This window comes from Talpa occidentalis, unplaced genomic scaffold, assembly GCF_014898055.3.
Source record: "Talpa occidentalis isolate TD23 unplaced genomic scaffold, MPIMG_talOcc4v2.1 talOcc4.8, whole genome shotgun sequence".
NCBI classification, from domain to species: domain Eukaryota; kingdom Metazoa; phylum Chordata; class Mammalia; order Eulipotyphla; family Talpidae; genus Talpa; species Talpa occidentalis.
This window is the reverse complement of record NW_023605194.1, coordinates 33,970,541-34,042,629: the sequence shown is the minus strand read 5'-3', so window position 1 is coordinate 34,042,629 and position 72,089 is coordinate 33,970,541. Positions and strand designations below refer to the sequence as shown.

Here is a 72,089-nt window from a genome sequence, read left to right as displayed (position 1 = left end):
AAGGTATAAGATAACTTCAGGTGTATATTTCTACACCATACCCAAAACCAGGCAAGCCTGTTTTGCTGAAATAGCTTTCTTGCCCGCTAGCACGATATTAATCTTTGTCAGTAGAGGGCGCTGGAGGGACACTGGTGATTCCTGATTTCTGTTTATTTCTTGCTCTAGTGTGCTCATCATAGGAGGCGCTCACCTAACAAATTTCAGTGGTAGTGGTGCAGATGCAATCCTAGTGAGTTCCATAGGTGCTGCAACGAGCTTCCTTGCAGCAAGTCCAGCAACATCCTCCTGCCGGCACTTCCTAGGAAGTTGTGAAGGAGACTTCAGCTGCCCTTCAGCCCAACAGAGGGTGGATTCCCAGAGATTTCCATAGGTACCCAACTGACTTCCAAGTGGTAAGTTCAGCCGCATCCTTCCACAGGGGTTTCATAAACACACCAGCAAGCAGTTCCTGATCAGTCTGGTATTGCTTGCTGCCCAGTGGGGGAGGAGGGGGGTGGCTTACAACTTCCCATTCTCAGCCCACAGCTCCAGAGCCAACTACAGACCTTCTGTCCTGGGCAACCCCAGGAACTTCTCTCCCATTCAGTAACCACACTTTCTCCAACAAGGTCTAAGTCCCAGGAACTGGGGCTCCCCCTTCCAAATAAGTTGTTCGTCTCAGAGCCCTAGAGTGTATTTTTGAGTTTTTTCTATTCCCTGAGAAAATTTTCTGAAAACAGTAAGTCTTTATGTGAAACTTTCTTGTTCAGATTACTGTTTGGTTTCTGTCTCCTAATTGAACCCAAACTGATATACCTCCTCTGCAATTCCTTGCCCAGGTGATATTGGGTGAGACATTCACACTTCTAGACTCTGTCTTTTCTGAAAAATAGGAATATCAGATTAGCTCAAAGCTAGGTAAAATCTTTCGATCCTTGGGGATCTCTGAAATGCTAGTTGATGCCTATTGAAATCAACTTTACCAATTTTTATACAATTATTAAAACCACTGTCTTCTCAATTTGAGACCAAAAAAAAAAAAACAGAAAAACTGTCACAATTCAGGTTTTGTTGTAAATTATAGAGTTGATCAATAATCTTGCCAAAATAATGGATGAAACTCTTATATCCCATGACAGCCTTTTTTTCTGTAAATAATATTGTTGAATGTTGTTTTCCTCCAGTGTGGGTCCCAAGGACCATGAGTGGAGAGTGTGAGAGGAGATCCACCCAAGGCTAAGGCTGATCTGAAACTTCTTGGGCTTCTGGGTGCTCAGCAAGGCAGGCATCTTCAATTATTCATGCAGTCTTCCCTGCAAGAAAAATCTCATTCTGGCTGCTAACCTGCTCATCTTGAAGCCCAGTGCTGTGAAAACCCTTCCTGAAGGCAACATGGTATTTTCTGGGCTGCTATAGCCTGCCTGGTACTTGAGTCTCTGATTTAGGGGACCCTGCTCTATCGAAATTTCCAATAAAAAAGCATACTGGGGTAAATGTATAGCAAAGCTTTTAACAAGGTCAAATGCAGAAATCACCCTGCTAAAAAGCCAGAATGACCAGTTCTGATCCCTAAAGTATAGACCAGAAAAAAGCAGGCGATAAGGTGGGAGGGTGTATGTGCTAGAACCACCAGAGATAGCAGCTTGGGCACATTAAAGGTAAACAGTAATTAAAAGAATCTCTGCTCTTAAGAGAGCGATTCAAAAGAGAAGAGAGGAGCGCGCTAGAACATCAGACTAAAGCCAAGTTGATTTTAAATAATATAAATTAGAATGACAAGATTATAGAAATGAAGTATGTTATAGCAAAAGTCTTTATGTTATTTGTGTTTTCTCATTTTAACTCACTAGATTTTAGAACCCTGATGATCACTGTATCACTTTGTTCAGTGAACTGGGCCTATCAACTGAACTGGTAAAAGACAGGTTTATTTATAAAATGGTTTATTTCATATTGTGGGGAGATGGTGGGGAGCCTCATGGAAATGAAACGAAAATCCCAGAAAGCAGTCAGACCTAGAGGTTTATATACTATGTTAACAAAGAGCAATTCATTTGTGGGAAAATGACAAACAAAGGAAAAGAGTTTCAAGCTCCTCAGGGTAGTAAATTGTGAAAGATAAATATATAGGGAAACTACTGGAAGAAGAGGGTTATTTACTAACATTTGTGCAGGCCCATCTCAGGGTAGACTTTCCATCTTCTTCATGGTTATGAAACTCTCTTGGAAGAGGGGATTTATGGCAGTGCTCATTTCTAAGAAGTTTCTGCTCTTAGATAAGAATGCTCTTAGATTATACTGTTACATAAGGAATGAACCCAATCTGACATTACTTTTGTGAGTCTTGGGTACATACAGAGTATCCTAAATGATGATTCTGGACAGAGGACAGCAGGCATGCACATCCTGTCAATGACTTTAAGGACAATGGCATTTGTATTTCTACTAGAATACTGTGATTATGCTTGGTTTCTGACAAATAGTCTTTATTCTATACTAGTTTTCGTTTTGTTTTGTTTTGTTTTGTTTTGTTTTGTTTTATTTAGGAACAACTGTTCAAAATGCTATTAAATGGCTTTCTGGAGACTTAGAACTTAATCACAATTTGCTGATGCAGTTAATTACATTAATAGATGTCTTACTATTGAATCATCCTTGTATTTATAGAAGAAATCCTACTTTGTTTAAATACATTTTTTTCCTTTTAATGTACTGCTAGAACTGATTTATAATTCAGTTCTCAATTTGGAATCTTTATATTCATATGTGAAATTGGCTCAGTCTTCTTCTTTGTGTTATCTTTTTAAGCTTTTGGCATTTAATTTACAGTGGTTTTATGAAATAAAAAGCTTTCTAATTATATTATCTACAAGTGTTTTATTAACATAGAACTTATTTTAATGACATATATTTCAAAGGTGAAAATCATCTGAGCTTGGTGCCTTTTTAAATGGTGATCTTTACAAAGTTTCCAAATTATCTGCTTATTGGTCTCCAAGTTTTTTATTTCCTCTCAGATCAAATTTAGTCATATATATTTTGATATAAAAATCTCCATTTTCTGTGCATTTCAAAATGTATATTTACAAAGCTACATATACATTTCTTATACTCTTTATAAGATTATAACTTCTTCCTAATCTCTCTCTCTCTCTCTCTCTCTCTCTCTCTCACACACACACACACACACACACACACACACACACATGCCTTAGGAGCTTTCTATTTTGACCTTTTTTTTTAAAGAACTAGCTTTAGTTTTATTTATTCCTTTTATTATTTCTCTTTTTCTAGTTCTTAGATGTCTGATTTTTCTTCTACCTTGTTTTTCTGTTCTTTTCTAGTCTTCTGCATTGCCAAATTAGATCATTCATTTTCAGTCTTTTTAAATTAAGAAGCATCTATGAACAATGTATTTTCCCATAACTATAACTTTAGCTGCATCCCATATATTTTGGTCTCCCTTCTGCCCATTTGTAAATACTTTGTCATGTTATCATTTCTTTTTGCAGAATGGTATTTCTTAATTTCCGTGAGTTAATTCTTTCTACCTTACAGATAACATCTTTTTTTTTTTTTTTTCAAAAAAAAAAGTCAAACCAATGAACATTATAGCAACAAATATAAATGAGAGTTTCTGGGTCTAATAAGGAAGTGTTGTGTGTGGCCACTTGGATCAGATACAGCTCTGTTCAATCCACCTCCAGAAGATTCCTTTTCCAGTGAATATCACTCTAGTTTTAAGTCAAGTCTTTGTGTCTGTACTCTTTACCAGTTTGATTTTGCAGACAAATAACCTGAGACTCAGTTTCCTCACTTATAAACTAGGGTGGGGGGGAATGATAAAATCTGTGTTATCATCCAACAAAGTAGTCAGAGGGCTCAAGTGAGGTGGATGTGGCCATACTTTAGCAATAGCAGTTTTTCCTCACCATGCCAAGTCAATGTTTAAATTTAAACTAGACCATCGGGATGTGCTATGAGAAGTGAGTGATCTTAATTTCTGCTATTCCAGCAAAGAACAACAACCAGAGCCCCTGGGGCTCTGGACCTTGCCAGAAATAATTGAAGAAGTTGATGCTGAAAAAGACAGGACTTGGTACAGTCAAGGGGCAGGGCAGAAATCAATGAAAGGTGAATGTCAATGTCAAGTTATACAGCTGAGATATTTGGATCACACTCTAAATGATGCAGCAGAGCACACTGACCCAGAGTCCCACTGCTCATTTGTGGTGGGAGGAAGCCAAGGTTTAAACCTTGATCCACTACTTAATATCAGTGTGACCATGAAAAGTTGCCTAACTATCTCTGGGTCATGTTTTTTTCATCTGTAGAGTGAAAATAACATGCATACAGTATTCAGAATAACGCTTGGCATAAAGTATATATTCAAATAAATAGTAACAGTCATCACTAATAAATTATTCATAAAATTCTCTCCCCTCTCAAATAGCCCTACCAGAGTAAGAGATGTAATTGAAAATATTCCACTTGTTGGTTATTATTTCCTCCATTCAAAATCCAGAAATTTAAAAATATCCAGAAATTTTGAATTTTTTAATATCCAGAAATTAAAATAGGAAACAAGATGAAAATTATTTTCCCAGGCCAAACACACAGACAAAATCTCATCCTGCTGTTGGAATGCTAGCAGGTATGCTTGTCCCTTTACTCCTTCCAGCTCCGAGACCCACGGGGGCACAGTGACTACGAGACGGGAGAATAACTGGGTATGTCTGAGCCTGGGATGAATGCAGCAGGGGTTGGTGGGGACCACTCTAAAAAGCAACAAAAGGAAAAGTTCAATTCACAGCGATCCCTTCTTCAAGGATGCCCAATGCCAGGATGAAGGATATGAAGTGGGGAGAGGCTGAGCTCTAGAAACTGGTGGTGCCTGGCTTGTTTCACAGAGCCATCAGCCTCGGACCCTTGCCATGCCCAATCCTGTACCTTCAGAGTCTTGCCTTCCCAGTACTCAGGCCCCAAACTCTCCTGACTTAGATGATCCAGGACTGGCAAGAATCATATCATTTATTTCAATCACTTAAAAAGATGAATATGTCACCATCAACGATGAACAGAAGGAGCTGCAGGTTTTGGAGTCAGGCAGTGTTCCCAGTCTCTGGCAGATCTAATCATTATCACTTTGATTCAGAATTCCATGTGCTCTCGTTCCTTTTTTGTTTTGCATTTGCTTCCTCTCCCTATGCTGTCTCCTCACTCAAACTGGTACACAACACTTCCACACGGTCACACAGACTCACACATCCACATGGTTATACACTATACATAACACCATAACACACACTTGCAGGCTTGCCCACACATATACAAACACAACTTCACAGCAACGGTGTCTGGAATAGGATGCTTCCAAGATGCTCTGGCCCTGTGAGTGGCACAATAGGTTCTAATATCAAGCAAGTCCATGTGTCTAGGGGCTGAAGGAGGACACACAGGTCTCCACTGTTATTCTTAAAGGAGAAAAGTACATTAAAAGTCCACTTTGGGAGTTCATTATCTTAGATCTTAATGTGTGGCTTTTAAATGGCTTTTTCTGACTCCATTCATCACACCTTTAACAACCATTATACTAGCATATTACACTAAAAATTTTTGTTAAAGTGTCACTTTTGTAAAAAGGAGCAGGAGAAACCATTTTCTCCCATCTTTCTCTCAGAGCCCCAGATGTTTTAGGGCCCATTAATAACACCTGTTTCTGTTCTGGCAGGTGACAGCAATTGTAACTTCTTAAATTAGGATTTGCCAACATTCACTGCTGGTGGTCAAGACAAAACTGGGAAAGGTAATTAATTTTATATCATGATTGCTGTGGATAAATGAGGACCACAAATCCTTGATTCTATCATGGAGTTAAGACATGGAGTCAATACCCCACTCCTCCTGAACCTGGGCTGCACAGAACCTTTCTCAGACCCAGCAGACTATGGTAAGAGTGACACCATGTCAACCCCGGGCCTAAGTAGAAAGCCTAGCAGGTTCTTCCTTGCTCTCTCAGAGTTGGCAGCCAATATGGGAGGTGGATTATCCTGCTGGAGGGGCCACATAGACAAAGGCATCTGGCCAGCCCCCTGGTTGTCTAGTCATCACAACAAGTGTGCCAGGTATGTAAGTAAAGCCATTTTGTTTCTGCTCTAACCAGGCCCCTAGTGCATGTAGATACATGAGTGTCCCTAACACCTGCAGCAGCAACAAGCTATCTCTACCAAGTCCTGCCCAGGTCGTAGAACCCTGGGTTTAAAGACAATAAGTTTTGGAATGGCTTATTACGTGGTGATATATAGCAGATATAAAATGCCTACTGGTGGGCCTCCCTGGTGGCAAAAGGAGTTAAGACGCAACCTATGAAGATAGCCACAGCCACTGCAGCACGATTTCGATCCCTGGCCAGGGAGCTACCCACATGGCACAGCAGACCTCTCCTGTCTCACCCACTGCTTGCTTTGGCAGTGTATTTCTGTCAATCCGCCTGTTCCTCACTCTGTCTCTGGTGAATCCTCTCACCCCCCACAACTCTGGCCTGTACCCTAATTCTTGTATGTATAAATAAATCTTTTTTTTAAAATGCCTACTGACACTCATAACAGTGTCCAACTAAAGGATCATGTCCATATTGACCTATGTTCAATTCGACATCCTACTATGACACCTTATAATTAAGTCACTTGTAAATGAAAATATGGATTTCAGGGTGTGCATGTGTGTGTCATTGCTCATTTCTGCCAGTTGGAATATAGATATGAAGACTGGTGCCTGTGTAGCCATATTGAGCTATGGGGCAGCAATCTAAGGGAGACAGGGCAACACAGAAGGCTGACTTGCCAAAGCCGATGATTACAGAGGTAACAAACAGGTTCCTTTACTAAAGGAGAAGCAAATATTTTCTACCATTATAATTTAAAGTTTTTCTGTTACCCCAGTTGAACTTAATCTTTACTAATGTTTAGAAGCTAACATGCCTCATAGTAAATTTCCCTTCAGTTTGTAGTCAAGAATATGTTTTCCAAGAGTGTTCATTCTTGATGCTTTAAAAATGGCATCTGCTTAACATGTTGCCGGAAACAATTTTCATCTTCTCTAAGCAAGGACACTGAGCCCCTAAACTGGTGTACTTGTTAGCTATTCTGTGGTACTCAACACTCAGTATTCTAGGAATTCCTTTGGGGAACTTACTGCATCAGATCACATTCTATTCAGTCATTAATAATGAAAAAATCATATCTAATAAGTTTTAATGTTTACTATGTGCTAAGTGCTATATACTTGACATCAGTATCTCATTTAATCTTTCCAACAACCTGTGCCAGATCTGGTACTGTTGTCATTCATGCACTGTGAATGAGAACACAAAGCTCTCAACCACCTCCCCAATTGCCTTCCCGAAACACCACACTGACCCATTCAACCAGGTTCGAAAACCAGCATGGTCCTATTTCCCCATATACTCTGGTATCTAAATCTGGAGATGAAGAGGAACCCCTGCTCCCCCTCCCTTAGTGTGTGGACAATAGCATGTTCTTTTGCAGAGTTGATTCCTTAGGGCAGCAGACTCTCATTGTAAAAAAAAAGGAGGAAGAGGGGTATTTTCTTCTGTGGCCTCTTACAGCATCTCATACCTCACACATAACCTCCTAGGCGGGAGGAAGGATTTGGATGAACACCTGCTCACGCTTGATTTATGACATTTCATGACAAGCCCCATTGATCCATCTAGCATTGATAAAGCTCCTGAACTTACTATTGGTTCCTGGGATTAGTTTTGAATCATGTATTCATACCCTCAATCATTTTAAAAGCCCTGACTGCAGGCTCAGATATAAATTCTAGACTGCTCCCTAAATTTATCACCAACTTAATTTGGAATCTGTGCTTGTCTCCACTTGGGTTACCTGGACTTTTAGTTAGATGCCAAAGTCCAGATCTTGACTCAGATTCTGCAACCTGAATCCATTTTTAAAATTCTGGGTACATAAAAATATCGGGTAAGAAATGTTTGGCTCTTTACATGGCAGGCTGAGGTGATTTGATGTTAGATAAAATTAATATATACTGTAGGGCAAGGAAAAAATGTCAGGCTTTTTTGCCCTCCTGCCATCAGGATAGATGATGGATCCTTGCGGTCCTGAATGCATGCCTGATGGCGGGCACCTGGAATAGGGTGTGGGCATAGGTGGATGGGATTCACCTGGGCTGAGACTGGGCTTTTAAGGGTGGTGTCACGGGGATGCCAGCAGAAGCTGAAAGAGAAGCCAAGACAGAAGCAGAGAAGCAGAAGCAGAGATCACCATAGAGCCCAGATAGAGTGAGGATTTGCTGGGGGCTGGAAGGCCTGCCAGCCTCCCGGCCCCCCAGCATCCCTGCCTGCTGTGTACCGGGTAAATCCCAATAAAAGACCTGCAAAAAGCCACTGAGGTCTCTGATTCCTCCCTTACCCAGTCTGCATGGAATCCTAGAAAACCTGCACTTTGGTCTTCCTGCCCCTTACAATTGGCGTAAGTCAGCAAGATGATCCATGCAGACGGGTATGGAGCCCTCCGAAGACATGGAGAGACTAAGGAGTAACAGACTGTTTGCCTGTGACGACTCTGGAGGACGAGGTCTGGGAGCTACAGGACAAGACCTCACGTGGAGGAGATGCCTGAGAGGACCAGCCAACGACCCCTGAGGCAGCAAGAATCATTGGCCAAGAGAGGACCACGATTCGGAGCTCACCAGTGCTGATGCAGGGAGAGGCTAAAGGACTTGGCCTAATGGACTTGGACTGATGGACTTGGACTGACAATCCCACCAGAAGGCAGAGGAACTTTGGCAAGTTAATGTTGTTCTGGGGACCCTGGGGGAGAATCGTTTGTAAGCCCCAGGAGATGAGAATCTGGGTGTGGCCAGTGGGGCATGATGGCCAAAAGCAGCCTGTATATGCCCAGCAGCCAGGCAGAGGAGAAAAGCCAACTGAGAAGGCAAAAGGTGGTATTGATGCTAAGTTTTGGAAGCCCTGAGTGTCTTTTAAGCACTAAGTAAGCTGAGGAAGTACAGTGAGCATGAGTTCAATCCCCTGCCAGGGAGCAACCCACATGACACAGCAGACCTCTCCTGACTCACCTGCATCGCAGGCCAGACAGTAATATTACCTGCAGCACACAGTTCTGAGTCAGCAGCCCCAGGGAGAAAGAGGCATCTAGGGGGAAGCTCTTTGCCTCCAATCTACAGTCAGTCACCAAAGGGAATTCCCCAAGGGAAGACAAGATGAGGATACAGTTAGGTATTATGTTGGAATTGAGAAAAGAATCTTAAATCAACCTGGGAAAATCGCTGGATTATGATATTTGTGAAAGGGCCAAGATTAGGTTCCCTACCCACACCTGCCAACGTTTATAGGAATTAGGGTTGGGAATGAAAAATTCACTTACGTTATAAACTGGGGCTCCATTATGATGGTCTCAAGTTTGTGGACTGCTACAAATGCTCCATTCACTCATGCTACATGTGGCCTCAATGAGTGTCCCAAACCACAATTATCATGTGTATAACATTGTGTATCCCTATTATAATTTTTGCCAAATATGGCTACTACTTATACTATTATTTAATGCTTTTAAGTCAACTTGCTTTTTTACTTAGCTCCCTTCCAAGCAACAAAATGTTACAGGCTTGTGATGATAATTGTATTTTCTTATATATTTTGTGACATACATAAATATCATTTAAAATAAATATCTCTTTATAAGTACGATTAAAATGGAAGCAGAGGGGCCTCCCCAGTGGCGCAAGGGGTTAAGACGCAGTTTTGTGAAGCAATCCGCAGCCACTGCAGCACGAGTTCGATCCGTGGCCAGGGAGGTGACCCACATGGCACAGCAGACCTCTCCTGACTCTCCCGCTGCTCCCCACTGCAATGTATTTCATTACCTCTGCCTGTTCTATTTCCTACTCTGTCTGGTGAATCCTCTTACCTCCATGCCTCTGGCCTGTACCCCAGTTCTTGTATGCATAAACAAATAAATCTTTTTTAAAAATGGAAGTAGAGATCTTTATACTTCTTAAAATCATCTCACATACCATTGATAAGTGCTACCCATTTTGGGAAACATGGTATTAGTTAATGGGTAAAGTCCTTCATTATTTCCAGATCACTGTGAACGATTGGCCGCGTTCTATGGGAAATGTCAGAAAGGCTAAGAAAGATTCTGTGAGCTGTTGGCATTTTCCTGTTGGAGAGGAAGATACTGTGCCCTATTTTAAGCTTTTCTCTTCAAACAAATACTCATCACTGGAGACATTTGGAAATATCAAGAACTCAAAGCAGAGCTGCTAGATCCTTCCATTTCTCTTCTAGGATAGCAATATCCAAGAAGATGTCACCTTATACAGAATGAGACCCATAATCTGTGATGCTATCTAAACAGAAAAAGGAAAGAGAATATTAAGGCAATGGCAATATGTAAACATCTGCGAGAATCATGGCACATTGCTGTGTTTAGTGTTGTGGAAATGATATGAGAACAGAAAGCCTGGGTCTCTCTCTCATCTCTGCCACTTACAAGCTGAGCTAGGGACCTGCCATTAAACTGTCCCTGGAGACTCCAGAGCTCGATATTTTTCTTCTATAGTGAGAGGGTTAGATTCAACCAAAGCTTCTTAGGCTAACTTTATAGAATAGACATCATTACCTACTAACACCCTAACAAGAATGCCAAATATGCAGTAGCACTCACTTTTTTCTAAGTTGTGTTTTTCCAATGAGGAAAAAAAATTGCAACTGCTGCACAAAGTGGTCCCCAAAGCATCAGAAACCAACTGAAACCAACATCCCAGCCACAGTTTTGTGCAAGCTTCCCGCAAAGAACACTTCAGAGGGGGCATGCATCTCCTTGGTGAAGAGTTCCTGGGAAAGAAACGAAGGGCCAGAAGCTGTTGAAATAAGTTTTGTGCTCACCAGAACAGAACTGATGGGGACCCCTCTCCTTCCCTGGGAGGGGAATCTGGCCTTAAATATGTGAGGACAAAGGTCTGCTTTGAGAGCTTTCAGTTGCGTTTGTCTCTTCCCTGTCCTTCTGCTAAACCCCTGAGCTGCTTCCTCTAGGGAAACACTCAGATGCAGCCCAGAGGCGCTGCAGAGGTTAATTCATCCTGGGCTAATCTATCCTGGCCCCAGAAGTCCGCTGGCAGAACTTCGGGTTCCAGGGCACTGGTTTTCTCTGGGGTAATCTTATTTTTACAATTTCTGCGCTGCAAACTTGTTCAAAACAGCAATGTAAGGCTTTGTATTGACTAAGGCAATGTCTGCATGATGCACAAAATGGCTCAAAGATTTACAGTCGCCTGAATTTTCACTTCTTCCGCCTTTACCCATGGCCTTGGTCTTTTAAGCTTGACAAGCATATCTCCCTCTACATGCATTTATATCCTGTAATCCCTTGCTGCTCTTGTGAGAACTGCCACAGAATGGGAGCTTCCCTGCACAGAGATGAATCCTTAGAAATCACCTTCATTTGCTCCCACCTGTCATCATCCAGGGCCATGCAGTCCTCAGATTCAACCCTATGTCATTCTATTGTGTGACAAGTTTCTGAAGGCACAGGCACATTGGCTCCACACCAAATCCCTCCTCTGGGCAGGTCTAAGGAACCATAAAGTAGTGACCCAGTTCACAACAGCACCTGTAATGGAGCTAAGTCCATTCTTAAGTCCCCTGGAATAATCTTGAACACAGAAACGAAAACCCTCATCCAGGCCAAGCCCAAGTGTTCCAGCAAGAAGGATGCTTCCCTTAGACACCTGACTTCCAATCAGTCTACCCACAAACAGCCCAATACCCCTTCCCTATTCACCACTCCCTTCACTCACCCTGTTAAACCAATAAGAGGTAAAACTCAGTTGGCATCATTCCAAGCACATTATAGCTATTAACTTACTAAGCATATATAATAACCCTGTGAGAAAATAGTATAGTTACCACCATTTCACAAATGAGGCAACACTAACAGATTAAGCAACTTGGAGATCAATCATATTCTAAGCACTGGAGCCAATATTCAAACCCAAGCAGACTGCCTGCTCACTCACACTGCATGGGAAGATATTTTCATGCTGAGTTCTTGATCCTGCTTCAGCTTATTTTAGCACAAAGCCACAAGCAAGATCCAATACTAAAATGTCCTGACTAGGGTCTGGTTTAATGCTACCAACCAGTGGAAGGCAGGTCAGAAGGTCGCACCCAGGAAAGACTATATGAAGACCAGGAAAAACACAGGCTAAGACCTGCTGCTCTGCCTCTTGTCCCAAGGGGCACCTCCCCAGGAGGACTGGGGCTCCGCTGTGACTGCCTGCCTTGTGGAGCTGGGGTCAGAACTGCATCTCCACTGGGGCGCTGCCAACCAGGAAGAGGTTATGTGACAATGACTATTTTTCTGTTGTTTTTATTACTAACTTGGAATCATTTTTCTTACAGACTTTACTAGTCAATTCGAAGGTGTCTTGTTTTCAATCAGAAACTAACTGAGGGGCATTTTTCTGTGTCTATACACACACACACACACACACACACACACACACACAGAGAGAGAGAGAGAGAGAGAGAGAGAGAGAAAATTCTAGTGCCTGTCTGCACTTTCCTGAATGTGCTTCCTCCATATAAAATGCCCTCGATCTATAAAATTCTAGTCACCTACTCCAGAAAGTCTTCCCTGATCCCTCCAAACAAAATAATTATATTCTTTCTCCTCTCTAAACTCTAAAAGCTTTTTACTTTAGCTCCTTTCCAATGCTTTCATTTTATATGTTTGCATCTCATCTCCCCTGATACCCTTTAGACTAGAGAACCTTGCCTTACCTTCCATCTCCACTATATATATATATATCGATACTAATCAATGTATATTTGTTGAATTTATTTATTTTGATAATTTTGGTTCCCAGTAAAGACTGATGTTAGAAATTAGATTGTAATTATTACTCATGGTTTCTAGTAATGATGATGATTAAAAACAAGAATAGGAAGTGCAAATGAAGGTGAATATTGGATTCAAAAACCAGAAGATAAAAATTATGCATCCCACTTCTCATACAAGGAATTGTCATAAATTTGCATTAAGTAAGGATCCTACTAGACAGAGCCAAGACCCTGCAGTTATCTCCTTCTGCTGGCAACTGTAGAGTCTATAACCTTAATTCTTCCTCTGGTATTATATAAGCACATTCATTGATCAAATTTTTAAAACATCTCAATGGGACAAATTACTATTTTAACATTCTTTCCTCAACCTAACCACCCTCAAGTGATATTGGTGGATGCCTTAATAGATGTAAAAATATTCAATGCCTCAATTATCCTCTGGGAATTTTAACTGTTGTTTTCATGTACATTAATAATTTCTTGGTGTAATTTTTCCCAAGAGAATGTATCAAAAGAAAGTGTGCATAGATTTACATATGTAATTACTAATAAACCTCCCAAGAAGAAAATAGCCTTCCAACCAGGTGGAAACCATATCGCTTTTTTTTTTTAAAGATTTGCTTTTATTTATATAAGAACTGGGTGGGGTACATGCCAGAGGCTCGGGAGCGTGAGAGGATTCACCAGAGACAGAGCGGGAAGTAGAACAGGCAGACGTACTGAAGACACTGCTGAGGGCAGCAGCAGGTGAGACAGGAGAGGTCTGCCACGCCCTGTGGGTTATCTCCCTGGCCAGCTGGGAATCAAACTGGTGCTGCAGAGGCTGTGGACAGCCCCACAGTGTTGTGCTCAACCCACTGCACCACCGGGAAGGCCCGGAAACCATATCACTTTAAATCAAAACTTACTGATAATCAAGTATATTTACCAAGTTATAGACAAATACTGGGTTATAAGTTGAAGATAACTAGGAAATATAAATGGCAGTTTTGAGAAGTGACTACTTACCTGATGATTGTATTGTTACAGGGTAGGGAGAGAGGTACCCCAGAACCCCCAAACCTGCCCATTCTAACTAGGTTCTGCCATCTGCCACATGGGGACAAAACATACTCGGAGCATGTTCCAATTTCTATTATGCCTTAGGGACAGTTGTCTGTCCAGGATATACACCTCCTTCTTGCTGGGAAGTAATCACAAGATAGCTAGGAGGTCTGGCCCAATCTCCCATCACGAATGCCAAAGGGTCAAATTGTCCCTCCAAGCTCCCTGCCTACAAGAGTAAAGGTGTGTGATGATGAAATTTGATATAATTAAAAGGGCTAGAGTCCTGCACAAATTACTTTACGGGGAAAAATAGCCTCACAAATTAGGGTAATAGTTTTGTGGGGAAGGTTTTGTCTTAGCATTTTTTTATCCTTGTCTAATCACAAAGAATGTAAAATAGTTCCAAGTGACTTCATATAAGGTCTGTAATTGCTTCAACATACTCCAGAGGAAAAAAATCTTTAACATTTAAATGGGGTCTAGATCACATAAAATTGACAAGACTGTAATAATCAGAATCTGGGAATGGATGCATGAAACTTCATTAGACCCTGGTATAGTTGTGTCTGCTCAAAAGTTTTCATTAAAAAAATTTAAAGGGCCTCCCTGGTGGCACAGTGGATTGAGTGCCGCACTGTGAAGCTGTCCGCAGCCTTGGCAGTGAGGGTTCAACCCCCACCGGCCAGCAAGAATCCCACATGGTGTGGCAGACCTCCCCTGTGGCGCCTGCTGCTCCCCTCAGCAGTACATTTCTGTTGTCTGCCTGTTCTGCTCCCTGCTTTGTCTCTGGTGAATCCTTTCACCCTCCCGTACCTCTGGCCTGTACCCCAGCTCTTGTATAGAAATAAATAAATCTTTAAAAAAAAATTTTAAGTCTCAGAGCATTGCAGGGAAGGTTCTAGAGAGTGGTAGCACTGGAGGCAGTGGTGGGCACCCATGGCACCTGGTTGCCTGCCTATGACTATTCCCGGTTTATCTTGTTTTGCTGCCCATTCTGAGCCAACTTCTGCAATTTCCATTAAGATTCAGCGTACTAGTCTACAGTCTTACAAAGTATTTTTGTTTTCTGCTTAAGTTCCTATAGTTTGCAACCAAGAACCTGAAAACCAGTAAATTTAAAGTCCAGGAGACTTTCAGGTTGCCTCATCCAGTGAGTGCAACTAGTTAACATGAAAATTGGCCAGGGAACACGGATGGCAAATATGACTTAGAAGTGCAGCTGTACTCTCCATCCCCCTAACCTGTGATAATTAATAATTATCTTTGATAATTAATCTCATATTACTTAATCACCTTCCTGTTACACCTGCCAGATCTCTAGGCAGCCACCGCCTAACATAGCTTGCCTTGGCAAAGTGGAATAAACAGAAAAAGCTGTCACTCCCCTCCCCTAAAAAACATCATGAGTTTTAACTTAAAGATTATTGTGTCTGCATTTTCCTTTTCCTTTCCCAGTTGTAAAGATACAAATAATATACACTTTATATTTGGTACTCATAATTACCAGACTCTCCAGAAAAGAAAACTTTACTATAAGGATATTTCTTGACCCTAAGGTTTTAGAATCATTCTGTTCTAGTTTATCTCTATCATAGAAGTTGCCCACCAGTAACCACTCCCCACACCTGTTCCCCAACAGGTTTCATAATAGCTTGTTTGTTTGTTTGTTTAAACCCCCAAAGAATAGAAGAGCACATGAATTGGCACCTCCCGGTCCTGGGGGTGGCCTTAAATTGCATACTACAAATTCTGGCTTCTGGAACTTTTTCATGGTAGGGACAGAAAAAAAGTATATAGGATCAGGTTTAACTTCTCTCCTAGACCACTCACACACACACCATAAAATTCAAAGAAACCATCACAAACAGAAAATTTCTCAAGAATTCTTTTTCAAACTGATCTAAATTGACATCCTGATCAAAATAGCCATTTTTTTAAATATAAAAACAATAATTTTGGGCCTCCCTGGTGGCGCAGTGGTTGAGTGCTGGGTTGCAAAGCTGCCCACAACCTCTGCAGTGCCGGTTCGATTCCCGGCAGCCAGCGAGGGTCCCACATGGCGCGCAGACCTCTTCCGCCGCCCCCTGCTCCCCTCAGCAGTGTATTTCGTCCATCTGCCCTGCTCCCTGCTCTGGCTCTGGTGAATTCTCTCATCCTTCTGTGCTTCTGACTGTACCCAGTGCTCATATACATAAATTAAAAAAAAAAAAAACAATTTTTCTCAAAGTTGTTATTTCGAGAAGGAATACCAACTTCCCCTCCCACTCACTGGCCCCTGGAACTTCTATAACATATGTGCAGCACACGGGGCAGAGAAGCTAAAAATCAGATTCTAGATCTGCTGCATAGAGCAAGACCTTGATAATAATCTTGACCGGGACCTGTCCATTATGCAATGGAATTAAGAGCTTTGTGGGAGGTTCTTGTTTTCCTGAAATTGTCAAAGATGTGACTGAGATCAAAAGGGATCAAGTCCAAAATGAAACAGTGCTATCAAGGGAGGGCTATAGGGGTATTATAGCATCAAAAGGACAGTGCCTAATAGAGGACAGGTCATTCTGGGTTCTCACCTGTGCACACAATTGCAAGACTGCTTAAGTTCAGGAAACAGCACCAATGAGGTTTATATAACAAACATGGGGAAAAAGTTTCCAAAGCCACAAGTGACCAGTATCTCACCTCAGGTACTGTCCACAGTGGCTAAAGTCCCAAACAAAAGGCTGCTTATCCAAGATGGTGCATCTAGGCCCATCAATGAGGGCCTGGAGCTTGCAGCATGATGGCCAACAATGGGCCAGGACACAACTCACCGGAGCTGGTGGTGCTCACAGAGGGGCTGCTGAGATGACGCCACAGCAACAATCTGAAGGTCAGGATGGACAGCACTGGATGCTCGACCTGACAGCAATGGGGACAAGAGCACCAGGAGGCAGTGCTAGATGATCAGGAATGGTTAACAGCTCTCAGAGGTGACCTGGATACAGAGTGCTGATCACCCATCAACAGTGCTGAGTAGCACTAGCCAGTAGTGCTGGTCACCAGGTCACCAGAGGTAGTGTTAAAACACCAGCATTATAGCTCTTTGTGGGTTGTTGGCCCACACCACCAACAAACAGCTCTTTGAGACTCCAGGGCCTTTGGTGTTCCTTTGGCAATGTCAGGGCAGAGCTAAATGGTGGCAGCGCCAGCCTCTGTAAAGCTCTTCAGCTTTTCTTCCTCTGGAGATCAGCTAGTGGAGACTGCTTCTTTCTTCGGAGGCCAGGAAGAGAGTCTCTGAGCCTGAGAGTTGGAGCGTCCCAAGTTGATGCTTGACCTGCTTTACTTCCTTACCCTGAAAGATCAGGGTCCCCCACCTACAAGTCTGATTGGATTGTTTTCAATCTTACAGCTGATTGGTCAATAGCACCAATCACCTCATAGCTAGCACCGAATAGGTCCATTCTATGATCCAGGCACTAAATCCATGAGCCTCTCTAGTGCCTGCAGCTGGGGGCTTTGGAGGGGCCTCAAGCTCTTCACTGGCCCAGAGGGGCCCCATGCTCTTCTCTGCAGCCCTGAACTAGGGTTCACATGCCTTGGGATGGCATGGTGGGGGAACCACTGCTGTCTGCCATCACTGTTGCCTACTGCCTGCAGCCTGAGCCCCACAGGGCCACAACTGGCAGGCAATAAAATGCCTGTCACATGCTGCAATTTGCATGGCCCATAAGCAGTTTCTGGGGCTGAGTGCCAGAGTCCCAAGGGGGGTGGGAGGGGAATCTCCGGTTTCAAAAACTTATCAGCAATTAATATTTCAGAGCTTGCCCCTCCACATTTTACCACTTCAGCAATCACTGACTTTCTAAAATTACTGACACCTTCCCCCCTCCCCACTCCTATATTTCCAGGAGCAAAGGAATTCCTTTGGAGAAACATCTGCACCTGTAGGGGAGAGGATGACTACTGGCTCTCCTCCCTGAAGCCAAGGTGGGTTGGGGGTAACTCAAGAGATTTCCCCATCAAGTTTGCAGGGAGGGAGAGAGGGGAAAAGGAAACATTTACAACATGTACTTTAGTGTGTACTGACTGCTGGTAGAATAGCCAAGTAGAGGGGATGCCTGGGATGAACATTACGGTGTCTGTATCCAAGAGATGCAGAGTATAGACTTAACCATCCCCATAACCCAAATGAGGTTAGAGCCCTCAGGCTTGTTGGGAAAATTGAAGACTGAAGACCAGCTAAAGTTGCAGCAAAATCTAATAAGCACCCTCACTGGGGAGCTGCTAGACATCCATACATCCTACTGGACACTGCCTGCCCTCTCTGACCTCTCTGAGCCCATGGATAACAAGCAAAATCAATGGTGATGAGCAGTAAAAGTAGACTCCAGCACTAGATTGCAAGCAAAGGAAATGGGATAGTGGAGGGTGCTCCCCTACTCTGACCTCGCTGCACTTTAGAATCACCTGGAGACTTTTAAACCCAGTCACATCATAGTCCAATGGCATCAGCATGGCTGACGTTAGCACCTAAGTATCAGGATTTGTAAAACTGCAAGTATTGCCAATATGCAGCCAAGCGAAGAAGAGGAAACTTCAGAACTGATGATGAGGTTGAGATTTTAAAGTGCACAGGAGTTATAAAACTGGAATAAGATTTTTAATCAGCAGAAGTGGCTGAAAATCACAAAACTGGGATGAAATCTGGAAACACCCCTGTCATCAGAGTAAAGTTAGCAGCATTTAGAAAGATTAAACTGTTTTATGTTTTTATCCTCCAAAGAGCTGAGTAGTCCTCCAACATATTATTTACACATGAAATAGGGATAAAAATAACACCTAACTCACACGGTTAGTGTGAGGTTTAAAGAGGTATGTAGGGCCTCCCCTGGTGGCACAGCAGTTGAGCGCTGGGCTGTGAAGCTGCTCGCAGCCTCTGCAGCAACAGTTCTATCCCCAGCCGTCGGCGAGGGTCCCGCATGGCACGCAAACCTCTCCTGCCGCACCCGCTGCTCCCCTCAGCAGTGTATTTTGTCAGTCTGTCTGTTCTGCTCCCCGCTCTGGCTCTGGTGAATTCTCTCACCCTCCTATGCTTCTGACTGTATCCAGTGCTTGTATAAATAAATAAATAAATCTTAAAAAAAAAAGAGGTGTGTAGAAGGTTCATGAGGGCAGATACTCTGTCTGTTTTATTTAATACCTAAAATCTCTGCCTATCATACAGAAGCACTTAGAGGCATTTGTTGAATGAATAGTCATGGGCAAATGCTGATCAAATGTAAGCTTGTATTAAATATTAATGTAAAAAGTCCTCCAAAATGATCAGCTCTTATATTTTGAGTTTCCCCAAAGCAGGTACTGAAATAAGGATGTGAGCTCAAGTCATTTTTTTTGAAAGGTGGCCCCAGGAAGCCAGAGGGAGAAAGAAGCAGGGAAGGAAGGAGATACAACAAAGGATGCTTCACTGAACTGGTTTACTACTCGTAGACGGCAGGAATGACACGGAGCATGTTTTCTAGGATTCTATACAGATGGGGTGAAGGAGGAGACAGTCCTTGGAGTCCTCAGTGGCTTTTCAGGCTTTTATTGGGATTTACCAGGTACACAGCAGGCAGGGATGCTGGGGGGCCAGGAGGCTGGCAGGCCTCCCAGCCCCCAGCAAGTCTTCACTCTGGGCTCTCTAGCCTTCTCTCACATTCTCTCTGCTCTTCCATTTGTTCTGCTTCTGCTTTAAAACCCCAGTCTTAGCCCAGGTGAATCTCATCTACCTATGCCCACACCCTATTCCAGGTGCCCCATCAGGCATGCATTCAGGGCCGCAGATCCATCATGTATCCTAATGGTGGGAGGGCAGAAAAGCCAGATACTTTTACCTTACCCTACACTATTGTGAGCAGCAAGGTTTCTGTCCTGCTAGGGGAGCTGAGATCCCTTAGCATAACCCCTGCCAACTCCATCCATGTTGCTGTAAATGGTATGAGTTTATCTTTTTGATTGCTGAATAGTATTCCACTGAGTATATATACCATTTCTTCTTAATCCACTCATCTGTTTTGGGGCACTTAAGTTGTAAATAGTGCTGCAATAAACAGGCATGCAGAGCCAGAAGGGATAGATAAGGGATACTGTCACTTATTCGTGGAATATAGAAAAACCAAACAAAGGATCGGACAAAGACAAATTTTAAAACCAACCTTTGAAAGCTGACTATAGCTTTCTACTTTCACAGGTGGTTGGGGTGGTGTTGAGAACGTCGAGGGAGGGAAGGGGAGCACAGAGGGCTATACTGGAAGATTACCAGTGCTTTGGTGGTGGGAGTGCTATGGTGACTACACGAGAGGGAGGAAATCCTATACTGTCAAAATACTACAAGGATGCAAATTTTAAAATGTTTAAAAATTTTTCAAATTTAAAAAAAAGTATTAAGATGCTTCCACATTAAACATTAGTTACATATTATTTAAAAAGAAAAGAAACGGACTCCTCAGTTCAAGGCCAGAAGCTGGGGCATTTGTCTACCAACGCCTGTTCCCAATGGCTCCTGGTTACCATAGGAGCACCAATTCCCTCATTCTTCCAGGCCCCAGCATGAGGGAGGGTCTAGCAAGCTCCTTGAGCTTTTGAGAAATACTTGAGGCAGAAAGAGAGCTTGACATGAAGTTGGTCAGCCTGGGACTCCCACCACATGCAGCTGAGAGCAGAGGTGGGCTGAGGACAGGCAGCACGGGACACAAAGCCTCTGCTCCATAGTCCTAAATAATCAAGTGTTAACAAGTGTTAAGTATTTATGAAGTTCTGTGAGTTCCTCAAGAGACAGCCATGATATCTAATCGCAGAACAATTTTATAATTTAAAAGGGATTTGATTCTCTTCTCTGTCTAGACAGAAAATAAGCTGGAAGAAAGACTAAGACCCTGTATACTTAAACAGAACATTTCATGTGCAACTTAAGTTAAGATATGTTAGTCTCTAGTGTAGAAAGTCAGATTAATACACATTACTTTGCAGGGAAACTAATTAAATTTTCTATCTTCCTCCTTGGCCTCTATCAATTAACTATAATTTAAACTTTACCTGGGCCTTTCCATAGAGGAAAGAAAGCATACAACCAAAGTCCTGAAAAGCAAATACAGTGTTCTTAGGGAAACATGTAAAGTATGAGATAAAAGCTGGGAATCTGGGTAGTTTGGAGTTCAACTAATTTCAAACTCTATTATTCAAGGAGGATAAAACCCAGACAGCACAAAGAACTTAACAAATACACTGACCCACATCATCCACTTAAGGAGATACTAATGAATTTCATATTTCCTAAAATTCGGGAAATCATGCAAAGAAACATAATAAATCACAGGGCAAATAAAACTATCCTACATAAAACTGCTCCCTTGGCTTTTTCTTATAGGAGTTCTGGGTGTTTCTGCAGCCTAACCAAAGGACTAGTTGAAGGAGTGATCAGAAGGAGAAAGGATGCATTTTTGAAAGACAACAGGACATTGCGAACCCTTTACAATTCATAGAAGCTAATGGGGTGACATAGGGATTTAAAAAAAAAAAACCTTGTATTTCACTTAACTATGCTTCTACTAGGCACTTGAAGGGTTACCTGGGGTCACCAGGTATAACTCAGAGGCATGAACTCTTCTACTCTATCTGAGTGCTGCTATTGTCCCTGACTCTTGCCAGATGTTCCCCCTCCCATTGCAGTTGAACTTCTGGAACCCCCAAATATCAGTGCTACAAATATCAGTGGCTCCTCTTTTGTTTTATACTTTGTTGCAGGAATGTCAAAGCTGTGCAGCCCATACCCTAGTGTGCTACAGAAACAACCTTGTCAGATTTTACATACAGCACATCTGCTCTCCAAGGTACTCTAACATCTTCTGCAAAATCAAATAAGGAATTAGTGTTTATTTTCCTTAGTAAACTCTTTCTCTAACCAGTTGCTCAATTAGTTTCTACTACTCGGATTAAATGAAGATTATGTTAAAATGCAGATTATGATTCAGTAGATCTGGAGTAAGGCCAAGATTTTGCATTTTTAACAATCCCCCAGGTAATGCTGATGCTTCTTTTCTTAGACCAATCCTTGAGAACCAAGGTTTAAGGGATTTACAGATATGACACACCCTAGTCTTCCAGAAGGTTATAATTTGGCTAGGGAAAAAAATGTGTCCCTATATGGTCAGCAGTATAGGAGGTGTATATCTGAGAAAGAATATCTTTTCTTGAAAGTGCCCAGAATGTGGTCCATGATCCCACTCACATTGTTAGGGGGAAAGGATGTCCTGAGCTAATTCCATACAGGTTTTGTGGACTCCACCCCCACTCCAGACCAAAGCCATCAGGACATTGGGAAAGACAAATCCCGTCACCACCAAAGGGAAGGTTGCTGGAATCTGAGGGTGGAGTTAAGCAGCCAGGTTGGGTATAAAACCAGACACGTGGGCCTTGGGTGGGTCCCCTTTTGGCTCTCCGCCCAGCTCGCTGCTCTCGGCCAGCTCTCACAGTGCCATTGGGCTTCCAGGTCGGCGGATTGGGTAGGACGCATTTAAGATTTTATTTCCCTATTTTCTCTCTGAGTTGTACATTTCCTCATTTCCCCTTCCCTTGTAAATAAATCTTTTATTAACCTTTTGTGTGTGTCTGCAGTGGAGTATTCCTAAGTCCCTAATAAGCGTGAGGGTGAGGACCCACAGCCAGGAAACCCGCTTTATATCGGGGCTGCCCTGTAACAATATAGTCATACAATCAGACATTCTCAAACTTGAGTGTTCATCAGAAACACGTGGAAGACTGGCTAAACACATATTGCTGGACCCATCTACAGATTTCTGATTTAGTAGATCCAGCTTGGAACTCAAGAATCTGCCTCTTTCACAAGTTCCCAGGTTGACCGAGGGTTTATACTTTGAGAGCCTCTACTCTAGCAACTTCAGGCTAGTAAGCCTACTGCTGAAATAAAAGACAGTTTCCTGTCATCCCTATGAGGACAGATTATGCGCTGCTCCCTGTCCACCTCTACCCTCCACTTATAACATGTCCAGACCTCCTAAGATGTGCTCCTTACCACAGCATCTATTAATATTTATCGCTATACTTTAACTTTTAAGCTATCTGAGTCTTAGTATTTAAAGCAGATGATGTGTAGGCAACCGTTAAAGTATAAAATTCACAATTTTAGACATCTGAATTTATTTAATGATTCATGAATTGGGCAACAACCCACCTAGATACTACAAGGGAAGATACAAAATATAGGCTATTTATAGACAGAAACAGGTTATTAGCAAAGAAAAGATTATTTCAGGTAAAACCACCTTCCTTCAAGGCCAGTGGATCTAAGCATGCAAATTAGGAAACTGCTGATTGATGGGTTTAGGATTACGCTTATGGGGAGGTTGAAACTGTATTAGGTAATAAATTTGCATTGGAGATCCAGTATGAAGGACTCCATTTTGGATCCGTATTTCTACTTTTTTTCTTTCTTTTTTTTTGTCATAATTTCTTCTTGAAACTAAAATCCATGAAATTGTAGGGACCCCCTAAGGCTGAAGTCCCCAAGAGCTTTTCATCAGTGTTCTTATCAGTTTGTGATCAAGACTCTCTTTTCAGATAAAGAGCTCTCAAACATGTCTCTCTGAGGGGCCTTCCTGGTGGCACAAGGGGTTGAAATACAACCTATGTAGCTATCTACAGCCACTGCAGCACACGTTCTATCCCCAGCCAGCAAGGGAACAACCCACATGGCGCAGTAGACCTCTCCTGACTCGCCCACTGCTCCCCTGAGCAGTGTATTTCAGTCGGTCTGCCTGTTCTGTTCCCCACTCTGTCTCCGGTGAATCCTCTCACCCCCTGCACCTCTGGCCTCTACCCCAGTTCTTGTATGCATGGATAAATAAATCTTTAAAAAAAATGTATTTCTGAACATGCCCATCTCTCCAAGTTGCATCCTTATTGCTATAATAAATCCAATTTGTCTATTTTTTTTCATATTGTGAAGGTAAGATAGCTTCCAAGTTCTTCCAGATGGAAGTCTTTGCAGTGTTAAACTAGACACAACAGTGTCACAAACAAAAATTATTGATGGAAAGAAAAATAAACTCATATGGTGTTTAAAACCAAATACTATCTATGCTACTGAAACATCTTCATCAGAACTTTTGTTGGAAAACAGGAGCAACAGATGAAAATTTAGGGGTCTGGGTTTAGTGTTCCTACCCAAGGCCTTCAAAGCTTCTTACAGAGGGACTTAATTTCACCCCCAGCTCAATCCATCCTACAGATACTTTTTATCTGTGATTAAAAGGTAAATGAATTAATCAGGCTTTTTATACCACTTGCCTCCGTGTTTATCACCCGTGGCTTTGATCACGTTAATACAGAAGGCACTTGGTAATGTGGGCACAGGGCACTTGTGACTGATTGTGGACACCTGGAGTATGGATGTGCACACATGTGTAAGTGTGCACACCTGAGCCTAGAGGCCAGGGATGTAAGGGTGGAGTCACTCAGAGACTACAAGAGGACCAGAGTCATGACCAAAGAAGAGGTAGGATGATGAAAGAATGCCAGAGAGAACCTAGAGAAAGAGCATAAAGATTTGTGGGGCACTGGGAGGCTTGGTTGCCTGCGTGTCTCCCAGTCCCCCCTTCCTGGCCCATGCCTGCCTCCCTGCGTGCCAACCTCCCTGCCTGATGTGCCTCTGTACTGATTCCCTGAAAGAACATTAAAGCCTGAAAAATCCACTGAGGGCGCGGACTCTCCGTTATCTGTCTGCCCAAATCAATAGTGAATCTGCCCTGTGCTTGTTGGCACAACAATGATGGTTATGTTTGAAGATACCTGACTCTGTGTATGATGTGGTCATCACACTGGAATAATAAGCCATGACTGTGTTACCTTTTATGTCTAAAGATGAAATATTTACAATAATGAATAGTCTTAAACTAAGAAGTTTCAGTGTTAGGCAAACATTGAATCTAAAAAGTAAATGTGATGAAGGGGAAAATAAATCTTTGCAGCTCCCTGCTGGAGGATCTTAGGCCTGGTACAGTTAATAATACAATGCAATTATAATCAACAAGTTTTGCTCACTTAACAAATCTTTCCTTAGCAGACTAACAAAGATACAAGGTCAGGCAGCCGGCCAAGTTAGTCTATCTTTTCAAGGCCATCGGGAGATGTCTGTGCTCCTGCCTTTTCCCATCCCCTTGTTTAGGAACTTTGTAGCAAATTATGTTATCAATGTAAGGATAGTTAGATATAAAAGAAATATTTTGTCTGTAAACAGGTGCTCAGACCTTACGGGGCTACCCAGGTCTGGGCATGAGTAGTAAAGCTTTTCCTGACCTCACCAATCCTGAAGTACTGCTTATTCTTCCTCTGGGTAAAAAGTAGAATTTATTTCTACAACAGTTTTAGTTTTGTACTGGCTCAATACTAATTCAGGATATGCTCATCTTGTGTGTGGGTACATTTTTCAAATGTGTTAATGACCCTTTTGTCCACTTTCCAATTGATATTTTAAAAGGGTTTTTTTCAAATGTTAAATAAGACAACAAACTAGAGAAATATAAATTAAATAAAGAGGCAGGTTTAACTCTACTCATGTTATAGTCACAGCACTAGGAAGTTCAAGAGTAGAAAACATGTTGGAGCAAAGTGCAGACAACAGATCACCTGTATTTGAATTTCAACAACACAGCTGATCCCGTGTCATCTTAGGAAAATCACTTGTCTGCTCATTGCTAAGTCTTAGCATTCCCACCTAAAAATGGAAGCAATAATAGAGTCAGTTAATGCTGTGATGAAGATTAAATGAAGGTGTCCAAGAAAAAATACAGTATCCAACAAACACTGAAAACTAAGTTTTAATTATTGCTATGTCCAGTGTCATTTTTCAAGTCTCAAACTCTCCAAATGGTTGGTACTACACATGCAACCAGGTTTCAAACATAAGGTCTCCAATTGTCTTGGACTCTGCCACTTTTGGCTTCTTGTACTCCACTGCTTCTTCAATCCTTTAAGTGTCTATAAGACTTCTGATCTTTTTTTGATGCCCTATTTCCTTTTGATCCTCCTATTTAGAATTTTAACTCTGTCTTGACCTTCACAGCAGAATTTCAGCTTCACTAAGTTTTACTGTCGGCAAATCCCTAAATATAACTTACATTGCCCTTCACCTCTTTCCACATGGAGAAACCCATCCCACCTGGCCCTGCTCCGACCTCTCCCCACCCCCCAGCCACTTGACAAATCTCGGTCGGTAACATCATACTTGGTAAACGCTTTTAAAAGGCAGTATGAAAATATATATGAAGAGCTTAAATGTTCATCCCCTCTGGCTCAGTAATCTCACTTTTGAAATTGTTCCTAAGAAAATAATACAATGTACAGGGATAAAACCTGGCATACAACATTTTCAGTACAGCCTTATTTATGATAGTGATAAATTAGAAGCTAAATGTGCTACAATAAAGGAGTGTTTAATGAACTTGTGGCACATCTACTCTGTGGAATATTATGCAGTTATTATAAAGAATAATTGAAAAGACATGGCAACTCAGAATAATACTTATGAGTCAAGTGAAAGACCCAAGATAAAACTATATATTCTGTATGATTGCAATTATGTAAATATGTAGATGCACATAGAAAGAAATAAAGGAATATTCAGAAAGGATAGTAACTCCACTAATGGTACTAGGGGTGGATTTCTATTTTTTAACTTTCTATAATATTATTGCATTGCTTTTACAATAAAAAGAAACCCCTCATAAATGTAAATAAATAGTTACAAGGCCAAACTCAGCTTCCAGAATATCTTGTACTTTAATTCAAATGATTTATATTCTAGGTTTAATTCCTCTAACTCCAGAGGCAAATATTTCTCTTTCCAGCTGAAATAAATGAAGTAATTCCCATTTACTGAAGAAAATTTGACCTTTATGTTAAAGTAATGTTATATAAAGATAATGCTTTCGCTCCTCTGTAAGCATGTGCTTTTGAATTGTTTTCATCCACTTGGGGATAGATTTGAGCTGAATTATCCTCTTTCTTTTCATTGTACTCTTCATTCAGCTGATGATAAAACTCTTGTAAGACTGGAGATTTGGGGGGCACTCAGGAACTAGGCCACGTAAAGTAAATTGACCTGTCCGCTAAGAGACTTTGGTCAAACATTTAATCCAAATAAGTTGAATGGCGATATAATAATAAAATGCCTATAGATGCTTCTGTGCCAGCTGGGTGAAGCAAATTCATTGACAGTAGAAAGAAGAATTATCTAAAATACCATCAGATATCAAATAACATTGTGTGTATGTGTGTGTTTTAATATAGAGCACCTAGAAAAATAATTGTCCATGCTAATGTATAACAACTTAATGTTTTTTAGACATTTCTCCCATTATCAGAAATAGAACATTTCTATGAAAACTTTCTTAAGCCAAAATGGCATAAAGCAAAGAAGCAATTATCATTATTTACGTGAAAAAAAGTTGAAGTTTCTTAGACTTAAAAAAAATAACCTATCGGGCCTCCCCGGTGGTGCAGCGGTTGAGCGCTGGGTTGCTATGCTGCCCGCGGCCTCTGCGGCGCCAGTTCGATCCCCGGCTGCTCCCCGGCCACCAGAGGAGGGTCCCACATGGCGCGCAGACCTCTCCTGCCGCCCGCTGCTCCCCTCAGCAGTGTACTTTGGTCCTTCTGCCTGCTCTGCTCCCCGCTCTGGCTCTGGTGAATTCTCTCACCCTCCTGCGCTTCTGACTGTACCCAGTGCATGTATAAACAAAACAAACAAACAAACAAACAAACAAACAAATAAATAAATAAAACATGCCTCTATAAAAAAAAAAAAAAAATAACCTATCAAATCATACCAAATGACACATAAACCTAAAATAACACTTAGCTATCCTAAAAGCTGGAATAAGGTACACACTTCTATAACGTAGTAGCAAAGGGAAGAGTTTTGTGGCATTACTCCTGCTTCTCCAAATGCGCACTAACTACTTCCAGCACAGCCGCTGCAAAACAAATGCTGAGGCTATTTTTGCTTTCTGGCTTTTGTCATAAAACGGAAAATCACCTTCAGATTCCTTTCATTCGCTGTCACAGTTACTGTTCTGATGTAGGTCTTTCAAGAAAGCATCAGGAGAACTTTAAAAGGCCAGAGATACTAAAACGTACAATCATAGTGTGTGAATATAAAAAGGGGAGAATATATAATAGCAATCTCCTAAATTAGTTCTCCTCCCCTGGGACCATCCTATCCTTTTCCCAGCTTTTTCAAATCTGCTGAATGTTATCTGGACACAGTCTCTCCTTCCTGACTTCCTGTAGGATTCTACAGGGCCTGCCATCAGCACTGTGCTAAGATTGCTCTGATTAAGGTGAAAACAAGCTCTTAGCTGCCATACATTTGTAGTGTCTCTTCTTCCAGTCTATCATCCATATTTTAGCTTCACAATAATCCTGCCATTCTTCAAATAATTCAGAGACCCTTCATTAGAGAATTTCAATTAATAAACATGGATGGAATGATGGAGACAGAAAATCACCACTTAAACACTATAGTAATAATTACTTCAGGTAAGATCTCTGGGTAAGTGCCAAAATTAGTGAGCAAAAAATTAAGGAATAAAAGAGCATTTGTGTAATGTCAAAGAAAGCCCTCCCAAATATTTAATAATCACAGAGGAAAAGATCATTTCACCATGAATAAACCTGCAATACATTACTTTACCCAAGTGAATGAGGTTAACATCACCAGTAAAAATCATATCGGTATCAAGTGCCATCTGAAATGATGCACTGAGAAGGCCAAATCACGTCTGTAGTATTTTTGCAAAATAACTGTATCCTCAATCTAATTATGAACAAACTTCAGACAAACTCAAATTGAGGGAAATTCTGCAAAATACCTGACCAGTACTTTTCAAACATATACAGATCTGGAAAGCAAAAAAAGTCTGAAAAACTGGTAGGTTAAATAATGCAAAGGAGACATACCAACTAAATTTAATGTGGTATCTTAGATTGAGTCTTGGAACAAAAAAAAATAATGGAAAACTGGCAAAAATCTAAATGGTCTATCATATACATATTTATGTATAGTATTATGACTTTTAAATTTAAGATGTTGACATTAGAGGAAGCTGGACAAACAGAATATATGACGTGGTACAGTTTTGCAACTCTTATATGAGTCTAAAAAATATTTTAATTAAAAATAAATGTTTTCTCAGTACCTAGAAAATAAAATCCTTTTTTGCATGACATAGAGTATCTCTCACGATCTCACCTACTTTTATACCTCTATCTCCCACTACTGCTGATAACATATCCAATGTTTCAGCTATGCTAAAATCTTACCTTTTACCATTCTTTATAAACATATACCCACACAAATTCTTGTATACACTAACACACTCAAAATGCATGAGACTGACAGTTTCCTGATTTTTTTATTAATGGACATAGGACTAAAATCCCATTTCCCTGATTCCTAAACTGCCAGTTTACTGAATCAATAGAATTCCAATCCACTCATTGGGATGCCCAAATTATGACATATGACATGTCATAACTTAGTCAAGGTAGTCAATTTAATTGTACCATCAGCTTAATTGAAACTTTTGATGGAGAGTAATACCCTATAATGGTGTATGTCACACATGAAATTGAAGACTATGAACTTGTTCATCTCAATTCTTAGAAAGCCAAAAATGGGCACACTTAATACACATTTGCAAAGTGCATAGTTCTGCTTTTATCAGTTCCATTACAATCCTACCTAAATTTTAAAGTGAAAATGAAAGTCACAGTGAAAAAATTACTGTGCATATGAAACAGCCTGGTCTAACTTTCTAATATATTCACAAACAGGGATTTGATTCCTTTATTAGTAGTTAGGAAAGGTTGCATTAATATTCAGTAGTTAAAATATGCCATTCTAAATTTTTCATAATTTCCCATAGGAAAATAATTTTTTTAAGGATTTCTGATAGGTGCATGACTTTAATAACATGGTGTCTGTGAGGATGGCAAATAAAGCGACTCCTAGATCTAGGCTTTGGCAAACAGTTGAAGGGGCTTTCTTTTACAGACATTAGCCTTGTCCATTAGAGGAAGATAGAGTTGGTTCAGTCCTGTATATAAATATGTTGACAATTCCTTGAGTCCTGTTGAGTTTTGGGACCACCAAACCCTTCCCTGAAACTTTAAAAGTTAATATCTTTGTAGAGAGAGCAGGAAGTACAAACAGATAGGCCTGGAGGAAACCGAGGGACCTGAAATAAGTACAGTGAAAAGCACTGTATGAAATTCTCTATTTCTTTTTTTTTAAAGATTTATCTATTTATGCATACAATAACTGTGGTTCAAGCCAGAGGTTTGGGGCTTGAGAGGATCCACCAGAGAGAGTGCGGAGCAGAACAGGCGGATCCATCGAAACACACTGCTGAGGGGAGCAAAGCGTGAGAGAGGAGAGGTCTGCTGTGCCATGTGGGCTGCTCCTTGGCCAGGGATCCAACTCATGCTGAAGGCTGGTGACAGCTTGATAGCACTGTCTTTAACCCCTGCCCCACCAGGGAGGTCCTAAAATTCTCTATTTCTCAATTTCTCTCTTTCCTTTCTCTCCTGGTTGTGAAGGGAGAGGACAACCAACTATTACTTATTTATTTATTTTTAAAAGAACAGAACTTGAAGTAGCACAAGAGGAAACTTCACACTGGAGTGAGAAAAAGAGCTACTGGGAGCTTCCCTGGTGGCACAAGGGATTAAGAACAGCACTATGAAGCTATCCAGCCTCAGCAGCATGAGTTAGATCCCGGCCAGGCAGGGAGCTACCCACATGGTGCAGCAGACCTCTCCGGTCTCCCCCCGCTGCTCCCCTCAGCAGTGTATTTCGGTAGATCCGCCTGTTCTGCTCCCCACTGTTTCTGGTGAATCCTCTCACACACACACCCCCCCACACACACACACACCTCTGACCTATATCCCCGTTCTTGCATGCATAAATAAATAAACCTTTAAAAAAAAAAAAAAAGAGCTGCTAGAAGTCACAAGAACAGACAAGCAATCACAGCAGGCCAGAGAGATGGCAGTCCCATTCAATGCTTTCTTTATAAGGTTCTGGAGAGCACAGTGGAACAGTGGGCAATTCATGGGCAGAAACAAAGGCAAAATTGCCTACACAAAGAATCCCAGCAACTACACCCTAGGCCAGTGATGGACTCCCTCTAGAAATTGTTCACAATCAGGTAAACAACCCTCTTCTTTGAGAATACCTTGAGGATTCCAACCTTTTGAAGTAGGAGCTACTTTTCTGTCATCCAAAGCTCTGAGGTAGATTTGTACATGTAAATGTGAGGAGTCCAGGCAGGCTTACATTCCTGGTGAAAAAAACCTCATAGACAGTGGGGAAGGGATGAGGAGAAAATATGCCACCCCCTCCTAATGCCCCTCTCTGTGGAAGAAGGCAGCAGAGTACTTGTAAAAGTAACTGTCCTGACAGAGGTAAAATGACTTAATAATAAATACTGGGGATACATGAAGATAGATAAAAGAAATAGATAAATGTATAGACAAAAAATGATTAATCTACACTCAGGGAAAAGCTTCTAGGGGTGCATTATTAACACTGTCTATCTCTGGCCACTAGGGTTATGGGTCGGTTTATTTATCTTATTTTTGACTCTAGAGTATTTACTTCCTCCAAGTACCCAGGATAACCAGGGTCACTGGTGGTTCAAAGGTTTAAGACGGCAACCTATGAAGCTATCCGCAGCCTCTGCAGCACGAGTTTGATCCCCAGCCCGGGAGCTAACCCACATGGCTCAGCAAACCTCTCCTGACTCGCCCACTGCTCCCCTCAGCAGTGTATTTCAGTAGATCTGCCTGTTATGCTCCCCTCTCTGTCTCTGGTGACTCCTTTCACCCCCCACACCTCTGGCCTGAATGCATAAATAAATAAATCTTAAAAAAAAAAAAACAGTTGAGCACTGGATTGCGAAGCTGCCCGCAGCCTTTGCTGCGCGGGTTTGATCCCCGGCTGCTCCCTGGCCACCGGAGGAGGGTCCCACATGGCGCGCGCGCAGACCTTCCTGCAGCCCGCTGCTCCCCTCAGCAGTGTACTTCGGTCCTTCTGCCTGCTCTGCTCCCCGCTCTGGCTCTGGTGAATTCTCTCACCCTCCTGCGCTTCTGACTGTACCCAGTGCTTATAAATAAATAATAATAATAAAATAAAAAAAACAGGGTCACTTATGGCATTCCTCAGCTTTCAGTAGCATCCTTTCTAGGATAAAAATTAAACCAAACAACAAAATATTCCTCCTAGACCTAGGGTTTTGTAATAGAGAACGAAAGAAGGGACAGAAAAGCTAACAGAGATCCAGACACTTTGCTAAGTGATTTTGTTACAAAGAATAAACTTTTAATATGTATTTCTATAGGAATACCTATTTTATTTGATAAATTCCCCCCAAGTGTTTCCACATTACCTTCCTTTATTATTTTAATCACTTTTTAATGAGGCTATGAAAATTACAAGTGAATTTCTTTACCATAAGAACTGAATTATACCTGACATTAGTGGAATCTAAATAAGGAAGAAAATATTAACCCTAATATTTATTTTAGAGATGTTTTTTAACTGCAGCTGAAATTGAAAATGTCACTTGTCCAAATTGCCTTTACTTACCACAACCTGTAAAAAATATGTATTAAATTCCATGATCTATTGCAGAAATGGTAAGATAAAGCATTGCATTGCAATAAAATTATACAGAAATCCGATTTCTCACAAGTAGCATGTATCATTAAGTATTCTAAACAAAAAGTTCAACTCTCTCTCAGAGGCACTGGCTCATGAGTCCTCGCAACTTGGCAATGGGGAGTAAACACTCCCTCTTCACTATTAATTCAAATTTTGTGGCAAATATGCAAACTGTTTGGCTTCCATCTGCTACAGGGAGCTTGATAGTTCTGAAATATATGACTTATTTACTTGAAATTCACCTGAAAGGAAGTTGCATATTTCAAGTGGATGCTGATAAACCTACAACTTTAAACGCATTCTTTCCTTTCTTGAAAGGGTCACTCCAAAGAAGGTTAAGGTCTCTGTTGCTCCAACTGTACTGTCAAGGGCCTCATCATTAGAGGCTTTGCCAGTCTAAGGCTTTGACCCTGCAAGTTTCCAAATATGTATTACTAAAGCAAGAACCAAGAAAAAATAGTAAATGGTGAATGAATGAATGAATAATGAACATAAAGGCTAATACATAAAAAGAATTTGGATTAAAATATTATTCTTTAGCAGACAAGACTCAGGAACCCCAACATGTTAAATATTCAGTAGTGTTCTCAGAGACTCTGCTAGCAAATCCATGGTGATAAGTCACCGTGAGTCCCTGTTAAAATACTTATTATAAAGGATGAAACACAGCAGGTTCTTTTATTAAATAGATACAGTAATATAAGTTTATATAGCTGCAAAAGATAAGTCCCCAAACTCTTTGTACATACTATGTAAAGTGTCTAGAATGCAGAGCAGGAGGCAAAGCCATGTCATGCTCAGGTTTTTTCCCCAGATCTAATTTAAAAAACTTCAGTGCAAGCTCACTCCAAGGAGAAATTGTATTAAGCACAGACTCATTTATTTTCTGCTGATGAACACAGCCATGTGAACAGCTGGTAAAGTCCTCTCTCTCTCTCTCTCTCTCTCTCTCTCTCTCTCTCTCTCTCTCTCTCTCTTTCTCTCTCTCTCTCTCCAAAAGGGTACCGGAAATGTAGTTATGAGTTTCAGCTCCAAATTTCAAAATCACCTATTTGCTAATGGAATTATAGCTTTGTTACAGTTGCACTAAGTTAAATATACAGGTGACTCAGTTCTATCTTTTTTTAATTGTCTTACTTAGCAGTAATGGCAAGGAAGTGTGCTCCACCTACCAAGAAAAATGTTTCATCCACTGAGGGATCAGAAGGAGGGAGGGAGTGAGGAGCACAAGGGACTGAGGTGATGGTGCACGGGTGCATTGGTGAAGGAAATTCTATGGGGACTATACCTGAGGGGGTGAGGGGAAGCAAATATTGTTCAAAAGTGAACAATGATGTAAAAAAATTAAAGTTTCATCCATCCATCTGGGAAATGATAGCAAGAGGAGATGATACGAGTATTTCTGGGAAAATGTCAAAAATCCTTAACAAAAACAATTTTCACAATGAGTATGTTAAGTGTGCACCTTTAAATGTGGTTGACTAAAGGTTAGCAACTAAGTCTTCAGCTGCCATCTGCTGAAGATCAAGAGAGAAGCTCCTCTGCAGTCCCCTGACAAGACCCTGCGATGTGACTACTTTCAGGGAAAGTCCTATTGAGTCTCCATTTAATTCAATCTCCAAACCGTAAAGAGAATCACATAGGGTATAGCATCTTCTAGAACTCTCCACTCTAGCTCTGAAATTAGTTTTAATCATTTTTGAACATTTTGAAGACAGCAAAAGGAGAGCAATTAACCAAGCACTGGCTTCTTCAAAGCAGAGGACTTCATGTGACAACAGAGGTTCGCCTTCTCCTGCAGGCAGTGTCACATATACTGGCGGCACATCTGTCCAAATTCATTGTGATCTCTCTGATAGTGATGTTGTTTTAGAGTTGACGGGTTTAGAAAGCGGGGTCTTTGGGTTCACTCTGGGAAAGGCTTCACCAGAGCTCCCCTTTCAGCAGCACGTGGTGAGTTTCCCAAGTTAGTTTCTCCACGAGGCAGAGATGTTAGTTATATTTAAAGAACAGGTTTATTAGGGAAAAAGGACAGAAGAATAAAGGACACTTGCATAGATACAAGCGGTTAAAAAGAGCTGCCCCAAAAGGGACAGGTTTCTTAAGAGAGAGACCTACATGATCACAGGCAGGCAGCCTTGAGGAGAGCGGCCTCTGCTGAGGGAAGTCAGCGAAGAGAAGCCCTGGCATGATACAGGTCACGGGCAGGCAGAAAGGCTGCTGCCCTGAAGAGGGACAGAGAGTTGGTGAAAAGAACTTACATAGGGCCTCCCTGGTGGTTCAAGGGGTTAAGACGCAACCTATGAAGCTCTCCACATCCACTGCAGCACGAGTTCGTTGACCCCCGCCAGCCAGGGAACAACCCATATGGCGCAGCAGACCTCTCTGACTCACCCACCTCAGCAGTGTATTTCAGTCAATCTGCCTGTTCTGCTCCCCACCCTGTCTCTGGTGAATCCTCTCACCCCCCGCATCTCTGGCCTGTACCCCAGTTCTTGTATGCATAAATAAATCAATCTGAAAAACAAAAAAAAAGAACCTGCATACTCACAGGTGGGCAGAAGGACTGCTGCCCCATGCCAGTGCGGAGACTGCACTGATACAGTGTTGCTCTCCAAGGGAGGGCTCACTCCTTTGTGGAGTGTCCTGTTTGCTGCTGATTTTGGATAACTATGCAGAATCTGAAAAGGACCAGAGATTCCATGATGGACCCAATCTCTATATCTTTACCCTCAGGTCTGTGCTCCCTACATTTCTTACAGCAGTCTGATACCTGCTTGGGTCTTATGCCATGTGATAAGGCACTGGTGCCTAAGGATCTTGATTTCTGTAGCTTGGTTAATAGTCATGTTAATCCACTCTACCCCAACCTCCTTGTGTAAATCAGGTTTTAGTCTTATGATGCCTCCTTTAGGTTTTCTATTCTTTCTTCCATCAATAGGGCTCCCCTCTCTTCAAGCTAAGATAATCAACTCTTAGATATATATATGATGTATATTAATGTGTGTGCATGTACATAACTGTGTATGTGTCTCAAGTATCCAGGAAATCATTTTGAATAGAAGCAGAAAATAAATATTAACTCTCATTTACCCCATCTTATTTTGTTCACTGCAAGATTTATTTTAAAAGATTTATTTATTTATTTATTTATTTATACAAGAACTGGGGTACAGGCCAGAGGTGCGGGAGGGTGAAAGGATTCACCAGAGACAGTGTTCACAGCAAGATTTCTTTAGGCCTTGGACTCTTGGGCCAGAGCACAAGATTCTTACCTTTAAATCCTTTCTGTAAATTATTTTTCAAACATAAAATATTGCCTCAAGCAAATAATATCAAGTGCTCACATTCATAATACAAAAGAAATATTGAAAGGTGAAATGTCATATTTTACTTAGAGGTATAATAGAAAGGCAGCAGGGGGATGAGGCATGAAATAATGTAAAATATGAAATTCTAGGAGTACTTCCATTAATATTAATAATTAGCATTCTTCATTTAACCATGTATGATTAGTGCATGATTTGGTTAATGTATAGCTTCATAGATTCAGAATCACTATAAAAAATGTAGATTTTTAAAATTTAATATTTTCATTAAAATCTGAATTATCCAAAGATGCTGAAAATGAGTCCATATTGAAGGACCTTGTTTTAATGACTTGAGAAGGGCATTTCCAAAACATTGCTTAGGGAAGCTCTCAAAGAATTTAAAAATGCTAAAAATATAAAACTTAAAGAAAAAAGAAAAGCAAATGAACTTTCTATTCTGTCTAAACCAGGTTGTTTTTAGCCCAATTTGTAACTTTAACACGCACACCTAGCGCCACCTAGAGAAACATGAAGATTTGTGCCAGGCCAAGTAGGCAGTTTCTGCAACAATTAAAGTGGATCAAATATCACAAAGGAATGAGTCAGCATTTTAGTGGAAAACTGTGGACTTGGTTCAGTAAATAAAGCGCAGTGCTCTAATGAACCTCAGTGCGAACTACTAAAGTCTTCCTAAAAATGGCAAACGTGGCTTGTTACCTAGTCTCCTTCTAATTTTTATCCTAGCCTATTATAAGAGATAAAAAATAGTGAAACTAGCACGACAATCCTAGCTGATAGGGAGAGAGTCAGAAGCCCTTACTTTTATGATGCCAGCTTGCTTGTCCTTTTCCTCTCTAATTTGTTAATGTACAATTAACAAGTATTTAAAAGTATTTGAGGGACATTTGATTTCTGCCGGGCACTTTAAAATAAAATACCTGTCTTCCAGAAGCATCCAACCTAATTAGAAAAATAAAATCTTATATATAAAATGATGTCATTTTTGGAGTTGATGGGTTTGGAGTGTGGGGTCCTTGGGTTCACTCTGGAAAAGGTTTCACCAGAGCTCCCCTTTCAGTGGCACGGGGCGAGTTTCCCAGGCAAGTTTCTCCATGAGACAGAGATGCTAGGTATAAAGAGCAGGTTAATTAGGAAAGGGGACGGAAGAACAAAGGACAATTGCAAAGACACAAGCGGGCAGGAAGAGCTGCCCCGAAAGAGACAGGTTTCCTAAGAGAAGCCTGCATGGTTGCAGGCAGGTGGCCTTGAGGAGAGCTGCCTCTGCTGAGGGAGGTCAGTAAAAAGCTCCAGCATGGTACAAGTCACAGGCAGGCAGGAAGCTGCTGCCCTGCAGAGGGACAGAGAGTTGGTGAAAAGAAGCACCTGCATAGTCACAGGTGGGCAGAAAGACTGCTGCCTGTGCCAGTGCAGAGACTGCACTGATATAGACTTTGTCTCTTTGGGAGGGGCTCACTCCTTCCTGGTTTGTTTGCTGACTTTGAGTAGACTATGTAGAATTTGAAAGGGACCAGGGATTCTACAACGGGCTCAATCCCTATGTCTTTACCTTTGGGTCTGTGCTCCTGAAATTCCTACAGGCATTGGTGCCTAAGGTTCTTGGTTTCTATAGCTGGGTCAATGGCTATGCTAATCCCTTCTACCCCCACCTCCTTGTGTGAGTCACATTTTAGTCTTGTGATGCCTCCTTTAGATTTTCTATTCTTTTTTTTTTTTTTAAAGATTTATTTATTTATGCATACAAGAGCTGGGGTATAGGACAGAGGTGTGGGGTGTGAGAGGATTCACCAGAGACAGAGTGGGGAACAGAACAGCAGATTGACTGAAATACAGTGCTGAGGGAAGCAGCAGGAGAGTCAGGAGAGGTCGGCTGCACTATGTGGGTTGCTCCCTGGCTGGCCAGGGTATCGAACTGGCGCTGCAGTGGCTGCAGACAGCCTTGTAGGTTGTGTTTTAACCCCTTGCGCCACTAGGGAGGCCCTAGATTTTCTGTTCTTATCCTCCATCATAAAATATATAAATTACAGGAAACAACATAGGAAACATGAAGTACAGCCAAATTTTATGGCACAGGTGAGATCTATAGGCTGTACAGTAGAGCCAAGATCCTTGGAAAGATCAGAGAAAGCTGCACAGAGAAGTATATATGAGCTCGACTTTGAAAAAAGTTTGATTTGGGAATAAAAAGATGGGACAGGGTCATTATAAAACATATCATATCATAAAATGTATCGTGTGAGACTATCTAGGGGAAAATCAGGAAGGGGATCACCCAGCTCCATTGTGCCAGTCAGGCTACCCTTTGGCTGAATTAATTTACTTCTTTTGTATGGCCCAATTTATTACAGATAAACAAAAGTTTGACTATCCTCTTCAAAAAAAAAAAATGAAAGAAAAAAGATGGGACAGAAGGGAAAAGTGGAAAAGCACAATTTGGGCTGAAGAATAGCACATAGTTCAGAAAGAAAGCAGACAGTTTAGAAAAGTACCATTAGACAAGATCATAAACAATCTTCAACAGCAAAGTAATAAAAAAAGTGTAGCATTTGCAACAGGCCAGGTACAATCCACAAGTTTTCTATAGATTAACTGATGTCATCCTTAGAACACTCAGAGTTTGGTACAGTAGCTAATATCTCAATTTTACATAAAAGAAATTAAAGTACAGAGATGTTACAAAATTGAGCCTAGCTCACAATGCCAGTAAAGTTGAACTAGGACCATTCATAATTATACTAGCCTCATCATAGTAAGGTATTTGGGGCTTAATTCTTTCCAAAATGCTAAAAAGTGGAACAGCTATTCTTGTTTTATGAAGTAAACAATAAAAATAAAAGTTTTAATGAAAACATTATGCAAAAGGAGAGGACAATACAGTTTTTACTTCCCAAACACAAACACTTAAAAGTGTATAAATATTTTATTTTGTTTTACTTCAGTGTATTTTAAAACCTCATGGAAATAAAGAATAAAAGGGGGCTTAGGCTGGAAAGAAGCACAGCTTGCCCCCACCATCCCTGATGCATCCCTACCCTAGAGGCAACCTCTTTTTTGCATTAACAAACAGAAGAAGTATCTATTAAATTCAGATATATTTTGCCTGCTTCTAATGCTTGACAATTACAATATTGCCTTTAAGACTTTTTTTTTTTACCTTAATCATTTTAAATAATATAATAGTCCTCTCGTATTTAATCAATTTTAGCTGGCTCATTCTTCCCTTTGCAAAATGAGACTATCACTGCCCCATCCTTCTTTTCAACTTGCCCCCCTTGACCTTCTGCAACTGCATTTTCACTTTTATAGTACCAAGGTTGTTAATATTTACATCTATGCTGCAACCTTAATCCAATCTATTATTTGTATTTAGGTTGACTTTACGAGCTAAAAGCCAATAAACAGCATTTACATTAATATAACTCTAAATATTTTTAACTACAAGGTCAAATGGGATTATATTTCCTCTTTTAAAAGCCTTATGTCACAACCACTGGGACATGGAAAAGGGAAAAATGTTAGCATCAAAGTGAAATGGGTTCTTCAACACACTAACAACTGTGTTTGTACTCACTGCACATTTTATTTTCCTTCAAAATTGAATCTTTGTGATCTTACATGGATTTTATTGGGGGGAGGGAGATTTTTAATTTTTTTAAGCTTTCTGTACTCTTGTTTTAAGCTGGAATATTTGTTTTCTTGGCCTGCATTTTAGCTCTTATCCTAGATTATCACTGTTCATTTGGATTAGTTTCACTGTACCCTCTTGCCCACTTGGAAAGGATCCAGCCTCTTTTTGAATCCTTCCTTTGCTTTTCTAGAGTACATCATCATGGAATTTCCTAAGAAAGGTTATGCTAGAGATAAACTTTCTGATCCCATCAATCCTGAAAATGTCTTTATCTTGCTGTATCACTCAGTTTCCCAACAAGAAAAGTGAAACCACTGTAAGCATGTAAACAGAGGAAATTTAATGGACAAAATCAGTGACATAAATAATGGAAGAACTGAGAAAACAAGCAAGGGAGGGAGGCAAACCAGACAGTACATGGACATTCACAACCATCCTTAGGTTGGAAAGACAAACAACAGGTGATGTCAGCAGATCCCTGACCTTGATCAGGTAAGCCAGAAGAATCTGTTACAGGGCAGGGAGAGGGGCACCCCAGACCCCACAAACCTGCCTGCTCTAAATAGTTTCTGCCATCTGCCACATCAACACAAAACATATGAGACTTTAATGGGAAGGAACTTTAATACAATTAGGAAACAATACAGGAAAGGCAAAGAATATAGTTTCTAAATCAAGCACCCAAAGTTACCCATCCCTTGGATTGGCCCAGAACAAAGCCCCAAAGCCTGTCACAAGTCTAAAGCATCTTCCAGTGAGGACCCACAGAAAAGGATCAGAAACAAGCAGACAAGTATGGAAGAAAGAGAGCAAAATCAAAAGCAAGACAAAAACCGCCATTGTCACTTCCCCACAGATCTCTCACCCACATCTATTTCAACCAGTCCATGACCAAAAGGCAAGTGCAGTTTCTTCATGTATCTCTCAGCTCTACGTGCCTCCTCCAGGTCTCCTTCCGCCTCTCCATCCTGCTTCCTTCCTTCCTCAGTCTCCTCTCCAGCTTCTTTTTCTCCCTGCTCAGCTCCACCCTCCTTTTGGGTGGAACAGGAACCTGGAACCTCCCCCTTTTCTGGGGACCACCCTGTTAACAAAACTAGAGTCATAGAGAAGACATAGCAAAAATCAGCTTCCACTGGGTGTATAGGGACTGGATGAATTATACCCTCGTTTCTAAGATCCTCCTGTACTTTCACTGCTTAAACCCAATCAGAAATCAGTAAATCAGGAGCCTGGGAAACACAGCTTCCAGGGCTAGTCTCCAGCAATTCAGGGAAAATGAAAGACAAGGAATCCATCTCAGCACAAAATCTTGCCCTTATTCATACTTGATTTATATTCTTCCTTGGTATCAAATTTAAGGTCCTCAGCTCTCTTCCTTCAGAGCTTTGAAGGCATTGCTCCACTGGATTGGACATCTAGTAGCCAATATTTTTGGTAAGAAATGTGATGCATCTCTTATTTTTCTTGCATATTAGGTGTTTGTCTTTTCTCCCACCTATCAAACCACCAGAGAAAGTGGAAGCCCTAGATACCTGTTCCAAGTAAGACTTCATTCCCATTAACATTCCTTCTCCTCATCACTCCTCAGCCTATCCAAACTGTCTTAATATCTTGTCCCCAAAACAGGAAAAACAAGCCCCTGAGGCCACAATATACACAATAAAATAAACGTAAAATGACCAACAATTAATGTCAGCCCATAGTAGAACTCAATAAGCTGTGCCTACTTTTTATTAAGATTGATTTATTTATGCATATAAGAGCTGGGGTATAGGCCAGAGGTGTGGAGGGTGGGGGTGAGAGGATTCATTAGCCACAAAGTGGGGAATAGAACAAGTGGATTGACTGAAGTACCTGCTGAGAGGAGCAGCAGGTGAGACAGAAGAGGTCTGCTGTGCCAGCTCCCTGGCCAGGGGCTGCTGATAGCTTCATAGTGCTGAGATTTCACCCCTAGTGCCACCATGGAGGCCCAGCTGTAGCTATTATTAAACTATTTTTAAATTATAAACCTACTATATGCATTATTGCTTAAACAGTATGCTTTTAATAGCTAACAAACTAATTCTCCATTATTCATTTTTTTATATTCATGTGGGCCCACACTTTTGGGTTTCTGATAATATTTCCCTCCACTGAAATGGCTGGCTGACAGTGTTTTATTAGAAGCATACCCATCATTCTTGTCACTTACCACCAGTAAATCTAAATAATCCAAGTTTTAAAATATGATTTTTTTTACTTGAAAGGATTTTCATTATTTTTTTGAAAACTATCATTGTGTATTGATGCTTGAAACTGACATATAAAATGATATAAAATAAGTGCTTTCTACCCATAAGCATTTATGTACCAAAAAGACAAGCAAGGCAAAATGTAAAACACAGAAGATAAAAATGAAAATAGTGTTGGGTCTACTATTTGACAAAATAGTTTGAAATGTGGCAGGTGAACTTCATCAGGAATTTAAACAAATTCACCCAAATACACACACACACACACACACACACATTTATTAATAAATATGTAATGTGCATTTATAGAATAATGAGCTTAGAACCATCTGTTTTAAACCAGTAAGTAAGGGTCCTCCATGGTGGTAGAAAGGGTTAAGATGCAGCACTATGAAACAATCTGCAGCACGAGTTCCATCCCCAGCCAGGGAGGTAACCCACATGGCCCAGCAGACATCTCCTGTCTCTCCTGTCTCGCCTGCTGCTCCCCTTAGAAGTATATTTCAGTACATCTACCTGTTCTGTTCCCCACTCTCTCTCAGGTGAATCCACTCACCCCATCCCCGCATCTCTGGCTTGCACCCTTGTATGCATAAATAAATAAATCTTAAAAAAATAAAAAATAAACCAGTAAATTAGACATTGGAAATGCTAAAATTAAATAGTAATTCAACATGCAAACAGAGGTGGGGGGAAGAGAGTGAGACATTAACAAAAGCAGATTACAAACAAAGTAAAAAGGTACCCAAGACCACATAGGATTTTTTTTTTTAATGAAGACATAAGAGATTTATTTTTTTTAAGATTTATTTATTTATTTATTTATACAAGCACTGGGGTACAGTCAGAAGCGCGGGAGGGTGAGAGAATTCACCAGAGCCAGAGCAGGGAACAGAACAGGCAGACTGACGAAGTACACTGCTGAGGGGAGCAGCGGGCACGGCAAGAGAGGTCTGTCGCGCCATGTAGGACCCTCGCCAGTGGCCAGGGATCAAACCAGTGCTGCAGAGGCTGCGGGCATCTTTGCAGCCCAGTGCTCAACTGCTGCACCACCAGGCAGGCCCCTCATAGGATATTTAATGTATGAAGGTTCACTTCAAGAAAGATCATTGATGCTCAAAATAAACAAAACAAAGAGAATGGTATTAAAAATCATAAAATGAGACTCTCAGTATTTAACTCAATGCCAATAATAAGATAGTTATTAATTATTGTACATCTACATAGTACTTTGTGCATACTATATCTGTTAATCCTCATAGGAACATGAGACACATATTATAATCTTCCTCTTCTAGAAGATTTGTTAGTCTACTCCAGCTGCAAAACAAAATACCACACTGGGTAGCTTAATGACAGATATTTATTCCCCACAGTTCTGGAGTAGAGATTTAAGATCAAGGAACCTTGGTTAATCCTGATGGGACCGGCCCATTAGGCTTGGTGCCTGGTGAGATTTTTCTTCCTGGCTGATTGACAGCTGCCTTTTTACTCTGTTCTCAGATGAGAGTGTGAGAGTGAGAGGGTGTGACAGTGTGTGACAGGGTGAATATGACATTATGGAATGTATGAGAGGGTAAAGAATGTGGAGAGTGGGAAAGCGTGAATGTGAGGATGCGTTAGTGTGAGGATGTGTGAGAGTACATGAGAGAATGAATGTGAAAGAGTGTGAGAATGAGTGTGGAGTGTGTGACTGTGAGAGCAGGCGAGAGAGAAAGTGCATGAGTGTGAAAGTGAGAGAATGTGAGTATGGGAGACAGCATGTGAGTCTGAGAAAGTGAGTGTGAGTGTGTATGAGACTGAGTGTGTACAAGTGGGATAGTGTGAGTGTGTGAGAGAAAGTGAATGTGAAAGAGTGTGGGAGTGTGAAAGTGTGAGAGTGTCTGGGGTTTCTTCCTTTTCATATAAGGGCTTTAGTCTTACCAGATTCCATTCTCATGATCTCATTTAATTATAATCCTTACTTGGAGGTAGCATCTCCAAATACAACTGAACTGGATGCTGGAACTTCAACATAGGAATTTGGGAGAATACAAATCAGCCTATTTTAATTGAGAAACTTGAGATTAACACTCTCTACCTCTCCAACCTGCCATGGGTACTAGAAGGCAGATCTCTAGGATCATTGTCCCAGCTCCCTGCTCCCTCTGCTTAGAGTTGGGGGTCAGACAACTGGGAGGCATCAGCAGGTGAACAGAAGATGAGACGTTGGAGTACTTACCCCCCTGGTTCTCATCCTGCAATGCCATGATCACGACTACTCTTGTGTGATCCTCCTCCTACACCTGCAATTTTTGCCAGGATCCACAAACCTTCTTCCCCTGTCCCTCCAGGCTCAGATAACAGCATCCCCATGCTGCTAATTCCAGGGTGCTTTTCCATCCCCAAACGTGTGTATCCGAGCACACACACACTTGCAAGTAATGCCTTCATTAGACTCTCGCCAATTGTCTCTTTTTAAAGTACCATCTGTTTCCTTCTGGATGTTAATACAATAATAAGTGGTACCCAGGAGACAGACTCTCAAAATAGGATTCTGAAAGTGCTCACATATGAAAGCACAGATAACTTCTTTTTCAGACATGTGGTGGCATCACAATTACTCCAATCATTACTGGCAGTGGCAAGGGACAGTGCATGGGCCCCAAGAAAAGAATTGGGAGGCAGTCATAGTATTAAGCTTCTAAGACAAAAATTTTGCACTTATTCATTAAGGCAACAGAGGTCATTACAAATATCCTGGGGGCCAAATGGTTATTTCTAACTCCCCTATATGGAGGACAATGAAATTTTTATTTTGTATTTTAAATGATTTATTTATGCATACAAGAACTGGGGTACAAGCCAGAGGTGCAGGGAGTGAGAGAATTCACCAGAGGCAGAGTGGAGAAAAAGAACAGGAGGATTGACTGAAATACACTGCTGAGGGAAGCAGTGGGTGAGACAGGAGAGGTTTGCTGCACCATGTGAGTCACCTCCCTGGCTGGGGATCAAACTAGTGCTGCAATGGCTGCAATAGCTTCATAGTGCTGCGCCTTAACCCCTTGTGCCACCAGGGAGTCCCCAAGGACACTGAAACTTCATCCAAACTCAAGTAATGGGTATAAAATCAAAATGCCACTAGACAAGAATCTCTTATCATCTGTGACCACAGAACAGATGTAGTTGAGGATCAAGTGCAGAACCTGATTGAAGGGTTATGAAGATGCAGCATCAATTACTGGAAAATTTTGCCAAGTCTCTTATCCTAAGGGAGGGGCATAAGAGACAATGGTGTGCTGTTTGGGCAGATACACACTAATGAGACTGAGAAAATTCAACCTCTAAGTGCCCCTTGCTCTTTTTTGACTGGAATCAGTCTCTGCTCCATTTAAAAAAAAAAAAAAAAAGAACTTTTTTCAATAAATACTCCTTGAGTATTTGACTTACATGAGATGCAAAATCTCATCACCATGCCATCCATCCCTCATTGGCTCCAGGCCTGAAAGGAAAGTTACATTGCAGCATAGCTCAGAGAGAAGTACAAAGCCAAATCCTAGTGAGACATCTTATGTCATAGCAAAGCAGTCATAGGATCTAAGGGTGTCCCAGTAGGGCCCTTATGAACTCCCTGTTTTCCACATTCTCTCGCCTGTACCACCTCTCCTGATGGAAAATCTGGTGGGGCCATTTATTTTAACTGAATTACAAAAAACAACAACAAAATATATTCTTTGCTCTGATTTTTCTCCTCTATCTAGCAGCTTAATGATACAAAGTCAGTCAATAACCCTTAATAAAAATTGTGGTGACTCTAGTGTCAGCCTGAGTAAAGAGGTAAATTGAGGCAAGTTCAACTTCATAGAATTTGAATTTATTCAGAAGTAAAGAGAAATTATAATTTAGAAACTAGGCAAGATTATTGAGGGTTTGGGGTAACCTGTTTTTATGGGTAAGGAATACAGGGAAGGGCGTGTCTAGCCAGAGTTTAAGTAGTACATTCATTGACTTGAGGATCAAGAGAGCTTTCTCGTCAGATGTTCATTGGTCAGGAGATGTCTCAGTCTTCTGTAAATCAAGCATTTATAGAAGTTATTCTCTCCATTGAGTTTCTCTTAAATTCCTTTCTGAGGGCTCATGCATAGAAGTCTCCATTTCATATCTCCTGGCTCCATTTTAGATTGAAGTCCTTTCACAACAGCATTGGGATTTGTGGTTCATGTGGGGTTTTTTTTTGTTTGTTTGTTTGTTTGTTTTTGTATTATTTGACCTATGCTCCAAGCATGCAGAGGCAGAGGTTACAATTTAAGATTTCGTATGGAGTTTTAGTAATCTTCTTTCCCCACTTCTGTATCTCTACCTATGTCCTATCTTTAAATTAATGGTATAATTTTCCACTCAATTTCACTCAATTTAGAAAAAAGGGATTATCTTGAGTGGCTGCCTTTATTTTATCGGCTATTTTAAAATAAGTCAAGTCCTGTAAATTTCTCCTCACTGATATATCTATCAAAAATCTCTCACTGTCCCTCTACTGTATTGTAATTCCAGCTTTTACCACCCTGTGCTTGCACAATTGCAACTGTAACCAGGAGTCTTATTTCCCAGTCAGGGAACCAAAATGATGTCCAGTGAAACTGAGAGGTACCCAAGGAATCAAAACTGTTAAGAAGAGAGAAACTCATTTTTGCCCATTCTAAGGGTCCAGCCATCTGGCACAGAAAGGAAAGTAATCACTCTACTATGCTCAAAATTCTTTAATCAGTGAAAGGTTCAAAAGGAAGAGAGAGAGAAAGAGAAGGATGAAAAGAAGGCGGAAGAGGAGACTGCTCAAACCCCAAACAAAACTCCTGCTCAAATTCACCCATCCTCTCATGGGCAAACACCCAGTGAAATAGGCCAGGAGCAGAGCTACAAAGTGGAGAGGGACCACAAATTCACAATGCACCATCCAACCTGGATAATCCACCATAAGGCCAAGCAAGATGACTGCTGCCATCATCCTTGAAGAGCCCACCTGCAAAAGCCACCCAGCATGTCTCCCCATCCTCTTTGTTCCAACTCAATATTTATCTCCCTTGCTCCTTTCTCCCTCCCCAGCAGTCCCAATCAGGAAATCCGTTCATGGCATACTGAGAGCTGCAATTCAAGGTGTTTGACATGTTGGTGTTATGGAAGTGGGGGCAGGGGAAAATGGTATCCTCTCCCACGGCTGTGGTGATGTTCCTCCCCATTGTAACGCAATAAATTTCTAATTTACTTCCCAATCAGTGAAACCTCTCCCCACCCTACACCCAGACTGTCTTCCCAGTGATGTGATCAGGTTACTCTGCTGGCTCAAAACATGTAACTGTGGAAACAATAATATTTGTGAAAAGAGAATATGAAATCAGAAAATGTTTCTTCAAAAAAAAAAGAGAGAAATGTTCCATTAGGAAGAGAGCAAGTTTAAATTTTTAAACAAATTAAAATTTTAAAAGTTAAATTTTTTCTTTATTCAAGTACTGTGTTCTAAATTACTTCTCTTTGTGAATAAGGGAAGATCTGGGGGAAAAAATATCACTAAGGGAGCTAAACAAAGACCCTATTTGGTAGCTAATCAAACTGGGTGAAGATCTGAAGTAAGATTAAATTGATCAAGCTGGATCTCTTCACTACCTTAAGTGACAGATTTCTCCAGTGTTTTCCTCCTATTTTCAGAGTACAGAATTAAGAACTGCCTTGCTAACTATTTTATTACCCACATAACAAATGCAAACCTATATATTTGACAAGATTTACGTGGTTAGGGGAGTGTTATAACTCACAATAACGAACAGCTTAAGGTATAGATCATGAACTTGTGGTTAAACATCTTATCTAAAAATAGAATCCCTTCAAAGTTTTACCCATCTTTATTTTTCTTCTCAGCATTTATCATCAGCAAACATTTTGTCCATATTTTTGTTTCCATCAGAGAGTATATGTCTGAAGGGCAGGGATTTTGTTTTGCAAAAACAATGGCACCATTTGTGGTTTACTCTTTTGTATATATCCCTAGTGCAGCTCATGATATAAATTGAGGCTTCATTGCTTGTATGAGTAACAGCGAAAAGTTAAAAAGAAATTTTTAAAATTTACTCCCTTATGTAGCTGAGGAATAGCTTTCCCATCTACAAATTACAATCAAATGAAACATCTCGTCTTCTGAACAACCAGGAGAAAACGGTAGAGTCTGTGTCAGAACTTTACACAAGCGTGAAAATGTGCCCTTGGTCACAGAGCCCTGAAGCTGGTTGGCTCCAGTCTGAAACAGTCAGACTGGAACACTATATCACAGTAAGTTCTTCAGAAGGCACACAAATGCGACAAGAGGAAAGGAACAGAGCCACAGATTAATTCTTAGCTCTCACATCATTCTCTTTCAATTTTTAAATAATATTCATAAAGACTACAAGTGAAACTGTCGCGGTAAACACCGAGATGAGCGCCTTCTTTGCTCCACAGTTATGATGGCCGAAAGGCCGTCTCTGCCCACATCAAAAATGGACATTGACTGTTGCCTCTCCCAACAATCTTCCACTGGCCACGCCCTACAAATAGGAACCACCCCCTTCCTCCCTAATGTGCCCGCCTCTTCCGTCAAAAACCTGCTCCTGATTGGCTAGTCTTAGAGTTTGCAGCGGATGTTACCTCACGCTGGCTGCGCGCGCACTGGATCAGGGAGTTGTGCGCATCTGCGTCTCGCCGGCCGGGAAGGGACGCTGCGCGGTTGAGGTGACCGAGATCTGAGTTAGGGTTTCTCCCGGCCGACACACGCCGGAATTCCACTTTATACTGATTCCTCGCCCCGCGGGGCAGCTGAGTGTGTCTCAGGAGGGCTGGAGGCGGTGGCGCTCCTGGCTGCGTCACAACCTGGCGCAGCGTCAGGGTCGTCGTCCTGCGGGTGACCGGGTGGCTGGGGGCGGCGGCCGGTAGGACGGGGTATGTAGGCAGCGGCCCACTCGCACTGCTGTTGTCCCTCGGCGGCAGGGTGCTTGAGTCATCCGCAGGGCCACACAGCCACCGCCCAGGCTGATAAGGGGGTGTTGTTGGAAGTGTGCTTTCACTTTCGGAGACTTGAGGCTTTCTACCTCGTTCTCATCCGAGTCTAGTGAGATGGGCGGACTTTCTCGGGGTACTCGGCGCTTGAGCTCATCGGTGCTTACAGAAGCAATATTTTGCGCATTTCCTAAGAAAGGCACCTAAGCCTCAGAGATCAGAATTCGTAGCCTGTCGAGAAGGAAGATTCCTGTTCTGTTATACGACATAGAGGTCACTGCCTGAACTGGGCCGCTTTCCCAGAGGGTGGCCTGAGGACTAAGGAAGATACCCAGCAACTATAGGCTGAGATGATGTAATAGTGTGAAAGTGCTGCCCGTTGGTATTTTTCCAAAGGCCATCTGCCCAGTGTTGTACACCCTCGCAGATCTGGTGGCAAGGCTGAAAGTACATTCGGTGTTTTTTTAAAGCAAGGATTTTCATCTTTTTTTTGGGAGGGGGGTGCTAGATAAAATATTAATATTGTGTCTCATTCCTAGAATTTGAATCATTAGCACCAAATTGAGATCCAAGAATCTGCATTTTATATTGCATCCCAGATGATTTCAGTACCTTGAATAATTGTCTTATTTTGAGGGGAAGTATTGTTTGGCATGTTTAGCATAAATGGATGATTTGGTTTCCCTTGCTATTTTATAGGTTTATAATACAGTATGACCTCGAAGAGTTGTGTTTTCCTTGAATGATATTTTCCTCTGCTCAAAAGCTATAGTCTTGTTTTAAATTTTCCCATTGAATGCTAGTGTAAATCTGAACTCAGAGCCACATTTATAAAAGCTGTCACCCATCCTGTAATTTTCTTTTCTTTCTTTTTTTTTTTAAACATACTTTATTTTTTTTTAAGAGATATTTATTTATACAAGCGGTGGGTACAGTCAGAAGCGCGGGAGGGTGAGAGAATTCACCAGAGCGGGGAGCAGAGCAGGCAGAAGGACCAGAGCAGGCAGAAAGACCGAAGTACACTGCTGAGGGGAGCAGCGGGCGGCAGGAGAGGTCTGCGCGCCATGCTGGACCCTCCTCCGGTGGCCGGGGAGCAGCCGGGTATCGAACCGGCACCGCAGAGGCTGCGGGCAGCTTCACAACCCAGCTCTCAACCACTGCTCCACCACGGAGGCCCCATCCTGTAATTTTCTTAAGAAATAAACAATCTGCATTAGTCATATAATTTATAGTCACATTTCCTATTGTTCAAACTGGGATTTAAACACTATTGGGGAGCCTCCCCGGTGGCGCAGCGGTTGAGCACTGGGTTGCCAAACTGCCCGCAGCCTCTGCAGCGCCGGTTCGATACCCGGCTGCTCCCCGGCCACTGGAGGAGGGTCCCACATGGCGCGCAGACCTCTCCTGCCTCCCGCTGCTCCCCTCAGCAGTGTACTTCGGTCCTTCTGCCTGCTCTGCTCCCGGCTCTGGCTCTGGTGAATTCTCTCGCCCTCCCTAGCTTCTGACTGTACCCAGTGCTTGTATAAATAAATAAATAAATAAATCTTTAAAAAAAATAAAATAAACACTATTGCGTAGTCTATTGAAAACTGGGTTCCGTAGGATGGATTTCTTGAACTATAAGGGGTAAACAGAATTCGTCATTGACATTTTAAAAGCCCACATTTCTACTCAAAAGTGATTGATTCCTTCCTGGTTTTGGATTCTTTGTGTCCTTCCCACGGGTGACTAATGGATTTTTTTGCATATCTGTTTTTAGCATTTAAGATCTGCTTGGTAAACCTGGTGCACCACCATGCTGGCCGCAAGACTTGTGTGTCTCCGGACACTACCTTCCAGGGTTTTCCACCCAACTTTCACCAAGGCCTCCCCTGCTGTGAAGAATTCCATCACAAGGAATCAGTGGCTCTTAACACCTAGCAGGGTAAAAATAATCTCAATGGTTTTGTCTCTCTGTATACCCTGGGACTTTATTTATTTGATAGTATGAAGTTCCTGTACTAACATTAGTGGTTTGCTGCAATAGTTATCCCTGATAATATGCCAAATCAGATTTTTCATCCATTACTTTTGTATCATTCTGTTCCATTCTTAACATAAAAGAGAAAAAAGAGCTCTATAACTTTTCCTTTACTTATAGCTCTTGGAGTCTCCCTTTTAGAGAATTTAGGCTAACTTGTGAGGGATTGAGAAGAAAATGATACAACAAAAGAATTGTGGACCCTATGATCAAAAGTTTAAGCAGCCAGGAATATGACCATTTGGCCAATAGCTTACTAATCAGCTACTGAACATACCCATTTCACTCTTGTTTGGTGAATGGTAAAACAAAATGTCAGGTTAGAGAGAAATCCATTTCCTTTCAAAATAGATTTCTCTAACACTCAAATTAGAAGAGATACATATTTTGGAGAGGAGAGGTAGATAAGAAAATACACAAAAGCTGAAGGAGACAACTTTTTTTTCCTCTTAAGTGAACTGTTGTGCTGAAAAAGGGCTAAAATAGAAATAGTAGATATCCTTCCCTTTTACTTTGTGTTAGAAAAGATAACTCTTGCCCATTTTCCTGGCTGAAAAAAATGTAGTACATACTGAATTTTTTTTCTTAAGTTAATGTTTAAAATATTGTAATTCTAGAGAAATAAGTATCATTTATGAAACAATTCTAAAATTTAAACAAAGAAGTTAAGTATTTCATGAATCATTTTGAAGATAGAGCACAGATAGGGTCTATATTTAGCTTTATAAATTGGCTAGCATGTTTTATTTATATGAAGTGACAGATAACTTTAAGTAGAATTTATTGTGTAACAGGATCGTCTATTTTCTTTAATTGTTAACATTCTGATTTGGTGTGTGTGTTTTTGTTTTCATATATATCAGGAATATGCCACCAAGACCAGAATTGGGATCCGGCGTGGGAAAACTGGTCAGGAACTTAAAGAGGCAGCATTGGAACCATCAATGGAAAAGATATTTAAAAGTAGGTGATAATCTTTAAATTTTAAACTGTAATACACTGGTAAGTTTTAAGAGGTCCTTGAACAACTTCCTGAAAACTTATGCAAATTTGTGTATCTGCATTTGGTGGGGAGAGAGGGTGTTATAATATTGGTATCTTACACTGGGTTCAGTGGTTCCCAATCATTTTTCTTCCAGAGAAAATTTAACTTTAACCATTTCCTTTTTAGGATTTAGTTAACATGTTATGATTTATAAAAGGTGTAATATGTTATGGAAGTTCATTTGAATTTACATAGAGTTTTCATTCAGGCATATATATTACTTACATGTTTCAGGTCAAGAGTAAGTCGCCCAAATAAATGTAAATAAAGGCCTAGCTCCTCCATGGGCCTCCCCGGTGGCGCAGTGGTTGAGCGCTGGGTTGCGAAGCTGCCCGCGGCCTCTGCGGCGCCGGTTCGATCCCCGGCTGCTCCCCGTCCACTGGAGGAGGGTCCCACATGGCGCGCAGACCTCTCCTGCCACCCGCTGCTCCCCTCAGCAGTGTACTTCGGTCCTTCTGCCTGCTCTGCTCCCCGCTCTGGCTCTGGCAAATTCTCTCGCCCTCCCGTGCTTCTGACTGTACCCAGTGCATGTATAAACAAAACAAACAAACAAATAAATAAATAAATAAAACATGCCTCTATTTAAAAAAAAAGAAAAAAAAAGAAAAAGAGAAGGGTCTTCTTAACTGACTGGCAATATAAGGCCTCTCAGAAAAACAGTACCTTAATGAAGTCATTTTGGTTAACAGTTTGGATTTCAGCTTTGAAGTTAACAATTTTGTTAATCTATCCAAAGCCCATTGTTCTTTAACAATCTTGCAAAATGTCAACACACAACAATGGGAAAGATCACCAGTCAGCTTCCATCAGGCATATATCTATATATCTATATATCTATCTATATATATCTATATATATATCTATATATATATATATTGGGGGGGCACTTTTTTTTTTAAGATTTATTTATTTATTTATACAAGCACTGGGATACAGTCAGAAGAGCAGGAGGGTGAGAGAATTCACCAGAGCCAGAGGAGAGAGCAGAGCAGGCAGAATGACGAAATACACTGCTGAGGGGAGCAGCGGGCGGCAGGAGAGGTCTGCGCGCCATGTAGGACCCTCTCCCAGTGGCTGGGATTGAACCGGGCCTGCAGAGGCTGCGGGCAGCTTCGCAACCCAGCGCTCAACCGCTGCGCCACTGGGGAGGCCCCAGGCATATATTTTTAATAAGTTGACCCCAGAAAACAAATTATATGAATCATAGCAACATTGTTAGTTTACAGATTTAGACTAAAGGGAGTAAGATATTGTTTATGAATATTTCCTTCAAATTAGAACTGGTAAGTTAATTGTTTCTTTGATAGTACTCTAAAATAAGAGCACCCTCTCCCTGGATTCCAGTCCAGAAACACCTTGGGTTTTTTTATTTGGTTGGTTGGTTGGTTGGTTGGTTTTTTACTTCCTTTTTTCTTAACTTTGTAAAGAATCATCTTTGTAGATAGCATATTGGATGGTGTAGTATGACTTAACATTTCCTTCTCATCTTTACTCTCTAAAAATGTCATGAGAACACACCTCTTATTGATAAAATAATGTATCTTGGAAGTATCCCCACATCTGTAGGTACACTGCCCCTCAGATTTTGTTGGAGCAAGATTAATCAAATCTGGGGGTTTTTTGTATTGGTTTTATACCTTTATTTTTAGTGGTGTTCTTTTTTACTAAGATTTGTACATATCTCCGTGTACAAGTTGTAGCTCTTATGAAGAAATACTGCATATGGTTTGACTTCCCTTTTATAAATATTGGGATTTTATTTTAGTCAAGGCATGTCAGTATACATTTATTTTGTGTTCCACAGTTGATCAGATGGGAAGATGGTTCATTGCTGGAGGGGCTGCCGTTGGTCTTGGAGCATTGTGCTACTATGGTTTGGGAATGTCTAATGAGATTGGAGCTATTGAAAAGGCTGTGTAAGTAAATTGTTCCCAGACATTTCCAGTGTTGAAACAAAGATTTCAATTTTCTTCTCATCCTTATCTTTTGCCACTTTTGGAATGTTTTATGTCTTCCAACTATATAGAAATATACATGAATAAGAGTAGACTCTTATTTGCCTGGCATGTATTTATTCAAACCTAAGTAAAATTCTTTTACCAAGGTACCATGTGTTTAAATAAGGAGAAAATGTATGTACATATGTATCAAGTGCTTATTTCTTTTATATTACTTAAATTTTTTCTTAACAGATAGCTTATGTATTTGTTTGCAAGAAAGCCTCTTAACATTATATAATGAAAAAAATACTAATAGAAAGCACAAAAATAATGTTGCAGTTTTTGCATAGATTTATGCCAAAGACTGTCATTAATAAGGAATCTTCAAATATGAATATTGCAGAAATTTCTTGAAGCCATCTCATCAGAACATCTGTCTCGGAATATTACTTTGGAAGGAATTGGTATATGATTGAAGTAAGCTTAGAATTTTTCAAAATAACCCCAATTAAAAGAACTATATATTTTTTTTTTTAAATAATAAATTTTATTTTTATATTCCCCCATACAATTGCAAACACCCCATTCTGACCCCAATCCCTCCCCTCCCGCCCCCCACCCCCCAAAAAGTGTCTCTGGTTCATAGTTTTTTGTTGATTTTGATTTTCACTTTCTTATATTCATTTTCCTGGTCCCTTATTTAAGTTTTCTAGATTCCTGCTATGAGTGAGACCATCCGTTATTTTTCTTTTTCTTTTTGGCTTATTTCGCTGAGCATGATCCCTTCCAACGCCATCCATGTTGCTGCAAATTGCATGTGTTTATCTTTTTTGAATGCTGAGTAATATTCCATGGTGTATATGTACCACATCTTCTTGATCCAGTCATCTATTTTTGGGCATTTGGGTTGTTTCCAAAGCTTAGCTATTGTAAATAGTGCTGCTATAAACATAGGGGTGCAGGTGTTCTTTGGAATGATGTTTCTGTGTCCTTTGGGTAAATACCTAGGAGTGGAATTGCTGGATCATATAGAAGTTCTATGTTTAGTAGGTCCAGAAATCTCCACACAGCTCTCCATAGTGGTTGGACCAGTTTGCACTCCCACCAACAGTGCAGAAGAGTTCCTTTTTCTCCACACCCTCGCCAACATTTGTTGTTGCTAGTTTTTTTAATATGTGCCATTCTCACTGGTGTGAGATGGTATCTCATGGTAGTTTTGATTTGCATTTCCCTGATTACAAGTGATGTTGAACATTTTTTCATATGTCTGTTGGCCATTTGCATTTCCTCTTCTGAGAAGTTTCTTTTTAGCTCTTCTGCCCATTTTTTGACTGGATTATTTTCTTTGTTGTTGCTGAGTCTCATCAGCTCTTTGCAGATTTTTGTGATCAGTCCTTTATCATTAGTGTTGGGTGCAAAAATGTTCTCCCAGTTGGTGGGGTTTCTCTTTGTTTTTGTTATTGTCTCTTTTGCTGTGCAGAAGCTCTTTAATTTGATGTAGTCCCAGCTGTTTATCTTTGCCTTCACTATCACTGCTTTGGGTGATGTGTCTGTAAAGATGTCTTTGATGTGCAAACCCCTTAGTGTTTCGCCTATATTTCCTTCTATGTATTTTATGGTTTCAGGTCTTATGTCTAGTTCTTTAATCCATTTTGAGTTGATTTTTGTGTATGGTGTGAGGTAGTGGTCAAGCTTCATTCTTTTGCATGTAGCGACCCAGTTTTCCCAGCACCATTTATTGAACAAACTTTCTTTGCTCCAATGCATAGTCTTTGCTCCTTTGTCAAAGATTAGTTGACCATAAATCTGTGGGTTTATTTCTGGATTTTCTATTCGATGCCATTGGTCTGTATGTCTGTTCTTGTTCCAATACCATGCAGTTTTGATGATTAAGGCTTTGTAGTATAGTTTGAAGTCTGGGAGTGTGATGCCTCCATTTCCTTCTAAAAGAACTATATTTAAACTGAAACAATTTTAGTTGAACTTCCCTTTTCAAAAACAATAAAGGAAATGAGGCATTTGAAAAATGTTCTGAGAAGTCACAGTATCCTTCTGCCTCCTCAAACTAGAGGCTATTTTCTTTTCCTCAGCCTTGGAAACAAGGTGAAGAACAGTCTGTAAGTAATGTTAGGCAGGGGATACATAAAATAAAGTCAAAGCAGCTGAACACATGGACACCAAACTACAGGAACATCTAATTTATCGGGTTTCAGACAGCCTCTGTTTTTACTAAATAATGAAGTATATGCAAAACCATATTAAGAAATTGGGGAACCTGGCCAAAGAATCCAAATTCTATTCATTACTGAAATAAAAGTGAAGTTACTCTTCCTAAGTAGCAATAATTGTAAAATGTATGTAATTATTTCCACGATAAATGAGTAAGATGTAGGGCAGTAAAACAGTACCTTCCAAGATCTCCTAACTAACAAACGATTAATCAGAAATTCACATACAAGGTACTATAAATTAACCATGTTTTTTTTTTTTTTAACAGAATTTGGCCTCAGTATGTAAAGGATAGAATTCATTCTACCTACATGTACTTAGCAGGAAGTATTGGTGTAACAGCTTTGTCTGCCCTGGCAGTGAGCAGAACTCCTGTTCTCATGAACCTCATGATGAGAGGTTCTTGGGTGGTAAGTCAGTTTATTTTTGTTTTCCTTTTCCAATAAATATCCAAAGATTAAATGTGAAATATTGGGAGAGGGTATAAAATGGAAAGAATGCTGTACTACATTGAACAAATTTTTGTTTAGATAATGTATGAATGACGAGTGCAGCTGAGACAAAATAGGAAGCACATTCTGAGGTTATGTCAGCTGTTATTCTTCATTGAATATGTATTTTAATAACACCAAAGGGGTTAGAAACCAAACTACAGAAACATCTAATTTATCAGGTTTCAGGCAGCCTCTGTTTTTACTAAAAAATGAAGTTGGGCCTCCCTGGTGGCGCAAGGGTTTGGGACACAACCTATGACTCTATCTGCAGCCACTGCAGCACAAGTTTGATCCTCGGCCAGGGAGCAACCCACATGGCACAGCAGATCTCTCCTGACTTGCCCACTGCTCCCCTCAGCAGTGTATTTCTGTTGATCTGCCTGTTCTGTTCCCCATTCTGTCTCTGGTGATTCCTCTCACTCACCACACCTCTGACCTGTACTCCAGTTCTTGTATGCATAAATAAATAAATCTTTTTTTAAAAAATGAAGTAAATGCAAAACCATATTAAAAGATTAGTGGAAAATACCTGTCACAAAAACATTAGCATTCTGTTTAAGCATATTTATAACTATTACTAATAATTAGTTATCAATGTTATTAATATATATAGTAATAGCTATTAATGATTAGTGACTATTATTAATAACTTGTTGGTAATGCTATTATTAATAACTTCTGTAGACCTTTATAGGATTTTGTCTTATGAGTATTTCTTGAATATTTGTTATTTTGTTGGATACTAAAAACTACTTCAGTAATACCTATATTTTTACTATCTGGTTGAAGAAATAGTTAAGTGATGAAGGATGTAATAGTGTGGCTCTGTATTCTGGGAAATTATTCTCTAATATCTTATCTTCAGGTAAGAGATCATTACATAATTTTTTTTTTTTAAAGAAAGTGCAAAATCAGTTAACAGACCTTTTATTTTGGACTAGTAGGGAAGTTCCATGAAGGAAACATTTCATTGGAACCCATTAAGGGGGCTAGCATTTTTAATTTTAAGAAAGGACGGGTAATCCTTATTTGCAGTACAGCTTGAACAAGGGAGAGGGGTGTCATTAAAAGTGATGTTACAATCCTTTTAGTATAAAATTTGAGCATTTGGCATCTGGAATATGAAGAGGACATATTTACAAAGGAATTGCTTAATTGCCAAGCTGAGGAGTGTACCTGCGCAGTCAGAGGCCATTGCAGGTACAAGAGCAACAATAATATGATTTGTATTTGAATTTTAAAAATAAATATGGACAAGGTAAGAGGCAAGTGTACCAATTGTGCTTTTATGAGATAATAAGAACTAGGGCATTTTATAAGATGCTCTATCATCATTTTATAAGATGATAAAAATTAGTGTGGGACAGGAAAGGAAGAGAGGGGAATTTATATAATAGAGATTTCCCATAGTAAGCTGATTGTTCTGTTATGTAACCCAAATCTATCTAATTTCCAAGTCTGTAATATTTCCACTGTATTATACTTCCTAAAAGGAGTACCATTTACAGAAGCGTAGCCACTTTAGTATTTTTATGATCTTCACAGAATAGTTTCATGAATCTTCTAGCCTAAAGCTTCATGAAGACACAGAATAAGGGGGTCTTCTTAACTTACCAAGAATGTCAGTTTTGATCACAGGGAATTTAAAACAGTGCTTTTAATAAAGCAAGATGGCTATATGAGCAAGAGTGAAATATACAAGTGATTTTAGCCCCTAAAGTGAGACTTAAAAGAACTTTTGTTCTTGGGCCATATTCTGAATCCTCTTCCTGTAGGCATGCAATCACTCTTCCCTGCTGTTTTAAAGCTTGTAAGTAAAATAGTTTGGAATGCCAGGCAGGTACTACATCAGGTGCTACAGAGGCAAAGATGTAGCATTTAAAGAGTAATAGACATACTCACACACAGTGTCAAACTTTTTATGCCAAGTGTTTTTGCAATGAGAGAAGTATCTTGACACTGCTCATGGCTACCAGGGTACCTTGAGCCTGATTTTGTGCAAGGATTGCAAGTTTTCTACTTTTGCTTAAAGTTTTCTGAAGATACATTATTATCATTCTCCAATTACACAGATTTCTTCCTTGTTAAACACAAGAAATATATAAGTGTTACAACAGTGGAAATCTAAGATAAAAAGGTTGAGAACCAAGTCAGCCATAAAATTAGGATAGAAATGTAGAATCTTTTTCTCATTCTCTTCCTGTACTGTGATATTTTCCTTCTATTTATCAGGTTTTCATTTAACAAAGAGTTCAAAGTAATGTGCTATATATATATATATGTATGTATGTATGTATATATATGCATGTATGCATATAGGTACTCATGTGTTCTAATTATTATGACCTTTTTTAATGCTGTTTGCTATAATTTAAAATAATTATTCTGTAACTCTTAAAGAGTTTTTGGTAATCTTCTGTCCAACCAGGGTAAAATTTTTATAAGTTGAGTCAAAGTTCAACTCACACACTTGAAGTTGTCTTTAAAACTTTATGGCAATAAGGGGCACTTTGGGTAACTTGGTCAAAACAAAGTGTAAGGCCTTTAATGTGCTAGAAAAATGCAGGATTTGGATGATTACCCTTCATCTTTTTAATATGGTTTATTGGATGGACTGAGTTTGGACCATGTATTACTGCAAAAGGATCAGTTACTCTTCATTATATGTATTTTTCAGGCTATTGGTGCGACCTTTGCAGCCATGATTGGAGCTGGAATGCTGGTACAGTCAATATCATATCACCAGAACCCAGGTCCAAAGCATCTTGCTTGGTTACTACATTCTGGTATGTTCTAATTTTTTTTTTTTTTTTTAAAGATTTATTTATTTTGCATAAATAACGGGTACAGGCCAGAGGTGTGGGGGGTTAAGAGGATTCATCAGAGACAGAGTGGAGAGTAGAACAGGCGGATCCACTGAAATACACTGCTGAGGGGAGCAGTGGGTGGGTCAGGAGAGGTCCTCTGCTCCGTGTGGGTCAGCTTCCTGGCTGGGTATCGAACTGAGGCTGCAGTGGCTGTGGATAGCTTCATAAGTTGCGTCTTAACCCCTTGCGCCACCAGGGAGGCCCTAATTTTATTTTATTTTTTTAATTATATATATTTAAATCATTTAATATGTGCTAATTTTAATTTTCTATTAACCTCAGTACTACTGTTTTGCATCATTCATCACAAGTAAATGAATTGTACATAATTAATTAATCTACATGTTGAGGAAACACATTTTTTGTGTATTTGTTGATGGTTATATTATTGCCAGACCTCAGATCTGAAAAGTTATTGGTTCTAAAACTAAGACCAGGGGCATCCCCACTATCACACTTATCTTCTGTCATAGTCTAGGGTGTGCAGAAATTTCTATTAATGTATTTTGTGTATTACTTGAAGGATTTTAGATCTGATACACATCACTTGAGAGTTATTTTTATTGGGAATCTTTAAAAATATTAAAAATTGAGAGTAAAGAAGAAGAGGAGGTGGAGATAAGACATGTGAAATAATTGTAGAGGTTTTTGCAATAGAGCATTTACAGCCAGAAAGATCTTTGAAAGTTTACATTTGTGTCTGAGATGGTTAGATGGGTCAGAATTTTGATAGTTACTAGTACAAAGTTACCATGATTAGAGGAAAAGCTGTCAAACCCTGATATTAAAAGACAATTTTTAGTATTCTTTTGATACATGTTATGATACCTTCCTTTAAAAAAAACTTGTTTTAAAGTTTAGACAAAGTGTTTTCCATATCACGTATTCCAGGATGCTCTGTCTCTGGACCAAATAATCACCCAGAGACAAAATATACTTCTTAGGTACATGCTTTGTACAACATATAAAAGAATTTCACTGAAACTGCAGGTGACAACCTCTGAATTGCCTTTAACATGAGTTAATAAATACAATTTTTTTTTTTTTTTTGGTCACATAGTATGACAGATTTTGGTGTGAAATATTCTTCATGTGCTATCGGAAGTTTTTTTTTGTTTTTTTATTTTAAGTGTACATCCTTTCATTGACACACCAAAATTCTTACCACCTGAATTTTATTATTGACATTTATGTTTCCAGTTTTCAGGATTGTTGTATGGCCATTGAGTAGAGTTCTGCACCTATTTCCCATTTTAAATACTGAATTCCTTGAGAAAACAAGTTCAATCTTTTTGTCTCTGATAAATTGTAGATACTTAGTCACTTGCTAAATTGAATTAAAATAGCTGTATAGCTTTAATTTAAGTAAGGCTAAGTAAACCTTTCTGCCTGGTTGCTTAGAAAATCTCTCTTAATTTGATGTTGTTACAGCATATAAATTACTTGAGTCATGGTATTTTGTGTGTGTTGTGAGTCCCTATAACCACCCATTTATTCAATGGCTTGTTAGGAGTTAAGGGAAAGAGATAAAGGCAGTCTAGAGAATTCACACAGGTATTCAGAACGTACTCCTTCCTATGAGGGGACACACCTAGAGAGCAAAAAATAGTAACATGCAATGTTGCTGCCCAGAGAAATCCGCTAGAGACTTGGTGCCCAAGGTTTTCATTGAGGTACTGTAATTGAAGTACTTGAGTCATGTAGTAGTCCTGGCAACTACCAAAATCCATGCTCCTAGAAGAAAGCAGATAATCAGCATGATTCACATTGTTTTCACAAATAGCCTAACCCTGTCGGTTAGAGAATAGTTTCAAGTATCACATTCTCAGATACCAGTGAAGCACTAACCTTGTAAGCAGGACTTTGTAAAGAAATAATCCATCCCAGCACAGTAGAAATGTCAATGTTTTCTTTATATTTTGATGTTGTTAAAATTTTGCTTTATTCATAAATGTCTTAGGAAACTGTGCAAGCCTTGCCATATCCATTTCAGAAATAAGAAAGCTGAGACTGGGTGAGGTCACATACCAGGAAGTCACTAAGTCAGGACAGATACCCTGACCTTATTTCTTCAAGTCCAGTAGTACTCTGCTCCTTCATTCACCTGCATGATTGAGATGACACTTTCAGGGGGCTTGGATGACCCAAAGGCAAACACTCACTATGTCTAAGGGACATCAGAACTGACTTCTGACACAGTACTAACATCCCAGTACATTTTGTTTTCACTTTTCATCCTGCACTACATAGACAAAACTGGTCTCAGTCATTGTGTTTTTTCACCCAGCTATATTCAGATATAAGTGACACATACTGTTGTGTAAGTTTAAGGTAAATAATGTTGATTTGATATATACTGCAAAATGATTACCACTGTAGAATTAGCTAATCACCCTACCATGTAGTTCCATATTTTTTTTGTGGTAAGTACATTTAAGATCTGCCCTCTTAGTAGCATTCAAATATATGATATAGTATGATTAGCTGTAATTGCTATACTGTATACATTAGATCCCCAAACTTATTAATCTTAAATCTGGTAGGTTTGTGCCTTGAGACCAATATATCCCATATACCCCATCCTCTGGTAACCACTATTCTACTCTCTGTTTCTGAGTTTGACTTTTTTAGATTCCACATATGTGGTATCATGTAGAATTTGTATCTCTATTCCATTTAGCATAATGTCCTTAAGATTCATTGATGTTATTTTAAACAGGATTTACCTTCTTATGACCTAATAATACTGCATTTTTTTCATGAGCATATATAGAAATCTATATATAAAATCTTTATCCACTCACCCCCTTCAGACAATTTGTTTCCCTATCTTGCTGTTGTAAGTAACTTTGCAGTCAACACGGGAGTACAGGTATCCCAGAAGTGAAATTGTTGGATCATACAGTAGTTCTTTTTTTTTTTTTAATATTTTGAGGAACCTTTGCACTATTTTCATAGTGATTGTACCAGTTTGCAGAATATTGATTTTCATTCACATAATAATGTTAACTTCATTAGTTCTATTTGTTCTTGAGTAACAAACATCTTTTACCACTTTTACTATTTAAGGTTTTATCTGAAAAATCTCTGAATAATCTTAAAAGTTTTGCTAAAAATTTTATAGTCAATTGCAAAATTGATGGGAATCTGAATAGAAATGTCTTACAGAGGGGTTTTTATCCCATTTCCTAGAGCAAGAAAACACTTCTCAATTATTCATCAGTATGTGATACAGTATACCTTAACACTTGATCTGGATATGATACAAAAGATGCACTCTGGTATTGAATTTCAGCATGATGATAGCTTTGGCCTATTCCATGAGTTAAACTCTGAGCATTTAATGTTTTAGAAAAGGACAAATTATTCTGTTTATCACTGAAATAATACTTTATCTGAGATTTATCTTTTATGTTCTATTTGTTGATCTTTCACTATAATTTTATGTAGATGTTTATAAATATCTAATAAGTAAAACTACTATTTACAAAATAGGGTAACAGTTCCCTATTACATGAGGTAGCAGCAGTGTCTATCCTCAAAGCCTACATTTAAGGATCACATCATATGTTCATTCTCTTGTTGAAGTTTGTACCCTTTTGTTACTTGTAGATTTGTTCAATTTAAGGCTTTTTTTTTTTAAAGATTTATTTATGCATACAAGGGCTGGGGTTCAGACCAGAGATGCGAGGGGTAAGAGGATTCACCAGAGACACTGGGGAACAGAACAGGCAGATTGACTGAAATACACTGCTGAGGGGAGCAGCGGGCAAGTCAGGAGTGGTCTGCTTCACCATTTGGGTTGCTTCCTGGCTGTCCGGGGATCAAACTCATGCTGCAGAGGTTGCGGACCACTTCATAGTGTGGTGCTTATCCCCTTGCGCCACCAGGAAGGCCCCTCAATTTAAGGCTTTTATCTTAATTCTTGGCATATGTGAATATTGTTACAAAAACTGATGATATGCTCAGATCCAATTAATGAATTACGTGGAATTTGAGGAAGTTACTAAAAGTCTAGATTGTTTATACTTGTGAGTTTTGATTATTTGACTTGGGAAAGTATTGCTGTTGTGCTTTAGAATTTAGATAGCCACAAGTTTTGGTTATGACATTTTGGGGGTAGTTTTTAAATAAGGGGAAGACTTTTTGCAGACATTTAACAATACATTATAATGCTTTAAATCTTGTTAGAAGTGGCATTTTCCTATTAATTATTATTTAATGATGGAAATACTTGCACTTGTTTTCCAGGTGTAATGGGTGCAGTGGTGGCTCCTCTGACAATACTAGGAGGGCCTCTTCTCATCAGAGCTGCATGGTACACAGCTGGCATTGTGGGGGGCCTCTCCACTGTGGCAATGTGTGCACCTAGTGAGAAGTTTCTGAACATGGGCGCCCCCTTGGGTGTGGGCCTGGGTCTCGTCTTTGTGTCCTCACTGGGTAAGCTGCTATGCTTTGACACTTGGTTCTCGGTTCTTGGTTGATGATACTCTAAAATCATCTGAAGTTTTCAGGTGTCCTAGTGGAAAGATTTATTAAGAGTCATTCTTAAAAGTTGTTTAAAAGATATGTGCTAAGAGGGTAGGTGAAATGAGTAATGGAGTAAAGTATACAGTGATGGATAGAAACTAGACTTTCAGTGGTGATCATGAAGTAGTGTTTACAGGTTTGGAAGTACAGTGTTTTATAACTGCAACTTAACAGTAGTATAAACCAGTATTACCTCAGTAAAAATTTAGTTACAAAAATATATATGCTAATTTTACTGGATTTTCTATTTGGTATCATGGTCAACTATTATTATTGGTTTTACCAAGTATGTCTAAAATGGGAAAACATTGTTATGGAGAACAAGAAAATTGTCTCCACACGAGCCTTCCTGTCATATGAGCAGGTAACCCATGTGACCAATGAGTATCATGGGCTTTTGAACTTCTATATGTAAAATTAATACACATATATTCAGACAGTTTCTTACCTGTGTAGCATACCAAAGATAACAAATTTAAGTAATGTTAATTATAAATTTAATTACAGGAAAGTCCTTATTCAAAAATTCTATCCCCTTTGATTTCAGGATCCATGTTTCTCCCACCTACCTCTATTGCTGGTGCCACTCTGTACTCAGTGTCAATTTATGGAGGATTAGCTCTTTTCAGCATGTTCCTTCTGTATGATACCCAGAAAGTAATCAAGCGTGCAGAAGTAGTACCATTTTATGGGGCTCAAAAATATGATCCCATCAATTCGTAAGTATTCTGTAATGTCTTTATTAAAAAAGGGTATTTGTGTTTTGGACATTTTGGCCTATTGTTATATGACTCTATTTGTTTCCTCATATTTCCATAATAAATTGCTGAAAATTATAAATTATGGGTGAGTTAAAACAACAGAAATTACTAAATTTCTGGGAGCCAGAAGTCTGATATCAAGGGGTCAACAAGGGTTGGTACCTTCTGAGAATTCTAAGGAAGAATCCTGTTCCTTGTCTGTCTCCTGACTTCTTGTTACAGCCAGCAATCCTTAGCATTCTTTGGCTTGTAGATAAATCCCTCCAGTCTCTCTGTCTTTACATGACATTCTCCAGATGTGTCCTCTCCCTCTCTTTTCTTAAAAGGACACAAGTCATATTGGATTAGAGCTCAGTAATCCAGTTTGACCTTATCTTAACTGACATCTTAATTACATCTGCAAAACCCCTCTTTTCCCCATATAAAGTCATGCTCATGTTACCAGGTTAAGAACTACAATGTGTCTTTTGAATGCAGCCCACAGCAGTGGCTTTGTTGAATCTCACTTCTATTTCTGTTGCTATTTGACTCATTCTCTTTAGTAAGCTATGTAGCCACCAAATTTTGATCATACTTCAAATAAGTGGAATATTCAGGTATTTTTTCAAGTGTTATAATTCATAGTATTTTGCCTGTATGTATTAACTAACCTTATAGTGCTTTTATTAGGCAATTAAATTTTTTAGTTATTCACTTAACAGACTCAAAAATGAAGAAAAGATTGGTATTAGCCAAGTATTCATTGAAAGTATACATAACTGACATGAAATTTTTAATGAAAAAGCCTATTTTGTTGAAAATTGAAAAAAATTCATAATGAAAATTTCATTTTGGAGACACTCTTAACTGATACTACGTGATATATAGTAATACTTTCTTTTCTTGGCCTCTCTAGCAAAATAGGTAGTTTTATTTAAATAACTGCCTTGAGTTTCATCATGTCTGTCACACTTTTTAAAGTATTTTTCTTTGAAACTTAATGTAATAATTTAAAGCTGATGTAAATCTTAAAAATTTCAGCAGTTCTCGGGCGGGGCGGGGGCAGACATTAGGGAGTATATTATAATTAAAAATGCCAGACTTGCCTCTAACACCTTTTTGTAAAGGTGTTTCTTTGGGTTTTGATTATTTCATTGTCTATCACCTAGAGGTTATTTTTGCAAGATGCTATTCATAGTAGAGTGTCAGAGGCTAGAATAATGATTTTTTTTTTTTTATACTTTCCTTTAACATTTAAAGATTAATCTGCCAGGACAAAGTTTTGACTGTTTTCTAGTCTAGGACTTCCTCAGATGCATCTCGTTTTTAATTTCCATTTCATATTCCTAGGACAAATAATCAGTATTTTTTTCTTATAAATTAATTAGTTTTTATTGTTATTAGAATTCTATCATACTTAATCATTAATGGGCATAATTTTCTTTTCTAGGATGATGGGAATCTACATGGATACATTAAATATATTTATGCGAGTTGCCACTATGCTAGCAACTGGTGGAAGCGGCAGAAAGAAGTGAAGTGACTCAACTTCTGGCTTCTTAGATACATCAGATATCTTGCTTGTTAACAGGAGCAGATATTCATTAGTTTGTACAAGCAGCTTTTTTGAAATTTAGGAAATAAGGACTTGTCAACATGTTTCAAATGTTCCAGTAATGTAATGCTTCAGGTCTGCTTTTTCTTCTGGAGAATAAATTTCAGTAGTTCTCTCTCAAATAAGCACACATATTTCCAATTCTCGTGTTTGAATAATTCTAAATGTTCTAATGAAAGTGAAAGCTAAGGTTTGTGTTATGAAAATTTAAGTGTCTTATCTATTTTTAAATTTATTTGGCTAAGTGAAAATTAGCAAACCTGCATAATTTTTTTATTGCAGCATATTACCAATGTCATAAGTGACATAGAGGTTTAAAAGGACCCAAGAGAAAGGGTCACCTGCAATCTTTCTTTGAATACTTAGCACTTCTGTAAGTGGTGGTGAGCCAGTGAAAGGGGTCTATTTGAAACAAACAATGTCACTGTCACTGTTTTTATATTCATCTGCTGAACTTAAAAGTATTGAGCATTAAGTCAAAACATAGGTGATTCATTCTCCTGCCATTTTGACAGTGTTAGGACAATATAAAATGTTAATCATATGGAGAAGTCTAGATTAATACATACGTGTGTGTGTATATATATATATATATTATGATTGCTGATAATATGTGTGTGTGTGAGAGTTTTGCTTTTGAATCTTAATGAACAAATTATCCTTAAAATGCTTCTCAGGATAAATAGTCAAAGCATGAAAATTATTGCATTGTCCAGTACAGAAACCATATATTCATAATTGCTGAGTTTTTTGCATATTTATTGAAATTTTTAATAGAAAACATGCTTGCCTTTCTCATCTCTTCAGACTTTGAAGCTTTTTTTCAGAAAAGCCTCTTTGGCTTACACTTGAGATTATGAAAGCAGTTTTTCTCCTAAGACTTTATTTTTTATTTTATTTCTCAGACTAAGTACTGAAAAGGAAGGCAAAACTAGTTTTTCTTCATTATAGCAATCAAAAAATATAACTAGGAAAAACCTTCATTAAAATTTTCCTGACAGTATTTACTTTTTCCTGTATAGACTAGCATTTAACTCTATGACATTTATAGGTTTCTTGATAAAGAAGAGTTATTTTTGGATATTCTTAATAAAGGGAATAAGTGTATGATTATTTAGATGATTGGTATTTTTGACATATTTATTACAGTAATCCAGAAATAGCTATTCTAAACATCTCAAGTTGTACAGGATGCTTCTTCCTGAAATAATAAAGGTTCCGGTCAGATGATGATTGGTCTGTAAACTTCCTAACTGAACTATATGCTTGTTATTTGAAGGGGTGATTTGTTTAAGAAAGAAACCTAGTATCTGCTGCCAATATAATGTACATAATATAATGGGGCTATGGATCATAGTGTGATTATGAGCATGCTGTTTACAGCTAGACTGCTTTTATTTAAAGCCCAATTCTTTTTCCAATCACTTCTTACTGGGCATTGGGCACATTCCTTAACCCAGCTGTGCCCATTTTCTCATCTATAAAATGAAGATAATAACATAAACTCTCTCAGTGGATTAAGGTGAAATGTACAGGTACGTAGTAAGCTCTATGCAAGTTATAGCAGCTGTTGCTGGTTCATTTGGGTTATTTTGGGGTTTTTTTCCTAAGAGAAAAGTATGTGCCAAAATCATCATATTTTAGCACCCAAAGTTTATAGCCTCGTGTTTGGATGGCATCATGCACATAAAACAAAATGGTATAATTTGAGCAATATCAGGGGAAGCTACCAACAATTGTAGCACTCAACTCTTTCTGACTTAAGACTTTTCAATTTAAAAGATGAGTCGGGCCTCCCTGGTGGCCTAGGGGTTAAGTCTCAGCACTATCATATCTATTGCCTGAGTTCAGTCCCTAGTAAGGGAGCTAACTCACATAATGGTGCAGCATTGCCCTCTTCTCCTCTTAGCAGTGTATTTCAGTAAATTTGCCTGTTCTGCTCTCTACTCTGTCTCTGGTGAATCTTTTCACCCCTCCATCCCCACACCTCTGGCCTACACCCCAGTTTTATGCAAAAATAGATGAGTTAATACATAGGATTGCGTACTTGTTTAAAAAATTAATAGCTGTGATGAAAGCAAAAGAATCACTAATTCCTTGGTTCCTATTAACACTGGAGTTTTTTTCTCCCTCACCTCACAACAGAGTGAAGACATAGAAATTAAAAGGCTTTAGGTTAAAAAAAAAAATTCTCATTTTCTGATAACATCATTCAAACTGTTAAAGGACAACTGAAACAAATGGTTAAAGACACACAAAGGCCCTTTTGGTTTGCTTAGAATGGTATCTCATGAACATCTTAATCAGGAAATATGAGTGTAGCAGGTATGATGCTAGCAGGGCACAGGGGAGATGATGAATAAGATAATTGCCTTCTAAAGCATAGCAACCCCATGTAAACACAACCATAGTTCATTGTGATAAGTCTCAGAAGTGAGCAAAGTTGAAATGTGAGATCAAGAGTAAATAATAGTCACAGCACATAAAAGATAGCGAAGGTATTCTCCCAGTAGAAGCATGATAAAGAGTAGGCATATGGGAAAAGATAGCTAAAAATGAGAGTATCCCTTGAAGCCTGATTTCCTGCCTACAAGAGGTGATGTGTTCTGTGCCTAGGGGCCCTAGCCCTTGATATTGTCTATGTTAAAGTGATAGAACATGGGAAGAAAGGTAGCATGTTTCCCTTAATTGCCAAATAAGTTTATACATGTTGAAGTTCCTGAAACTGAATGATAACCAAGATTTGTAACCTTCCAATAGGATAAGAGATTCATTATTCTTTGCTCCTTTGTCAAAGATTAGTTGTCCATAAATACGTGAGTTTATTTCTGGGTTTTCAATTCGATTCTACTGGTCTTGTATGTCTGTTTTTGTTACAGTACCATACTGTTTTATTAATTATTATGGCTTCGTAGTATAGTTTGAAATCAGGGCACGTGATACCTTCATTCTTTTTAGTCAGGAGAGCTTTGGCTATTCAAAGGTTTTTGTGGTTCTATATGAATTTCATCAATATTTGTTCTATTTCTTTGAAGAATGTCATTGAAATTTTTATCAGAGTAACATCGATCTGTAAATTGCTTTCAGTAGGATGGCCATTGATTGCAGTCCATGCAATTCCACTCCTAGGAATCTACCCAAAGGACACAAAAACATTAATCTACCCAAAGGACACAAAAACATTAATCTACCCAAAGGACACAAAAACATTAATTCAAAAAGATACCTACACCCCTACGTTTATTGCAGCACTGTTCACAATAGGTAAGATATGGAAACAACCCAGATGCCCAAAATTAGATGAGTGGATCAAGATGTGGTATATATACACAATGGAATACTATTAGCAATCAAAAAAGATAAACTAATGCCATTCATAGCAACATGATGGAGCTTGAAGGGATCATGCTCAGTGAAAAGCTAGAAGGAAAAAAAAATATCAAATGGTTTCACTCATAGGCAGAATATAGGGGAACTAAATAAGGGGTCAGGAGATAATAAAATTTAGCAGGCAACCATAAAGAAGACACATTTTGTGGGGAAGGGAAAGGAAAAGGAATCAAAATGGGAGAGAAGAGCACAAGGGACTATGGTGATGGTTCACAGGTGAACTGGTGGTGGGGATTTTATGGGGAATACACAATGATGTAAAAGATACAAATAAAAAACATGTTTCAGATATGCTGATAACAGTAAATTTTTGCATATCGTGTGCTAAGTCCTTTACGTCAAATAGTGTCCTTTTGAGCTCGGTACTGCTATTGCCATTTTGTAGAGGAGTAAGCATGCTCACAAGTCTGATCTTTGCACAAGGTCATATAACTGGGAAGTCATATAACTGGGAAGAACAGAGTTGAAACACCTGACCATGTATTACACGAGGAGTTTGTGAATGTTAAAGCATTTGAAATCTTGTTTTGAGAATCACGAAAGCACTATACAAATTAAATAGGCATGTTGCGATTCTGCTAAAAATACATAGAACTTTAGTGTTTTTCTAAAGGGATTGACCTCAGTGTCTGGAGAATAAATGGTAATCATGGTTTACCTCCCTTGTCTTGTTTTTTACATAGATAATCAAATGCCCTTTATCTGTATTGCCCAGTCCACTTAGAGCTACAAAACCATTTTTTTTTGAGGCCCATGTAATCAGGAAGATGGAATCCTGCCTAAATGTAGTTTTAGGCAGAATACAAAATGAAACCCAGTTCAGGAAAAGATAAAATAGGACTTTGGGGACTTCCTGTCTTTTGTGAAGCAGTTCAGGAAAACAAACTTCCCCACCCCACCGTTAACATTTAAAAAACAGCAAAAGGAGCATTTTGTTCCAGAAGCATAGATGAAATCACAGAAGTCTGATGGCCAAGGTGGGGTTATATGCACCATTCTGGCCAGTAATCTCACAACATCGCTGACTGGTTAAGCATGAGGGCAGACCCACTCAGCACAGTCTCTTCCCCTCAGCCTAGGCATTCCATTCTGCCATAAGCATAGCTACTGGTTAAGTCTCGGTGTTATCACCAAGATGGCCTGAGTTCCAACCCTGCCTAGGGAGCTAACCCAATTGGTGCAGCAGGACCCTCGTTTTGCACACTGCTCCCCTCAGGAGTTTATTTCAGTTAATCCGACTGCTCTACTCCCCACTAGATCTCTGGTGACTCCTCTCACCAACCCCCTCCCCGCACCTTTGTTCTACACCCCTGTTCTACACAAAAAATAAAATCCTTTTTAAAAAACATTTAAAAAAAAAACTTCAACTGAGATATTAATGGGTGGCAGGGCCATTGCAAACTTGGGAGACACAGAAACCTTGAGGGTCCCCCCGGCTATGCCCAGAAATGCAAAATTGGCACTTTCTGACAGGATCAAATTGACATTCTCACAATTTGGAACACCAGTTTAGAAACAATTTTTAAATATTTGAAACACTTTCCACAGAGTACATAGTAGAGGCTGCCTAGTGAACTATGGGTGTGGTGTCAGCTGGTTGTGGTTCAGGCCAGCCTGCCTTGTGTCGGTCACATGGACCTGTGCGCCCCAAAATGGAAGAGTGTAAAATGTCCTAATTTTATTTGTTCATTTGTTCAATTCTAAACTGCAGTATTTTTCACACTTCATTTCTGAAATGTGTTCAAATTCACAATTTTTTCCTTTTGCAAAACTGACATCTTAAAAAATCAGTGGCATTTTAGAATTGAAGAAATACGGTATTTTCCAGTGGTTCATTTCCATAATTTTCTAACAGTTTGTTGTCATGTAAGAACACATATCTGAAGGATTATGTTTTGATAATTGGCTGAGTCAACTTTTACTCATGATTCAGGACAAATAACATAATCCCACCCAGTTATGTAGGTCATACAGGTTGAATAGACAGATTTCCCAGCAATGAAAAATGATTCCCAAACAGGGATATCAATGGAAGTTGAAAGAAACTTTTTTGGTTTGGTCTAATCTGTTCATAAGAAAGGTAAAGGATTTAATAAGTTTGTTCAGTTTGGTACTCCTTGAAGGAATTGACGCTAAGCATCAACTGTAGGGAGAAACAAGGATGAATGAGACCCTGTCTGCCTGGCCAGAAATATATCAGTCTAGAAGATAACACCCTCTGAGCAGGGGCAGTGGAGAAAGCCTAGAGAGATCTAATGGTGAGAGAAGACCGCTAGCCCTGCTGTCCTTTGAACAGGGAATGCCAGAAACAAAAGTCCTTACTATTGGTAGGG

The 72,089-nt window shown here is 39.8% G+C and overlaps 1 protein-coding gene and 1 long non-coding RNA gene across 6 annotated transcripts; one reads left to right on the top strand and one right to left on the bottom strand.

Annotated features, from left to right (window-relative positions):
* Positions 1 to 25,638: 25,638 nt before the first annotated feature.
* LOC129144953 (uncharacterized) lies at positions 25,639 to 48,719 on the bottom strand. Its single transcript, XR_008549815.1, has 3 exons — positions 48,539 to 48,719; positions 45,317 to 45,368; positions 25,639 to 25,691 (listed from the first exon to the last, which is right to left on the bottom strand). It is a non-coding gene; the product is annotated as an uncharacterized LOC129144953 (long non-coding RNA).
* Positions 48,542 to 67,718, top strand: GHITM (growth hormone inducible transmembrane protein). 5 transcript variants are annotated; one of them, XM_037495888.2, is made up of 9 exons: positions 48,542 to 48,637; positions 50,646 to 50,810; positions 51,770 to 51,869; positions 53,756 to 53,867; positions 56,389 to 56,530; positions 59,292 to 59,400; positions 63,733 to 63,921; positions 64,559 to 64,730; positions 66,202 to 67,718. In XM_037495888.2, exons 2-9 carry the CDS (start codon positions 50,682 to 50,684, stop codon positions 66,287 to 66,289), a joined length of 1,041 nt encoding a protein of 346 aa, XP_037351785.1. In that variant the 5' UTR covers positions 48,542 to 48,637; positions 50,646 to 50,681; the 3' UTR covers positions 66,290 to 67,718. The 5 variants fall into 5 exon arrangements, with proteins under 5 accessions (XP_037351785.1, XP_037351784.1, XP_037351787.1 ...); XM_037495887.2 differs by having other exon boundaries at positions 48,542 to 48,622; positions 66,202 to 67,717; XM_037495890.2 differs by lacking the exon at positions 48,542 to 48,637 and adding an exon at positions 48,680 to 48,791.
* The last annotated feature ends 4,371 nt before the right edge of the window (positions 67,719 to 72,089 follow it).

What these genes read in the sequence shown, in the direction of transcription:
- GHITM (XM_037495888.2), top strand. Translation starts at nt 50,682, where the DNA reads ATGCTGGCCGCAAGACTTGTGTGTCTCCGGACACTACCTTCCAGGGTT. An exon ending in GGAGCTATTGAAAAGGCTGT is followed by an intron (nt 53,868 to 56,388) that starts GTAAGTAAATTG and finishes TTTTTTTAACAG; the next exon opens with AATTTGGCCTCAGTATGTAA. An exon ending in CGTCTTTGTGTCCTCACTGG is followed by an intron (nt 63,922 to 64,558) that starts GTAAGCTGCTAT and finishes CTTTGATTTCAG; the next exon opens with GATCCATGTTTCTCCCACCT.